Source organism: Erpetoichthys calabaricus, chromosome 6, assembly GCF_900747795.2.
Source record: "Erpetoichthys calabaricus chromosome 6, fErpCal1.3, whole genome shotgun sequence".
In the NCBI taxonomy this organism is placed as follows: domain Eukaryota; kingdom Metazoa; phylum Chordata; class Cladistia; order Polypteriformes; family Polypteridae; genus Erpetoichthys; species Erpetoichthys calabaricus.
Genome location: NC_041399.2, coordinates 37,956,179 through 38,028,267, shown reverse-complemented (window position 1 = coordinate 38,028,267; position 72,089 = coordinate 37,956,179).

Here is a 72,089-nt window from a genome sequence, read left to right as displayed (position 1 = left end):
CTGCTCGCGACTAATTTTCTTTTTACCTCATTCATTTTTGTAAACACCTGCTGCTCAGACCTGAATGATATCAAGTTATGACAGGAAAGTAAGTGCCATGGATGCTGCTCACATGGTCATGTGGTAATGCTGAATGGTTGGTTCTGTTTCTGCTGAATTAGACATCCAGTTTATAACAAGTGCCATGCTTCTTCATTTTTATTTGTTTTGTCACTGGCTTATACTTTTCACCTTTCCATGTGTAAAAGTACAGCTGGGAAAGCTTTTTGGAATCATAGCTTAGAATATCCATATTTCCCTTTATGGATTTTATTCTTGTATTTGTAATTTAAGTTTTGCCTTAGGGGAGTAGTGGACCACTTACACTTTTGACACACAGGCATTTTATGGTAGTAGAAATAAAGCAAGTTAATAAGAGACCTATAATACTGTAACTTCAGTTAAGTGCAACATCAGTTTAATTTCTATTCGCTCTCTGCTCTTTATGCTCAGAACCCTTCTTTCTATGTCAACACTACTTTTATATGGGTCAAGCTGAAAACTATCTCTATATATTTAAAATCCAGCATCTGTCTGTCTGTCTGTTTGTCTGCTTTTCATGAGACAACTACTTAACTATTTTCTATAATTTGCTTGAACATTCTTGTTGATTTTGCAACCTCTCTAATTGCGCTATGTATCATAGTTTGCTTACGTTACCGATTTATTTTAGCGAATCCAAGAGTCGCACAGCGGGCCGAGAGGAGGTGGGCGGGGCCCTCCTCACTCACACACCAGCCTTGGGACGTTCCTTACCTTCATTTAGCTAGTGAATGAGAGAATTACTTAACAGATTTAGATCGGGTCTTTTTCTATAATTTGCTTGAACATTCCAGATAATTTTGTGACTTCTGTCATCACACTAAGAATCATAGTTTGGTTGCAGGAGCAATACTGTATATTCACACTGATCTGAGACAGAGGCTGGGGGCCAAGGTGAGGGGGAAGCGTGACATCAGGAGTAGGGAGTCGGGCAGGGCCCTCCTCAATGTCCTGTTTCACTCCTACGCGGGCAGAGCCGCAGGGGACAGCTAATATAAAATATATACAAATGACCAATCACTTTTTCCTGATAGGGTGACTAGCCCGTAACAATATTTCTCTCAGAAGTAACACACACACAATCAGATACATACATACACTTAAATTCCCAAGCACACCTAAGGTAATCTCTCCAGGTTGTCCTGGTGTTCCCCTTGGTTTCCGTTTATTAAGATGTGCCTAATATGCCACCCAATGGAGATGTTCAGAGGACATTCTTAGCAGATTTGCAAAACACATCAGCAGACTTCTCTTGATCCAGAAAAAAATGAATCTACTCCAAAGTCCTCCCGTATTGTCAAGATGTTTGCCCATTAAGGAGAATAAACCAAGCAACTCTACACAAGACCCTCCACTTGGCACACTCTTTCTTGTACACAGAAACATGTGCAGTAGATAGATAGATAGATAGATAGATAGATAGATAGATAGATAGATAGATAGATAGATAGATAGATAGATAGATAGATAGATAGAGTGCATCCAGAAAGTATTCACAGCGCATCACTTTTTCCACATTTTGTTATGTTACAGCCTTATTCCAAAATGGATTAAATTCATTTTTTTTCTCAGAATTCTACACACAACACCCCATAATGACAATGTGAAAAAAGTTTACTTGAGGTTTTTGCAAATTTATTAAAAATAAAAAAACTGAGAAATCACATGTACATAAATATTCACAGCCTTTGGTCAATACTTTGTCGATGCACCTTTGGCAGCAATTACAGCCTCAAGTCTTTTTGAATATGATGCCACAAGCTTGGCACACCTATCCTTGGCCAGTTTCGCCCATTCCTCTTTGCAGCACCTCTCAAGCTCCATCAGGTTGGATGGGAAGCGTCAGTGCACATCCATTTTAAGATCTCTCCAGAGATGTTCAATCGGATTCAAGTCTGGGCTCTGGCTGGGCCACTCAAGGATATTCACAGAGTTGTCCTGAAGCCACTCCTTTGATATCTTGGCTGTGTGCTTAGGGTCGTTGTCCTGCTGAAAGATGAACCGTCGTCCTAGTCTGAGGTCAAGAGTGCTCTGGAGCAGGTTTTCATCCAGAATGTCTCTGTACATTGCTGCAGTCATCTTTTCCTTTATCCTGACTAGTCTCCCAGTCCCTGCCGCTGAAAAACATCCCCACAGCATGATGCTGCCACCACCATGCTTCACTGTAGGGATGGTATTGGCCTGGTGATGAGCGGTGCCTGGTTTCCTCCAAACATGACATCTGGCATTCACACCAAAGAGTTCAATCTTTGTCTTATCAGAGCAGAGAATTTTCTTTCTCATGGTCTGAGAGTCCGTCAGGTGCCTTTTGGCAAACTCCAGGCGGGCTGCCATGTGCCTTTTACTAAGGAGTGGCTTCCGTCTGGCCACTCTACCATACAGGCCTGATTGGTGGATTGCTGCAGAGATGGTTGTCCTTCTGGAAGGTTCTCCTCTCTCCACAGAGAACCTCTGGAGCTCTGACAGAGTGACCATTGGGTTCTTGGTCACCTCCCTGACTAAAGCCCTTCTCCCCCGATTGCTCAGTTTAGATGGCTGGCCAGCTCTAGGAAGAGTCCTGGTGGTTTCGAACTTCTTCCACTTACGGATGATGGAGGCCACTGTGCTCATTGGGACCTTCAAAGCAGCAGAAATTTTTCTGTAACCTTCCCCAGATTTGTGCCTCAAGACAATCCTGTCTCGGAGGTCTACAGACAATTCCTTTGACTTCATGGTTGGTTTGTGCTCTGACATGAATTGTCAACTGTGGGACCTTATATAGACAGGTGTGTGCCTTTCCAAATCATGTCCAATCAACTGAATTTACCACAGGTGGACTCCAATTAAGCTGCCGAAACATCTCAAGGATGATCAGGGGAAACAGAATGCACCTGAGCTCAATTTTGAGCTTCATGGCAAAGGCGGTGAATACTTATGTACATGTGCGTTCTCAATTTTTTTATTTTTAATAAATTTGCAAAAACCTCAAGTGAACTTTTTTCACGTTGTCATTATGGGGTATTGTGTGTAGAATTCTGAGGAAAAAAATGAATTTAATCCATTTTGGAATAAGGCTGTAACATAACAAAATGTGGAAAAAGTGATGTGCTGTGAATACTTTCCGGATGCACTATAGATAGATAGATAGATAGATAGATAGATAGATAGATAGATAGATAGATAGATAGATAGATAGATAGATAGATAGATAGATAGATAGATAGATAGATAGATAGATCATTATTTGTCCCCAGGGGGATATTTGGCTTTTTACAGAAACTCATTATATAAATAGATACATAAATGGGGGGATAAATAAGTAAATAAATAAATATAAACACACATTTTGGTCTGAACACACACTGGAGTTACTATAAAGCAAGAAAAATTCAAAAGAAAGAAAACGTCTGACTTGGCTGTCACAGTCCCAGTGAGGCTTTATACTAAAGACATATTGCTGTTGGTATAAAGGAGCCCCAATAGCGTTTCTTGATACACTTCTGCTAAATAATTTGTTGGCTGAATTGAATATGTATAGGTGTAAGTATATGTACTTGTATATACAGTATATTCTGTATGTATACAGTATGTATACTACTGAAATACACAGATCTACAGTTCTAAAAAAAAGTGATACAAAAGGCTAGGTCAAAACAACAATCACTCTTCACTTGTTGTTTACAAACATAAGAACTTATACTTGATTTATGAATTCTGGGTGATTTTCAATAGATGGGCATGCAGGGACCTTGCTTTAAGCACAATAATCTTTTCTGCTCATCAGTAAAGTGCCCACCAGGTTGCCACTACCTAATTTCTTTTAAATTTGTGGAACATATCAAGTCAGAAACTTTCGATTAAGATCAAGATCAAGGTTTTAGCCCCGATTAGTTTGTGAGTAATCATGCGCCAGACAGACAGGCATGCCCATTTTATATGTATATAGCTGTATATGCATATTTATACAGAAGGTATGCATGCAAAATGAGAGTTTACTTGATCACAGCAAATAGATTATTAAGTCTTTGTGATATTACTAGAAGTGTTTGCCACCTGTTTCCTGTTCACATCTTAGTTCCCACCCATAGTGTCCATTTAAAGGTATTCTGTAAAAGCGGTAAAAAAAAATCCCTCAGATGTTTTCTTTTTTGTAATGTTTGCATTGTTGTTTCTGCTACACTATCACAGAATAAATACGTGCACAGTGCAAAACAAAAAAAATTCCAACAATGGAATTTTCTCAAGTGATGGCATGCTGTTCATATAAACTGATCTGCATTAGTACTAATGTCTGCACGTTTACCCAGAAAGCCTCAGAAGCATTTTGCCCGATGCCTGTGACAATGCTCTGGAATGACAATTAAAACAATTACACAGACCTTTGCTCAGGCATGAATTGCTACCTGTTTTCACATTTTTCCGATAGCCATTTGGGTATTTTCATTGAGGTTCTCTGTGCTTAGCTACCTGATTGGATACAGCGAAAGGAAAGGAAAAAAAAAAAAGCATGTGAGGGAGAGGAGCCTCAGGCCCTGTTCCAATTACAAGCCCCTGTACTGTGTGAAGTTGCTCAGCTGACATGCCTCAACAAGATAGAGACCTTCAGATGAACCAGTTTACAAACTTACAGGATCACATGATTTTTGGGACAGCTGCTGATCCTCACTTTAAAATCTAAACATCAATTCTTTCAGCAACACTTGCTTTTTCATAACTTTTAAAAACTCTACAGTGGAATACATACAGAATTTACTCAACAGGTGGTAAAATATTGTTTTGGACGTCTAATTCAATTCTCTCTGTTTAGACTACTCGATTCAAATAATTTATTGCCTAATGAGTCCACAATAGAGCTACAGTATATCTGCAAAATCCAGTTTTAATCTTCTAATATTAGTTTTACTGGTACCGCTTAGCACACTATGAAAATGGTCCATTGGCCATGTAACCTCCTCCTTGTCCACTGCCTTTAATATATCTGACAAAAAAATTGTTTAACACCTTTAAGAGCACCATATCTGAGGTCGGTACACCTGGTAGTGACCTACTGTAGGTCACAGTGACTGAATGAGCCCAAGTTGAGATTTCAGACCCTCCCACCTGAAAGGTGTTTCACTTACAATGCTGAGGGTGCCATGATGTTTAATTGTCTTTATCATCTCTTGACAAGCTCCTCAGAAGCAGTCATCCCAAACTATTGCTAAAATAAACTTGCATTACATTTCCTTTTTAATCGGGAAAGTAAAATTTTGCTCTGATCGATAATTCGTAATATAAACTGAAGATGAAGGTCTAAGAGTGAAGAAAGGGTCGGAACAAAGAGAGCAGTGATTGTAATGTCATAGCCAAAATGAGTTCCAAAAATCAAAGTCAAAAAGAACAAAACGAAGTGGAAAGTGCCAAAAGTGGAAATATTTGTGGCTAATATTAAGCTTTTTTTTTTTTAGAATTATTGCAGTGCTAGGGTGCAAGCAATACTGTGCCACTTTGTTTTATTGTGGCAGTAATATAATGTCACACATATCAAAATGTTGATCACATAACTCAACAGAAAACAGCAAACAATATGGTGATGACTGAGTTCAAGAAAACACAAAATGACACTGCTGGTAAATATTCCATCAAAATGCAATATAACAAATAAAGTGGCAAATTTGTGATAAAATAATTACTAATGAACCAGAGGATTGCAAGTGGTGGTTTACATCAACATTCCCTCATTTAGTGTGTCTAAGGTGGGCCTCTGTGTCTTATCACGGGACACATTTTCTGCATCTTTGCAGCATTTACAGCTCTAAAGAATGTCTTGAAATGAGGGATTCTCCTCTCAGACTGTAGCCATTGACAGTTCTGAGAAGGTGAAGTTCTTTGTGATCCATCAGTCCTTAAACACATTAATTTCTCTACCAAGAAGCACTAGCATTTTTATTATACAGAGAAGAGTCTTTACTCTTGTGCCATTTCCACACGCGAAGAAGGTCCTGTCTTTTGCTTTGGAGATGACACATGGCTTACCAGGTAACAAGTTCAAGCTTTCATTTATGTTATTGTCCTTTTGGAATAGATTTCATTGTCCACTTGAATGCATAGCACCCAGTATCAACTTTGCTGTAATCTCTCACATATATTAAAATTTGTGGTTGGAGCATTGAGTAAGCTAGAATGCTAATTTGTAAATATCCTGCTCACTTTAGAATGCTGGACTTCAAATTGCTTTAAAATTGCCTTATAATCTGTTCCAGATTGATGACCAAAAACAATTGCCTCTCTGAGATCATTGCAGATGCCTTTTGCCCTTGGTACAGTGTAACTGCCAAAATAATCATCTAAACAGTCTCATGAGGTGTAAGCGCTTCTTTATTGTCGATTGATTGTCTAACGGCACAATACTCTAAACACCTGCCAAACTGATATGGACGCAAGAAGTGTGTTCATACTTTTTCACATGTGGTTTCTGTATGTTAGTTTATGTTGTGTTGAATATATATAATAAAATAACAAAACATTCTCAAACCCACTTAATGCAATTCAGGGCCAAGAATGGCAGAGCCTATACTGGAAGAACTGAGAACAAGGTGGATAACAACCCTAGACAGGGTACTAGCCAATCACAAGACCCAGTAACACACAGGAGCAAATTCAGAGTTGGCAATTCACCTAATCTGGACATCTTTGAGGATGGGGAGTAGCAGTAAAATACCTAAAGGCAAACTCATGGACACCTGTGCAGAACATGCAGACCTGACAAGGACAAAGATGGTGCATAAAATTTGAAGCCAAGATCCTGGATCATGAGGCAGCAAATCAAATTTAATTTATTACATACAAATAATACATACAATATAATATGTAGTGAAGTACTTAGTTGCTAAATTCCAAGACTGTGCATTAAATAGAATATTAAAGGACAATAGACAACAATGCACTTTATAAATATCAAAAAAAGCATAATTTTAAATGACAGCAACAGTAGGCATTATGTTAAAACTACAAAATATGTAATAAATAAGTAAATAATAAAAAAAAATTAATGTAAGAGAATTAACAATAGAGCACTTTGTAACTTTTTGCACTGTCCCCGTTTAGGACGCGGATGGAATCTGGAAAGAAGCTCTTCCAGCTCTTGTTCAGAAAGCGGACGCCACTTGGTTGTTTGACACGGACGCCACTTAGTTGTTTCACAATAATTAAGATTAGGTATGAGTAGGTTTCACATTTATGTTATCATTTTAGCCCTAAAATAGTGACTTAACATCAGGGACCTATTTTATTGACCTTAAGGTTAGTGTTTGAGCGAGGACAAGGCTGTCTCAAGTGGCGTCCGCTCTCTGAACAAGACCTGCTCTTCCTCAGTCTTTCCGAGCTTGTCTTCGGGCAGCAGTAGCATTTTCCTGATTGCAGTGTTAAGATGGCTGGTACTTTTGATAATTTTCTTTGCCCTGGTTTGACATCACTTGGCACAGATGTCTTGGAAGTTAGAGAGTGCACTCCTAGCCATGCATTCAGCTGACTTGCGACACTGTCGGCAGAGCCTTGCAGCTGTGCTGTGTGCTGTTTCTAAACCAAACAGTAATACTTCCTGTGAGGATACCTTTAATGGTGGATATGTACTGTAGAAGTTCTTTAGTAACTGGGAGGGCAGCCTAAAATGTCTGAGGAGTCTGAGCTGGTAAAGATGTTGTTGTGCCTTCTTCACTAAGGTGTCAATGTGTTTGGACCAGGTCAAGTCCTCTGTGATGTGGACACCGAGCTAACTAAAATTGTCCAACCTCTCTGCTGGAGTGCTGTTAATACTAAGAGGATGGCAGTGTCTCTGCTGAATTCTCTCCCAAAGTCCACAATCAACTCCTTTGTCTTGCAAACGTTCAGGAGAAGACTCTTTTCCTGACACCTGTGTGACAGACTCTCAACGTTATCCAGGTAAACCTGCTCATTTTTGTTAGTGATCAGGCCCGCCACAGTTGTGTCATCAGCAAAATTGGCAATGAAGTTAGAGTCTTGTGCAGCCTTGCAGCATTAACCACTGTGCCAACAGGAATAAATAATAGTAAAATAAAATCTGTTACTGTATGTGCTGTTTTTCTCCTGAGGTTATATGTATCTCATTTCTAACTGGTTGTTTTTGAGGACTAGATGATTTGAAGCATTTTAAGTGTGTCCTGATGCATGAAATTGAAAAGTGTACCTGATTTTTCACAGTTGTCCATCAATTTTAACGACACACTCAATATAAGGAAGACCAAATGCATCCATGGATGACAAGAAGAGAAATTAGGCGAGAGGGCTTTGATGAATTTAAGTCTGAACATTTACTACAATTAATAATACTAGGGTGTTGTACCATATTAGCCGTTATGAATGTAGTAAGAAGTCAAGCAAAATGATGTCTTTTATTGGCTAACTAAAAAGATTACAATATGCAAGCTTTCGAGGCAACTCAGGCCCCTTCTTCAGGCAAGATGGATGAGTTGTCTTGAAAGCTTGCACATTGTAATCTTTTTAGTTAGCCAATAAAAGACGTCATTTTGCTTGACTTCTCACTACTATAATTAATAATAAAGAAATATAAGAGAGCAGTATGAAGAGCGTCACCAGCAGCTCCTAGAAGAGTACATTATGCTAAAAGCATGAGTTGATTTAAATGCTGAGGTCAATATTTTACTATCTTTATATAGCATGAAAATAAGTGTATAATTGTTCAATCCGAGCACAAAGAAAGTTTGTATTTTGCTCATAACATGCCTGTGCAGATTTTTCAGTTTTTCAGTTTTTATGATTTTTTTAGATAGCTTAAGGCTCATTAGAAGCTCAATCAATAAGTGAAATGCAGAACAGAATCTTGGATGGAATAGCCAGAAACAACACAGAGAAAGTGACTGTTGCAAATTTGCAATATACAATAAACGTTTAGAGTGATGCCAAAAAGAAATTTAAAGACAAAGGATACTTTAAAACATGTTCAGATCAAATATGGTCTAAAAGTGCTTAACAATACATTTTTTTCAATTACATTTATGTTTAGAAATGAATTCAAAGCTGTGGTGTTTAGCAAACAGCAATGTTGATGCCATGTGTCATTTTGTAGCAAAGGCTCCTATGATGTCTTTAGCTCATTCAGTGGAAACACAATCACTTTTGTGTGGTCGCCCAACTCCAGTTCTGTGTATAAAACATCCAGACATTTGAGGAGTCTCAATGAGAATAAAGGAATATTTCTTCATTCTTCTGTCAATATTAATATGTTATCATTTTGATCAGTGCCAACCACAAATCTTTATTTTGAACTAAATAGCTCAGTTCAAAGTTTTAAAAACATCTGTAGATAAGCAGCTCTGTGAGGTTTCTTAGTGAAAGAGAAGAAAATTCCTACAAATATGCTGTTTCATCATTTGACCCTTTGGTTCTCTCTGTCAATTTAATTGATGACCTGATGCCAGCGACAATTTATTTTCATTAATTTTTATTGTTGTTGAATGTTATATAACTGTGTGATTACTCTGATAGCACTGATAAAAATGTCTACGAAGGTTTAATGGATTTTTTATTCTTTATATTAACTTCTGTGTTGACGCAGTCTTACCCACAAAAACAGTGTGTTGCTTTGCAAACAACAAGCCATGGATTGCTAAGGAGTTAAAAGGTCGCCTGAATGAGAAAAAGAGAGCATTCAAATTCGGTGACAAGCCCTGAAGGATGTACAGCGTGTGCTAAGGAAAAAGCTGAGCAAAGGAAAGGAACCTTACAAAGTTAAAAGGGAAAACAAACTCACCCAGAATAACATGAAGGAAGTCTGGAATGGACTGGGTGTAATTATAGGACTCGAACAATCCATGGCTCAGATGCTAGAAGGAAATGTGGACAAAGCTAACACCCTGAACCAATTTTATAATCGGTGTTCCCTCCCACTGTCACCTTCTTCCAATGACCAGACTCCTCACACCAATCCTACCACATCAACTGTAATGGCCAGTGACAAGTCCACCTCTGACCATCAGTGTGGACTGTCTGTAACTGAAGACCAAGTAAAGAGACAACTGAGAAAGCTACAAACAGGAAAAGCTGTTGGACCAGATGGAGTCCTCAAGTTCGTTAGGCCTGTGCTAACCAACTTTGTGGTGTCCTCTGTCACCTGTTCAGTCTGTCCCTAAGACTTCAGAAAGTGCCACTGTTGTGAAAAACATCCTGCATTGTTCCTTTTGCAAAGAAACCAGTTACTTTTCATCTAATGGCTACTGCCCAGTGGCACATCATGAAGACATTTGAGAGTCTTGTCCTGGATTATATGAGTCCTCATGTGGTAGACCACCGGGAAACATTGCAGTTTGCTTATGGGAAAATGATTGTTTTAGATGATGCAATTATTTGTCTGCTCCACAAGGCTTATTCTCGCCTGGACAAAGCTAGTAGCACTGAGAGTATTCTGTTTTTTGATTTCTCCAGCACCTTCAATACCATCCTGCCATCCCTGTTAAACGGTAAGCTCAGACATATGCAAGTGGATGAGCCAGTGGTGTCCTTCATAATGGATTATCTGTCAGGCAGACTGCAGTTTGTGAGACTCAAGAACTCTTTTTTCTAATACGGATGTGAACAACACTGGAGCACCACAAGGAACAGCCCTGTCTCCTTTTCTCTTTGGTCTGTATACCTCAGACTATTAATATAACACCAGGTCATGTCACTTGCAGAAATTCTCAGATGATTCTGCACTTATAGGGTGTATTGATAAAAGGGGTGAGACAGAGTATATGAGTCAGGAGGAGAAATTTGTTTGGTGCAAAGAGAACTGTCTGCATCTTAACAGAAGCAAAACCAAGGAACTGGTTATTGACTTTCACTGCACCAAAGAGCCTCCATGTCCAGTTACTATTTCAGGTGTGGATATAGAGGTGATCCACTTCTACATGCACTTGGGGTCCACACTAATTACAGGTTGGACTTGACTTGTCTCAGAACACAGAGGGACTATATAAGAAAAGGTAGAACAGGCTCTTCTTCCTTAGGAGACCGCATTCCATTAATGTGGGAAGTGACATCCTTTATATCTTCTATAACTCTGTGATTGCCAATGCAGTTTTATATGCTGTGGTGTGCTGAGCTGGTAAAATCACTTCATGGGAGGCCCACCGAATCAACAAGCAAATTAAAAGGTCAAACTCAGTTCTAGGACACACTCTGGACCCCCTGGATGTAGCAGGGAAGGAGGGAGTTAAAACAAAACTGAGAGTCTTTGTGAACAATGCTGCACATCCTCTCTCTGACACACTAACACTGAGGACTTTCAACCAACAAATTATTCAGCAGAAGTGTGTTAAGAGAAACTACTCGGGGTCTTTGATATCAACAGAAACACCTCCGCATTATGCCTCACTGTGACTGTGACAGCCAAGTTAATCTAACATTTTTACTTCCTACTTGTAATAGTATATATTTTCTTGCATTCATTTTTATCCTCCACAAATCAGCCATAACATGTATGCTGTCCAAATCTCTCTGTAACAGTTTAAAATACAATACAATTTATTTTTGTATATACCAAAATAACACAAGAAGTGCCGCAATGGGCTTTAACAGGCCCTGCCTCTTGACAGCGCCCCAGCCTTGACTCTGTAAGAAGACAAGGAAAAACTCCCAAAAAAAACCCTAGTATGGAAAAAAAATGGAAGAAACCTTGGGAAAGGAAGCTCAAAGAGAGACCCCTTTCCAGATAGGTTGGACGTGCAGTGAGTGTCAAAGAGAAGGGGATCAATAAAATACACAGAAGAGAACACAAGTAATCCTCAATACAGTATAATAGTAAAATAAAAATATTACAAGTATGGACCAGAATTTAACAGTAGATGATATCACATAATATGATTTGGATTTGTTTAGAGTCCTGGAGACCTCAGCCATCAAGCTGCCTCCCCCAATTGTCCATTCCACATCTGGAATAGTGCTGGCCCAGTCAATCTGATGAAAGCACCCCTCTACCTGCCGATTTCTGTGATCCTCCATCAGAGATGACTTTACCTTAGGCAGGCAAAACAACTTGGCAGGTGGGCCGTGGCACCAAGTGCCACATTTGAGTACCGAGAAGAGAAACAGAATAGGTGAGGGTTAGTAACGAATTCTAACTATCATGTTACTCATGTTTTAGTGCTAATGACCAACAACAGAGATGCAGTCTGTACAGTTAATCAGCAGCTCTAATCAGGATATGCTAAACTGAAGTAGTGAGTCTTCAGATGGGATTTAAAAGCTGAGACCAAAGGGGCATCTCTTATATTAGCAGACAGAACATTCCAAGTTTAGGGGCCCTGTAACTAAAAGCATGACCTCCTGCTGTTATTTTATTAATCCTTGGAATCATAAGCAGACCGACATCTTGAGATCTTAGCCAATTCTTCACTAGCAGCCCTTTTACTTAGCTTGGTATCATCTAAATACTTAACCAGCTTATTGATTATATTCTTGTCCCGATCATGTATGTATAATACAAAGAGCTGCAGAAAATTGATCTTTAGGGGACACCACTTTTAACATCACCTAATTCTGAAAAAGTTCTCTTTACCCACCTTTTGCTTCTTGTGTGTGAGTCAACTTTGTATCCACCTACAGATTGTGCCTGAATTCCCACTTGAATTTGATCACTAACATGTTCATGTATCACCTTTTCAAATGTCTTCTGAAAATCAAGATACTGTAACTAATATCATATCGTATGTGCCTCCCTTATCATATTCTTTTGTTGCTTCCTCATAGAATTCCAGCTTATTAGTGAAAGATGTCCTTCCTTGTCTGAACCCACGTTGACTATTTGCTAATACTCCTGTTCTAGACATGTGCTACTTGATTATTCTCCTAATAATTGCTTCCAAATAATTTTATGTTGATGCACTTTAAGCTTACCGGCCTCTAATTTCTTAGATATACCAGATCACCCATTTTATGTAAAAGGATAATGTTTTCTATTCTCCAGCATGCAGAGATTCTCAAAAAATATCTGCCAAGTGTTCATAAATGTATTTATCTACTTCCTTAAGCATTCAAGGATAAATGTTTTCTGCTCCTGGTGATTTGTTAGATTTCAGTCTATTTAATCCAGGTTGCACTTCTTTTCTACAATTTCCAAGTCATTAAAGTACCTCCTTAGTAGTTCCTGGTGCCTACGGCAATTCAATAAACATCCGATAATACTTACATTTTCTTTAGCTGTATTTATCAGATTAAATTAATAATTTTGGCTGCATTCCCACAGTTTGCAGAGTGGGATGGTGGTGTTATAGTTTAAAGGCTTAAGGCAATAATGAAGTACCCATAGACTTACCTGAAACGTCCAATGTGCTACCCGTTGATTTTCTTGTCCTTCAATATTTATTTCTTTATTTATCTTATATTAGACCATCATATGTCACACTCACACCAGTAGCTTGCTTGTGTTAGAGAACAGCCAATGCTTCCCTATCCAGACTTCTTTTTGTTGATACTGATTTACAACTGCATGACTATATTCTGAGACATGAAGACAATTTTGGTTTTCAGCTATTTTTATGCCCTTTTAAGCTATTCGATATTTTCTTTTGGACTTTGTATTATCCTAGTGTTTTTTTTGAAGTGGGCTATTATACCATCAGTGACAAGTATAATCCCACCCACATAATTCTTTGCTCTCAGGCTAAAAAGAGATTTCATGGCAGTTTCCTTCAGTATCAATGGGATAGTACAGTGCAGGATATGATGCTACCAGTTCCAATCCTGCATTAGAACCTGTCAGCCATTGTAAACTAACATCAGTCTTTTCACAGTATGCACAGGCTAAATGATTTTGCTTATTCAGTTTCTCTTGAAATTGAAGACCCATAAATACTGCAATTGATGGAATCTATTGGATATTTGTTTTAACTATTGTGTCCTTCTTGTAACACAGAAGAGAAACAAGTTTATAGTGCTGATATAACCTGTCTCCACTTCTATTTTGAAAGAAATTCTAGTATCAGGTTTGTATTTAGCACTGTGGCATCCTGATCAGTGTTATTTCCTGCCTTATGCCTAGTGATACCAGGATAGGCACTGGCTCCTTGTGATCCTGTGCTGGTTATTCAGGTAAGGATAAATATTTGCAATTTATCTAATTTCTGCAGTGCTTTATGGTAAAAATGACAAGTCCCTTTTTCATACTCCAAATAACTAAAGTGTAATGGCCGACCCCTTACCCAGCCAGCAGCTACACTACCAAGACCTGTGGCCTGGATGAATTACTGAGGCAAACCTACATATACCAAGCTGTACCTCTAACAAATAAATATTTTCCCCTCAATCGACGGTTAAACACAAGCACACAAAAGCAGATATGTAAAATAGGTGTATAAATATATTAAATGAAACACAACAACAAAAATAATATTGCAAATTCCCCACGTAGAAAATAAATACATATATATATATATATATATATATATATATATATATATATATACATACATATATACTGTATATATGTATATATACATATATTCATGGTATTCGTAGTTTGAATCACAATCTGATTGTATGGGTGGGCACCTACCAGGTAACGCTTGTGGTTGGTCTGCAAGTCGGCTAACATCCGCCACGGTGCCCTCTTTCAGTTGCGAGAAGCAGATCATAGAATGGTTGAAAATAGGTATACTGTCAAATAATGCAAAGAGTACGCAACACGTGTTTCGCCCTAATTCTGCGCTCATCAGGCTTACACACTCACTCCATCCCCCCTCGGGAATTGAACCTCGAACATCAGTACCAGAGACGAAGCCCCTAACGTTGCACTACGGCGTGTGGTTTGTTCATCTGACAGCATGTAGATTGGGGTAATATATATATATATATATATATATATATATATATATATATATATATATATATATATATATATAGACATATACACACATAGACATATACATATACATATATATATAGACATATACATATATAATATATATATAAATATGTAATGTATGAATATCCCTCCACGAAAGCAGCAATGTGAAAACACCATATATACAATAACAAACCCTTCCCTTGCCCCTGTAACGTATAACAAACACAAAACACAAATAACAATAATGGATGAATACTGAAATGACAATGAACGTAAACTTGGGTCCGGGTATATTACTGTCCTGAATACGGATGACTGATCAAGAAAAAAATGGATGCGTTTGAATCTCCTGAATTAATGGAACAATCTCACCGTGTTTCCTCAGCGTATGGTGGATAATGAAGTCCAACCCCAGGGTTTCTGGCGATGATTGAGCTGTTGTGAATCCGGGGGAATGAGAAACAAACAGGGTACAAGGCACGATGTGAAAAATAGCAGGAAATGATGGTCTGTTGTCATTAAATGGAATCTCTTTCTCCTTCCTCCTCTCTTTTCCTCTTTCCCTCCTGATCATTTAAATAGTAATGAGCCGGATGTAACTGAATGTGAACAGGTGCTTTCCATCCTGGGGCTGTGGTCTCTCTCCCTCATCCGTCCCCTCTGCACTTACAGGGACAACATTCACTGACGTACACATAATGAACAGTAAACGGGACAATGGAAACAACACGCACTCAGCACATACATCGAATACACTATTACTATATAGCCCCGCTACAAAAGGTCTTAAGATACTCTACTTAGACTGATACTGCACTACATAAATAAAATTGGTTTTGCAACCAATTATATGTGGCGCACTCAGAAAAATTATTAAAAAAATGTATTAATGTAATAAATCACAGAAAGTAATTCTATTTGGAAAACAATGGGTTCCTGTTGTACAGTGGACCATGAAAATAGACTGTGGAATGGAGCAGTACTCAGCAGGAACGTATTTCACACTGAAGTGGTTCCATCAGGATTGCATTAAAGGGATGAACTTCTGCTTGCCCCTCAGGCGCAACTTGGACAACGGACTGAAAGCGTTGCTGCTCCACTTTACCTACTGTATATTCCACAGATAGAAGACTTCATGGCCAAAGACCAGGATTACATCACCATTGAAGGCCGGTGGAGTTCAGTTCCAGACTTGTTTAACGTAGCTCATCCTCTGGTGGAGGCAAACACTTCGGAATTGGCTAATTTATCATTGTTGTTGCGGTGGCCCACTTGTGGGGCCCATAACAAATTCTGTTAATCGTCATTTGACAGATAACTTTCATTTTGTGGATGCTACCCATATTAATCTGTATGAATCAACATAAACTTAGTGAAGACTGAAGTAATAAAAGAAATGAGTCCTCAACCCAAGATATTTTCTGATACATTACTGATATTTTCATACTTTAATTAATCAGTGTACAGAGAAGCCAGTTATTTAACCAAGGAGTTCAGGTAAGCAGAATATCATTCCCTGATCTAATTATAAAGTCATAAATCCACAAGCGCTGTTTTGGGCTACTGTGATTATACTATTTAATATAGGGAAACGTATGCATAAACACTAAGGATAAAAAAATAAAGCTACATATATTGTGATGGCAGGTTCAAGTGATTAGGGAAATTAAAGTGAGGACAATGTGACATGGGTGGCACGGTAGCACAGTGGTAGTGCTACTGCCTCACAGTAAGGAGAACAGGGTTTGCATGTTCTCCCTGTGTCTGTGTGGGTTTCCTCCCACAGTCCAAAGACAGGCAGGTTAGGTGAATTGGCGATCCTATATTGGCCTTAGTGTGTGAATGGGGTATGTGTGTGGGTGTGTTTGTGTTTGCGGTCTGATGGACTGGTACCCTGTGCAGGGTTTGTTCCTGTCTTCCACGTTGCACTAACTGGGATAGGCTCCAGCAGACCCCTGCAACCCTGTGCAGGACTAAGAGGGTTAGAAAATGACTGACTGAATGACAAAGTAACACACAACAGCACACAAACCCTGCAGTACTGTATTTATATTGTCGCTGATAAAAGAAATGCCTATGAGTCTTTCATTATAAGTATGCAGCTTTCACTGAGCAGTGTGCTCTATGTGTTTGAATGGTGCTCTGGAGGTAAATACTCTGGGGGCATAGAGTAATATGAAAGCAAAGGGCAGCAGTTACGAACTCCCCAAACAGATTGGTGTCAGTGCAAAGGTCATGGAGAGAATATAGCTGCCTTTTCTGGATATTATACATCAGGCAGTATGGGAGCCACAAAGGATGCCGGCCCTTTAATTAGATTTCAAGTCTCAGGAATGCAGGGATGTCTGGGTCTGACATGTTGAGCTCTGTGGATAACACCCCAGGACCTACTTAGGGCATTTCAGAGGAGCTAGACTCTAAAGACTGATTTGTGCAAGTGGTCATTTGAGTCATGAGTCAAAGGGTACAATGGCAGGACAGACCAGAATAGTCAGAAAGATGAAGAGAGAGACTGGAAGACATGAAGGCAGAGTTTGGTGCATTTGGCATGATACTTGGAGGTAAGTCTCCTCACCTGGTAGACAGGACTATGAAGCAGTGAAAGAATACTCAGAGAGGAAGCAGACAGCTTCTTCAGCTCATATTCTTTGTTTTCTGGTGTGTTTTGCTAGTTATCACCTATCCCGTGTGTTCTTTTTGTGTATTAACACACTTATATTCATATATTTTGATACTCTTGAACATGATGCTTCCTACAAGAGCATCTTCTCATACTATTTTCTTTCTCTACTATATATTCTACAATTAGTACTAGGGTGTTGTACCATGTTAGCCATTATGGATATAATGAGAAGTCAAGCAAAATAACACATTGTATTGGCTAACAAAACAGATTATAATATGCAAGCTTTCGAGGCAGCTCAGGCCCTTGTTCATCCTTATCGGAAAACATCAGGCTCCTGGGATCTGCTAAAATATCTTTACAATAACAATTCTTGTGGATGCAAATAGATTTTAGACAGTCTGAAGATGGGCATATTAAGTATAATCAGAATAAGTGAGAATCAAAACAGCAAGAAGTAGTAAAGGTTATGCAAAACTCACAATCAATACACACATGAGATGCCAAAACTAGCAGCTAAAACAAGACACATCAATCAAGTGCTAAAGTAAATGCAACCCTAGCTCAGATAGTCTGCCCTGTTCAGAGGAGACGCACTTCAACTGGCAATGTGGTTGGGAAGACACACCATGGTGTCTGGCGCATGCTCAACATGTTCATGTGATTTGGATGAAAGCTGTTGTTACAGGACAGAAATATAAGCCACCCATTGAAAATAATGTAAAATAATTCATGTTTTGTTTATTCTAAGTGCACAAAATGTGCAAGTTATACAAACAATTTATATACTGCTCAAAAAAATTAAAGGAACACTTTTTAATCAGAGTATAGCATCAAGTCAACGAAACATCTGGGATATCGATCTGGTTAGTTAAGTAGCAGAGCGGATTGTTAATGAGTTTCAGCTGCTTTGGTGTTAATGAAATTAATAACAGGTGCACTAGAGGGGCAACAATGAGACGAACCCCCAAAACAGGAATAGTTTAACAGGTGGAGGCCACTAACATTTTTCCCTCCTCATCTTTTTGGACTGTTTTTTCACTAGTTTTGCATTTGGCTACGGTCAGTGTCACTACTGGTAGCATAAGATGATACCTGGACCCTATCGAGGTTTCACAGGTAGTCCAACTTCTCCAGGATGGCACATCAATATGTGCCATTGCCAGAAGGTTTGTTGTGTCTCCCAGCACAGTCTCAAGAGTATGGAGGAGATTCCAGGAGACAGGCAGTTACTCTAGGAGAGCTGGACAGGGTTGTAGAAGGTCCTTAACCCATCAACAGGACCAGTATCTGCTCCTTTGGACAAGGAAGAACAGGATGAGCACTGCCAGAGCCCTACAAAATGACCTCCAGCAATTCACTGGTGTGAATGTCACTGACCAAACAATCAGAAACAGACTTCATAAGGGTGGCCTGAGGGCCCGATGTCATCTACTGGGCCCTGTGCTCACTGCCCGGCACCATGGAGCTCGATTGGCATTTGTCATAAAATACCAGAATTGGCAGGTCCAACACTGGTGTCCTGTGCTTTTTACAGATGAGAGCAGATTCACCCTAAGCACATGTGACAGACGTGAAAGGATCTGGAGAAGCCGTGGAGAATGTTATGGTGTAACATCGTTCAACATGACCGGTTTGGTGGGGGGTCAGTGATGGTCTGGGGAGGCATATCCATGGAGGGACACACAGACCTCTACAGGCCAGACAACAGCATCTTGACTGCCATTAGGTATCGGGATAAAATCCTTGGACCCATTGTTAGACCCTATGCTGGTGCAGTGGGTCCTGGGTTCCTCCTGGTGCACGACAATGCCCAGCCTCATGTGGCAAGAGTATGGAGGATAAAGAAATTTATACCATTGACTGGTCCCCACATTCGCATGACCTAAATGCAATAGAACACCTCTGGGACATTATGTTTTGGTCCATCCGACACCGCTAGGTTGCACCTCAGACTGTCGAGGAGCTCAGTGATGCCCTGGTCCAGATCTGGGAGGAGATCCTGCAGGACACCATCCGTCGTCTCAATAGGAGTATGCCCCCCGCCCCCCAACGTTGTCAGGCATGCATACAAGCACATGGGGGCCATACAAACTACTGAGTACAATTTGGATTTGCTGCAATGAAATTTGGGCAAAATGGACTAGCCTGCTGCATCAGTTGTTCACTTTGATTTTCAGGGTGTCTTTGAATTCAGCCCTCTGTAGGTTCATAATTTTCATTTCCATCCAACGATGTGGTATCCTTTCGTTCCTAACACATTACCCAGTCCATGTCAGTAGAGATATCTAGCAGGATTTTTTTTCCTTTTGAGATTTAATGTGTTTACAAACTGTTCCTTTAATTTCTTTTAAACAGTTTACTTTCAGAAACACTTAAATCATGTTATTGAATGAATATATACTTTATGTGATAAAATATACCATTTTCTCACCTGAGATATTTTGATATGAGTCAGTCACAAGTTTGTGACTAGTCTGGGAGTTTTTTCAAATTAGCATTCAAATCTGTTTATTTAACATCAGCTACTAGAAAATGTTTTAAAATTCCAAAAATGAAGTACCTACTCTGCCTCCAAATTGAGAAAGAAGTTAACCATAAAGTGCCTTCAGAAAATATTCAGCCCATTTCAATTTTCCACATTTTGTCATGTTGCTGCCTTATGCTAAATTCATTTAAGTTAATGTTTTCCCTCATCTAAGAACACTCAATACCCCTAGAATGACAAAGCAAAAACAGGATTTTAGACATTTTTGCAAATGTATTAAAAACAAAAACCTGTAATATCTCATTGACATAATTATTAAGACCCTTTGCTTTGACCCTTGAAATTTGGCTCAGGTGGATCCCATCCTATTGATTATCACTCAAAAGTTTCTAAACTTTGTTTGGAGTCCACCTCTGGTACATTCAACTGATTGCACATGATTAAGAAAGGTGCACACCTGTCTATAAGGTTCTACAGGTGACAATGTGTATCAGAACAAAAACCATGCCATGAAGTTGAAGAAAGTGCTTGCAGAGCATAGGATTGTGGTATGTTTCAATGTACATAAGAAAATTCCTGCTGCATTGAAGGTTCCCAAGAGCACAGTGGTCTCCATAATTCTAAATGAAATAAGTCTGGAATAACCACAACTCTTTCCAACTAAGCTGAGCAATAGAAGGGCCTTTTAAGATAGGTGACCAAGAACCCTTTGGTCACTCTGGCTGAGCTTCAGAGAACTATGTGGAAATGGGAGAAATTTCTAGAACAATAACAACCATTGCAACACTCATTAATTTGGGCAGAGTAGCCTAACCCTACATGAAAGCCCACTTGGAGTTAGCAAAAAGGCAAGTAAAGGACTCTCAGTCTATGAGAAACAAAATGATATGGTCTGATGAAACCAATTCAGGCACCTCTAGTCACCTGCGCAATACAATTCCAATGGGAAGCATGGTGGTGGCAACATCATGTTCTGGGGTTGTTTTTCAGCAGCAGGAATTGGGAGACTAATCAGGTTTGAGGGAAAGCTGAACAGAGCAAAGTACAGAGTACAGAGATATCCTTAATAAAAACCCGCTCTCAGAGTGTTCTGGACCTCAGACGGGGCCAAAGGTTCACCTTTCAACAGGAAGCCCGACTCAAAGACAACACAGGAGTGGCTTATGGAAAACTATGCGAATGTCCCTGAGTAACCCAGTCAAAACCCAGATCTGAACCCAATTGATCATCTCTGGAGGGACAAGAAAATAGCTGTCCACTGATGGTCTCCATTCAACACAGAAGAGCTTGACAGAATCTTACACTAGGAGAATAACAGAAAAGCCCAAATCCAGGTGTGCAAACTTGACATATCATACCCAAGGACAATGGTAACAACAAAACATATGCAACACCACACCATTGTCTTCCACCTTCCTATTTTCTTTTATTAAAGAAATTCTAACATCAGCAATGCAGACTTTTTCCACAATTTCCAAAATCCCCTCCCCATTACCAGGACTGTCATTTGAGAGCGCTCTTGACCAGAAACATTAATGTGTTTTCCTGATAAGCGAGAACAAGTAAATCTCACTCAAGTCATGGGTTGATTAACACTGGAATTTCCTTGCTACAGGCAGATAGCTACACACCAGACAATTATCTGGAAATGTACAGAGGATGTGGTTGTCCAAATTGCCATTTGCTACACCTGATGGTATTTTACCTGATTTTGGATGGACGATGTCATGTATTCCTGGTGCACCCTATAGGACAGGGTCCTGAAGAATGATAAGTTGCAACATAATCCCAAAACTGACTGACAACACATAAAGAAATTCCACTAAAGTCCTGAAGCAACTGACATTTTCCTCTTCACATTCAATAAAAGGGTTTCTGTATTACAAAAAGCAATAATGCTCCAAATTTGCACGTAATCCTTAAATATAGTGTTTACTATATAATGCTGCAATTTCAAATGAAGATTGCATTTGTGTTTTTTACAAAAATAAATTAAAAGTGCACAGTATCACCCAAATCTGAAACAAATGTAAAATTAAACAACATAGATAGATAGATAGATAGATAGATAGATAGATAGATAGATAGATAGATAGATAGATAGATAGATAGATAGATAGATAGATAGATAGATACTTTATTAATCCCAAGGGGAAATTCACATGTAGACATTTAATATATTAAATAATGATAGTGCCCTCTAGATAAGCAGAATGTACTGCAACAAACATGACTCCAAAAAATGTACTCAAGTGCTTAGTGAGAAACATTTTGTTCCATCTTTTTAAGCCCTCAACCAACCACAAAAGTTGATGTACTTTAGCAGGGCATTTGATTTACTGCAGTGGAGAAATGAGATCATTTAAAAGAACTCAATCTTACTGCTTCAGGAATACTAAGAAGCTGAAAGACGACTCCTATTATCTTTAAATGGAAAACAGCAGAAAACAAGTGCTATTCTGTAAATACGGGAATACTTATGAGTGTTAAGAAATTGCTTCAACACATGTTAAGGTTGTGAAATCTCCTACAGGTTGCAAAATTTACCAAAACAATTGTGTATTCAGAAAGAACACTTTAAAAGAGCTCAGCTTATGTGCCAATATTTATACATGAAGGAAGTGAAATTGTAATTGTCATTATCCTGTTTTCCACACGGGAATAAAATTTGGAGTAACATCTGACATTGATTAAAGTGATAACATTTCAAAAGACAAATTCAAAGACTATTAACTATTACCACCAGATTGTTGTTATAGATATTCCATGCAATTTCTGTGAAACTTGTTTGCAGTACACTGTACTTGGCATGTGCCATTATCCTAGAATGCAATTTACAGAAAAGGATGCCTTCTGTAAACAAAATATAATTTGGAACTCTGTCTGAAAAAAAAACTCCCTTTTGAATATGAGCAGGGATTAGACTTATAAGAACTTTCAACTAAAAAAATTAAATAGGAGGATTGGAAATCTGTTTCTGAGGGAGTAACATAGACACCCCCAGGAAGTCCAAGCCAACCTGTTGCTTTCAACTTAGTGTCGACAAACAGTAATTAAAAGATGGAAAAAGCAAACACCTGTAGACATATAAGGTGGTATTGTAAAGGGAAAGAAAGCCAGCATTACGAAAACAGTTTCAAAATATATTTTGAATGTCTTTAGCTGACTCATGAACTCCCGTGAAAAGCAGTGACAGATTACTAGTGGGACTTATACTGTGATTAATGTATCATCCCACACTCTACAGCCTCCTTATATGTAACATCTTCCAAGCTATTCTCTGTTTTTAAACCTTTTTTCCCACCCATCCCATCAATTATAGGATTGTCCTATGGATACTTAGCCCATGCTGTACCCCATCTGATATAACCATAGAGGATTTGATGTTTTTGTATTTCACTATAGCAGGATGTGATTGTTTTTCCACTGCTCTCAACATGCAAGTAATTGTAAGCACATACGCTTTAATGTTTATCCTTTTCTTACACTGCCTTATTTCTAACTGAAAAAACACCTGCCATCATGCAACAGTAGCATTTTGAGAAATGTGCATGAATTTAGCTTGAAACTTAATCTCAAGTTTCAAATTTCTGTTGGACCCTTATGTCACAATCATTAAAAATTTCAGCCAATTAACTCTTTCAGTCCTCCTTATAATAACTGATGAGTAGATCAACATTGTTAGAGAACTCCTTCTGAAACTGATCATACTTGTGGTAATAATTTTGAACATTTTAATTCAGGATTTATTTACACTTCTTCTCCCTATCCACATGAGTTTTCTCTGGGTCTCAGATGCCAAAACTAAAGCTGGCATGATATGACTGAATGTTGATACATGAGTGCCTCCTTTAATGGACCAGTGTCCAGTCTAAGATCCAACCAACTAAGGCATCTTCTCCCTCCAGCTCTAGAAATAGCAAGTTTGGAAAAAAATAATAGATCAATAACTAGACTAGTCATCATTGTAATTCAGTCAAAGCTTTATATGCAATATTTTAGAAAACTGGCTTACTATACTACAGTATGTGATATTTTTCTTTCTCTGTGTTTTTACTTCCTAATTGATGTTTATGTATAGTACATGGGCTTATTGGAGTGCAGGTGAATTGGATGACAAAATGTTTTATCCTCTAAATTAGGAGTGATAGGATTGCTATTCTGGCACTGAAAAACAAGACAGTTGTCTCTAAGTGGACATTTTCTTTCTGCAAGTCTTGGCCTTTTGCCTCCAGGATCACTGAACAACTGAATAAATGTGAAGGATGGCTTTTTATTGCCAGGCCAATGGGTGGAATAAAGATACAAACTAAATACGTAGGATCTGTGTTGTATTATTAATTTCACTAGGGAAATAACCTTGATCATCCAGTCACAAAGTTCTCATAGGAGCTGACTGATGGTCACATTTGTACCTACATAGAAATACATGTATATACAGTTAGATGCATGTGCCTATAGAGTACTTACCTAGCTCTGCACAGGTAGCAAATGGAGGGAATGGGAGTCTTGAGACACAGCAATTAGTGAACTTTCCTTTTTCAGAATGGAGGAGGACAATCAGAAGGACAACCAGAGGGACTTCTGATGTCATTTAAGGAAAAGTTCAGAAAGAGGCATTCGTTCACAAACCAGCAGTTGATTGTGATGGAATCCCACTCTCAGGAACTTCAATTTCAGGGTAAACAAGCCCTGTATTAGACCAAACAACCTTTTTGCTTTTGTTATTTATTTTGTTCCCAGAAAAAACAGAGCCACCATGGACCCCAACATTTCACTTGTGTATATACAGTAGAGCAGGCACATGTCGCTTCTTTCTTCAGATCACTACACCGATTTAATATAGTGGCACATTTTAAATTCAAATTCTTGATGCTTGCCTACAGAGCAGTCAGTGGGTAGACACTTTTCAGGGCTTATGCTCTTTCTTGACCACTTAGGCCTACTGTCAAACAGTTTCTGCTGATGGCATCTCTGCATAGTATCAAATCTCAGGACAAAACTCTTTTCATGTGTAGGTGCTGTCTGCCTCCAGTTAAACTGCTGACTCCCTCACAGTGTTTGAAGACTCGTTAGCTTGGTGAGTTTCTGTCTATTTGATGTTAGCTAATAGGTTTCTGTAACCTACAAATTGTAACTAGCCTGATTTTGTTTTGAGCATTTCACTTGTGAATATCAATTTTGTACCCTTGTCCTGTAATAGTTGTTTCCCAAACAATCCCTCAGACTGATATTTACTCGATTATGTTAAATTCTGCTAATCAAGCAAATGTATATGTATACCAGACAGGGCCCCATTTAATGTGAAAGAAAAAAGTTAATTGAAAAGTAAAATTGAATTGAAAGATTATTGTGAATGTTTGGATGTTCTTCAGTGTATCTCCCTCTGAGCTCCATTTTCTTCTGCCTCTAGTATAGAAATGAACACTGAGTTCCGGTGATGTTCTTTAAATAGCCCATGGGGCAAAAGTGGTGGAACCTCTGGAGCGAAACTGGAGCAACTCACCGTCTGGGGCCTTTGTGTGAGAGGAGAGAGATCATTAATGACCATGCCTGCCTATGCTTGCCTATATATATATGCCAACTTAAGAAGAACATGTACACAATAAATAAACTATACAACCCTCCCCCCCACCCCCCACTGAATGTGTTGCTATATATTGCCTTTGATTCTTGTAAGTCTAAGCATTATCCTCTGATGAAGACCCCTGATAGGGGTTGAAAGCTCAGGAATAAAAAAAAACTATTTTATGATACGTGATTCTTTTTTTCTCCCTTCGTGGATCTCCAGCTGCAAATATGCAAACCGTATCACAGACCTTCTCTTCCATATATATATATATATATATATATATATATATATATATATATATATATATATATATATATATATATATATATATATATATATATATATATATATATATATACATACTACCCGACGCATGCTATACCATAGGGCGGTGTAAGAATAGGGACAGAAAATGGTGAGAAAGGAATTCAGAAATCAAGAAGAAATAAATACTTCTTGAAAGACGCAGTTGTGTACAGTGATCCCTCGCTATATCGCGCTTCGCCTTTCGCGGCTTCACTCTATCGCGGATTTTATATGTAAGCATATTTAAATATATATCGCAGATTTTTTGCTGGTTCGCGGATTTCTGAGGACAATGGGTCTTTGAATTTCTGGTACATGCTTCCTCAGTTGGTTTGCCCAGTTGATTTCATACAAGGGACGCTATTGGCAGATGGCTGAGAAGCTACCCAACTTACTTTCTCTCTCTCTCTCTTGCGCTGACGTAGGGGGGTGTGAGCAGGGGGGCTGTTCGCACACCTAGACGATAGGGACACTCGTCTAAAAATGCTGAAAGATTATCTTCACGTTGCTACCTTCTGTGTGCAGCTGCTTCCTGAAGCGACATGCTGTAAGGTGCTTCGCATACTTAAAAGCTCAAAGGGCACGTATTGATTTTTGACTTTGTTTTTCTCTGTCTCTCTCTCTCTCTCTCTCTCTCTCTCTCTCTCTCTCTCTCCCTGCTCCTGACGGAGGGGGTGTGAGCTGCCGCCTTCAACAGCTTTGAACCGGCGGTGCTTTGCATACTTAAAAGCCAAACAGCCCTATTGATTTTTGACTGCTTGCTTTGTTCTCTCTCTCTCTCTCTCCTGACGCGCACTCCTTTGAAAAGGAAGATATGTTTGCATTCTTTTAATTGTGAGACAGAACTGTCATCTCTGTCTTGTCATGGAGCACAGTTTAAACTTTTGAAAAAGAGACAAATGTTTGTTTGCAGTGTTTGAATAACGTTCCTGTCTCTCTACAACCTCCTGTGTTTCTGCGCAAATCTGTGACCCAAGCATGACAATATAAAAATAACCATATAAACATATGGTTTCTACTTCACGGATTTTCTTATTTCGCGGGTGGCTCTGGAACGCAACCCCCGCGATGGAGGAGGGATTACTGTATAGGTGTTTTGGTGGAGACGACAGATAATGAGTCGAAAGATCTAACCCTAGAAAAAGCCATGTACAACAGACGCTTCTGAAATTCGATTACGTAAATATAATCAATAACAACCCCAAAAAGATGTTGTTGTAGAATGTCTCTAAGTAATTCCTGCAGCTTAATCCAAAAGACTCTTACTACAATATCAGGTCTGTGCTTTGGTCTTTGGGTATCCGACAGTGCATGTAGAATTTCCGGCCAAGCAGGATTACATGTGAAAGTGATAAATAAATCAGGCTTTCTGAATTTACGTACTATGGCCATGGCATCCTGATAGTTTTGTTGCATGTATCTTGGACTTCCCGGAAATGTGGATGGTAATATGATCATTTTGCCTACACGTACGTTGTTATTTTCAGCGTTTGCTTGCAGTGCGTCTGATAGTCCTTTGTATTGTTCCACACGCAGATCTTGTTGATGCAATAATCTGACATAGTTGAGACACGTGCCCTCTGCTTTAACATACGCATCTACGACATACTGTTGGAATAGTTTGCCCTGGAGTGCAAAATACTAAATGTATTCTTCCATTGCTAATCTGTATGCGTAAAATTGGCATTGAGTAAGCCTTATTCGCTTGGTGGTTCTTTTATCGGGAACATGTTGTAAATCTTTGTGCCAGCCAATGTCTCCATAAGGGAATAAAAGTGGGTAAACCATAGGATCGCAATTCATATTGAGCATGGAAATCTGTTTACAGGAGTTGCCTATGGGATAGATGCAAATGCTCCTTTCGGCAGGCGGTTCACCATCTTCTCCGACAAAAATTGCTGCAACATCGGTGTGACATGTCGGGGCATTGTATCGTCGTAAATCCTGTCTAGGATTTTCCTTAAAAACCATTCATACAGACGCTGTTGGATTGGACTGAGTGATTTCATGCATGTGTTTGTATGATTTAGCGAAGGGGTTGATGGTTCTGAGCATGGAATTTTCGCTGCATGCAGAGTTTGCTTTATTTTGTAAGCGTACTTCAGTAGCTTGCGCTGTGTCAAAAACATACAACTGTCCATATCCTGGAGAGGTAGAAGTGTTAGCATATAGTGAAGAGATTTGGTGATAAATTTGCCCGTGTATTTTAAAACAGTACAGTCCATGGCCAGGAGGTTGAGTTAACCTCCTGGCCACGGACCGTACTGTTTTAAAATACACATTGAAGCAAACGCTAGAAAAGAGTTGTATTCTCAAATGTGTTCACGATAATTTTTAGCTTCTGATGTTTGCTGTGTAAGAAGCTGTTGTAAAGACACAGGTGGCTCCTGCAAAGGTGGTAAAGCTGCTTTACTGTTGTGGCAGCACCTTGAGTACTTGTTGGATGTATTATGCAGGCAGGGTGGGGAAGGGTTTGAAAGAGGATGAATAGGAATCGAGAAATGCCGTGTCGGCTGCGTGTGGGCGGGACCAGTTTTGAAGTGGAAGCAGGACGAACCAGAAGAGAAATATATATAAGAGATATATTGTATATATAAAACTTATAATTTATATATAACTTATATGTTTATACTGGTACTGAAACATTAAACAAACAATGAAAATGCAGTACATATATAATAATATAGCTCAACAGACAAAAACATTTAACAATAGCATTAAGCAATAGTAATAAATAATGAACAACTTGTAAAAGTAATATAATGTTAAGTGCTTAGGAGAAGTGTGACATAGAAGACATATGTATGTTAAGACATAGCATCATGGAATCATAGTTGCAACGATGGAAAGAGTAAAACAATTTTGCTGGGAAAGAGAGTAAAAAACATTTTCTTCCAAAATACAGTAAACTAGTGACTAATATACATTATTTCTTACCATAAATCTTCAGAAACAAAAATTTAATATTGTAATTAAACAATTATGTAGATTGGAAATTAGAAGATGGTGAGAAGCCATACCTAAACTGACAGACACAGTGTAAGATAAACAAAATGCGTATTGGTGAAATAAAATCTTAGGAAGCCAAAACAATCAAACTGGCTAATTTGATTAGATTTACTATCTACTAGTTACAGTCATACCACATGCACTTCAGAACATGTCATCCACCTGAAACTAAGCATTTTTGGGCTGACCAGTACTTGGATGGGAGACCAACCAGGAAAAGCCTGGGTTGCTGCTGGAAAAGGTGTTAATGAGGCCAGCAGGTGGCACTTACCATGTGGTCTGTGCATGGATCACAATGCCCCACTAAAATGAAGGGTACACTGTGCTGTAAAATTGGCACCGTCCTTTAGATGAGACTTCAAGTCAAGGTCCTGACTCTCTGTGGTCATTAAAGATCCCTGGGCATCCTTTGTAAAGAGTAACGTGTATCCCAATGTCCTGGATAAATTGCCCAACATGGCCTAGTGATTCTTGCCCCCTAATCATCCCATGTCTCTAATTGGCTAATGTGGTGTATTAAGATTGTATGTTTGTGTTTTTTGGTATTTTGGAGTTGCCGTAGTTGGAAGCTAAAAAGTAACGTAAAAGTGTTTGTGGGCGTGGCTCAATAAAGAAGTAAGTAGAGAACTTAAGTTTCAAACAGCAGCGTGTCTGACTATCTTTATGATACTGGATTGATATATCACAAAAATTGGCGACAACGATTTAAAGAGTCATAACGAAGATTTCACAGAGTGACTAAAATGGCTCATCTTGGTAAAAGTGAGGAATTTAAGCGTGGCACTGAATCATGGTCAGCATATGTAGAACACATGGAGCAGTTTTTTGTCGCTAACAGCATAACACAAAATAAACAGGTCGCCACTCTCTTAAGTGTAATGGGCACTAGCACTTATGAACTACTGATGAATTTAGTGCAGCCTTTGAAGCCCTAGGACAAAACTCTTGTGCAAATTGTGGAAATACTAAAGGATCATTTTGAGCCCAAACCGCTGATAATTGCGGAGAGATTCCATTTTAATCACTGCAGTCAAACGGCCGGTGAGACAGTAACTCAGTATGCGGCAGAGCTGAAGCAATGTGCTGTAAATTGCGAGTTTGGGGTGAATTTGGACGAGGCACTGAGAGACCGATCTGTGAGTGGGATTCGGAGTGAGGTTTGTCAGCATCGGCTGTTATCAGAAACGAATCTGATGTTGGCGAGAGCGTTTGAGATTGCACTCAGCATGGAGATGGCAGACAGAGACACACAGCAGCTAAGGCGACAGGACGCCTCTTTGAGTACAGTGCAGAAAGTTGGCGCGCAGTTTCTCAGTCAGATGGGGAAGAGGCAGTGTCATCGCTGCAATGGTAAAAACCACAGCTTATATGAATGCAATTTTAAAGATGCAAAATGGCATAGTTGTGGGAAAATCGATCATATTAAAAGAGACTGCAGGGTGACGCAGCCACACCAGCAAAATAAAGGTCAGAAAGCTGGAAAAAGTACAAAATATGTGGAAATGGAACAGAGTGAGTACCCCATGTTCACAGTACAAACAGACCAATAGAAACAATCATTCAAAGCAACCTTTATGATTGATAGTAAGGTTATAGATATGGAAATAGACACAAGGGCTGCTGTCTCAATTATGTCTGATCAGTTATTTAAGGAAATGTTCCCTGGAAAGACTTTGGAAGTTACTAATGTAAAACTAAAAATATATACAGGGGAAAAAAATGTTGTTCTTGGAAAATGGGATGCAATTGTACACTATGAAGAACAAAATGAAAAACTACCATGCATTGTGGTTAGGGGCGAGGGTCCTGCCCTATGTGGGAGAAACTGTCTCCACAAACTTACATTAAATTGGAGGCAAATTAAAGTGATAAGTCAAAATTATAAACGACATCTTGAATCGATTGAGGCAGTGTTGGAATGTTACAAAGATGTTTTCAAAGAGGGGTTGGAAACTTTGCGAGGTATTAAGGCTACAATAATAGTAAACTGTGAAGTTCCACCTAAGTTTTACAAAAACCACCCACTTCCCTTTGCCATGAAGGAGAGAGTGGAGGAGGAGTTGGACAGGTTAGAGAAAGCCAACATCATTTCACTGGTGAAACATAGCGAAATAGCAGCATAAAGAAGAGGGACGCCTCACGCCTGGACAAACTGGTGAGGAAGGCAGGCTCTATTGTAGGCATGGAGCTGGACAGTTTGACATCTGTGGCAGAGCGACGGGCACTGAGCAGGCTTCTGTCAATCATGGAGAATCCACTGCATCCACTAAACAGGATCATCTCCAGACAGAGGAGCAGCTTCAGCGACAGACTGCTGTCACTGTCCTGCTCCACTGACAGACTGAGGAGATTGTTCCTCCCCCAAACTATGCCACTGTTCAATTCCACCCTTTGCGGTAAACGTTAACATTATTCAAAGTTATTGTCTGTCTGTATACCTGCATTGTTATCACTCTTTAATTTAATATTTTCTTTATCAGTATGCTGCTGCTGGAGTATGTCAATTTCCCCTTGGGATTAATAAAGTATCTATCTATCTATCTATCTATCTATCTATCTATCTATCTATCTATCTATCTATCTATCTATCTATCTATCTATCTATCTATCTATCTATCTATCTGTTCTGTGCCGAAACAACAGAAGATTCTTCTGAGACCAGGAGTCTCCTAGACAACCTGCCACAAATCCCTGAAACAGAAAAAGAGCTTCTAGATACTACCCTCAGCTTAGAGGACTTGACTACAGCCCTCAGCGGACTAAATACGGGAAAGTCGCCTGGCATAGACGGCCTGACGGTCGAATTTTTTAGAACATTTTTGACTTTATTAGGTGCAGATTTATTAGCAGTCTTCAGGGAGAGCATAATGAACAATGAACTGCCATTATCATGTCGAAGGGCTGTTCTCGCTCTGCTCCCAAAAAAAGGAGATCTGTCCGACCTCAAGAACTGGCGTCCTGTTAGTCTTTTATGTACGGATTACAAGATTCTGTCCAGGGCTCTGGCTACTCGCCTGCGTAGGGTAATAGGGAGCGTCATCAGGTCAGATCAGACCTACTGTGTGCCAAACCATTCCCTCTTTGATAATATATTTCTGGTGCGAGACCTAATTACGACTTCACAGCTTTTTGGTTTAAAGGCAGGACTGATCTCTTTGGATCAAGAAAAAGCTTTTGACAGAGTGGATCACAAATATCTGTTCAGAGTTTTACAAGCTTTTGGGTTTGGGTCCTCCTTCTCCAAATATATTGAGATGCTTTACACAAATGTCTTTGGCGTTCTGAAGATTAATGGTGCCCTGACAGCCCCCTTCTCTGTCACGAGGGGTATTCGCCAGGGCTGCCCCCTCTCAGGGATGCTCTACTCTTTATCAATTGAGCCCCTCCTAGAGCAGCTCAGGTGTCGTCTTTCTGGCCTCAGCATCCCAGTTTGTCCCACTACATGTTTTAAGGTCGTTGCCTACGCAGACGATGTGACTGTGTTTGTGTCTTCTTCATCTGACGTAGACACTTTAGTCAACTGCTTAGATGTTTTTCAAAGACTGACGTCAGCAAAAGTCAATTGGCTGAAGAGCAATGCTTTCTTGGTGGGTGACTGGGGACTCGCATCTCCTCCGGCTCTTCCTGAGACCCTCCAATGGAACAAGAATGTCTTTAAGTACCTGGGAGTGTATTTAGGCACGGATGGCACCGCTGTAGACAATTGGGTGGGGTGGACAGATCTGATCCAAGCAAGGCTGAACCGTTGGAAGTGGCTTCTGAGGGACATTTCATGTAGAGGCAGGGTATTAATTCTGAATAACTTGATTGCCTCCATGTTTTGGCACAAGCTCAGGTGTGCTGATCCACCAGTAGCTCTGATCAAATCTGTACAGACGATCATCCTTGACTTTTTTTGGGACAGTCTGCACTGGGTCCAGAGAGGTGTGCTGCACCTACCAGTGGCAGAAGGAGGGCAGGGCCTGATTGACGTCCGGAGTAAAATCGAGGCCTTCAGGCTCCAGACACTGCAGAGGCTGTTCTATGGTCCAGAAGGCCTGCCTTGGAGAGACTTGGCGTTTGTACTTTTACACAAAGTGAACGAGTTAAAATTTGACAAACAGCTACTCCTCTTAGATGTTTCTAAACTAACTTTATCATTTCTGCCAAAATTTTATCAGTCCATGTTGATTACTTGGCATAGTAAGTTTAAGAGATCTTGTTTTGTTTTCGGTAATCTTCATTGTTTTTTGGAGGAACCTCTGATTTGGAATAATGTGCTGAAATCTCCTCTGCTCTGCTCATATTATTTCACCTCAGTCCTTATTACAAGTGGAATTACGAAGATTGGCCATCTTGTTAATAACCACACTGGCACATGGCACACTGCAGCACACCTCACATCGATCCTGGGCGTGAGGTCTGAACGGCTCATACACCACTTTCTGTGCCAGTTTAAGGAGGCCTTAGTCACCTTAGGCGCAGGGTCACTGTGCCAGAGCGTCTCTTCAGACAATACGATCTTCAACTCAGATGTGAAGGAGCTCGTCATTCAAGTCAAGCCCAACGTCACAGACTGCACCGACCAGCCGGGCTCCATTCTGAGATTTGGCAACTTAATAGACAAGCAGTATGACACGATGGGAAAAAATGAGCTCTACCAGGTGTGTGTTAAGGTGACTTTCTACAGATTTCTTAGAGACTTGCCAGACACACGGTGGAGACAAGAACTGCATGTTGGAGTGAATGAAATTCCAGCGTGGAGAACTTTTTACAAACACCCACTGCAAAAAAGAATTGGCGACCTACAATGGAGGATTCTTCATGGGGCTCTTGCCACCAACTCCTTCTTATCGATTATTTCACCGGAAAGATCAGACTGTTGTCCGTTTTGTCAACAGCGAGAAACTGTCTTTCACCTTTTTTTTAACTGCAAAAGGCTCGAACCATTTTTTACATTTCTCAAGATTCTCTTTGATAGAATAGGACTGTCATTGTCACCTGTTTGCTTTATTTTTGGTGTTAAGTATACTCTAAGACAGAGAAACAAGTGTGTGCTGGGCAATTATCTTCTGGGCCAAGCAAAACTCTCAATCCTCAAAACCAGGAGGAACAAAGAGAAAACCTCAAAGACCACCGATGTGCTCCTGATGTTTAAAGTGCTGGTGAAGTGCAGATTGAAGCTGGAATTCACTTACCACCACCTCATTGGAGACATGCAGACCTTCTGTGATTTATGGGGGCTTAGGGGTGTTTTATGTTCTGTTGAGAGGGACAAGTTGGTGACTGGGTGGTGACTTCTCCAAATGTCCTTCACAATATTTACATACTGGATGGTTGTAAGCATAGAACAGGAGACGTCCTGAGGAATACAGTACTGTGTGTATAATGGTGTGTGATGTACGGGGTAGGAGACGAGTACAGGGGGAGTAAACTGATTATGAAATGTGTACTTATTAGGGACAATTATTTATATTTATGTGTGGATTAGGAGGCATATACAGGGAGTAGTGGTGTAATGAACAAATGATGAATTACTTATGTATTATGGAAATTCTGTAATATTAGGTGTGGAGTAGAAGGCGTGTACGGGGCAATAGTAGTGGAGTAATGCAACATGTTTATTAACTGCATTTTACTGCTGTGTTCATGTTTTTGTTATTGTGCTAAATAAAGTTTATTTTTAAAATTAAAAATTATCTATCTATCTATCTATCTATCTATCTATCTATCTATCTATCTATCTATCTATCTATCTATCTATCTATCTATCTATCTATCTATCTGCAGATCTCCACAATGGACACCCAGGAATAGTGAAAATGAAATCCCTGGCATGATAAATATGTATGGTGGCTAAAAATAGACTGTGACATTGAGCAGGTCTGCAAGCAGTGTTATAGTTGTCAGGTTGAACAAAAGATGCCACGACAAGTTCCACTTCACCCATAGGAATTCCTTGGCGCTTATTGGAAAAGGTTACACCTTGACTTTGCAGGTCCATTTTAAAATAACATGTTTATGATCATTGTTAGATTAGTTTGTTAGTAACAGAGCGTCCATCCTCCATTTTCTTCTGGAGTGTTGACTGCATATTAACCTTATGTTGTCAATGCCTGTAATTTACATCATTACTGATTCCTTTATTGTATACTGTATTTCTTCCAGAGTATTTTGATGTCTTTTTCATAGCACTACGGAAAAATTTCTTTTTTAATGGTTATTATTTTTTCTTTATATTTAGTTCACATTTTGTTGGATCTAAATGACACCCTGGCCGAAATGTCCAGATAATAACAGCTGAAAGTTGTCAGAAAATAAAATATCCGGTATCTGGCTGTTATATTTATGATTATTTCATAATGAATACAATTTACATTTATTTCTGCTTGGAGGTTCTATGTTATCTGAACATTGACACTTTTTAAAAACATTTTGTGTTCGTTGAAGTAGAAGTCTATATAGTATTAGTGTTGTAAATATTTAGCTATAAATCAATAAGAAGCGATTAACAATTGACATGGAAGAAGAGTGCCACTGTGTACTAGAATACTTAATGGCAAATGAAACATATTTGGAATGTATGTATTTCATATTTATAGGATTACTATTTTTAACCACTGCAGATCAAAGTAAATTTGCTAGTTGTCACTATCCACCCCTCCTTTCATTTTCAAATTCCCTTAATTCAATTTATATTCACTAAAAAAAAGGGATGTGAGTGTAGGGTAGCAGCAGTATCAGATGCATATACTCCTTAATAGAACATGCTGGGCCAATTTAGAATCATCAATCAACCTAAACTGTTGTAGGATGTGGAAGGAAAATCAGAGAAGATCTCACTCACTCCTCACAGACACTGGGCGGCCTGAGATTTAAAGTCAGTCTCCTGGAGCTATAAGACAGCAGAGACGACCACACCACAGCTCGAGAAAAGAAAATATAATTAGCTTGTTAAACACTTAAGAGATATTTTGTGTGTGTGTGTTAGAAAGAGTAATCTTCTCGCTGTTTTAGTGTAATCTAGAAAAGCAGATTTTAACTAGGGGCACACACAATCAGAATACATTTTCACTTGTATAAACACAGTTTGCAAATTGTCAATGTAACATTTACACTAAAGAGCACCATTTTAACAGTTTTTAATATTAACTTAAAAAAATACATACAAATATGCAGAGTTGTAGGTATTGGTTTTGTTATATTTCAGAGGCTAATTCATAAGATTTTTAGGGTTGTCCTTTTCTTATCTTAGTGTTGTTCTGGATTCAGTTGACTCTTAGAAATCACAATTTCTTTTATGAAATAATAGTGAATAAATTTATATATAAAATTACATTAATTAAATGCAACTAATTGTGCTTTGTATGTACAAAAGGCAAAGACAAATAACTTACAGAAAATAGCATAACGTATTTTAAAAAATCTGTAGTCAAAATCTTCATTTTTTTAAACAAAATGCCTAAATGTCAAACCACTGATTTATGAAATTTAGGACAGCATAGTTATTCTTACATTGTTTTCTGTTACTTTAAGCAAGTGTTTCACATTAAACTTGGATGTCTGTAAGGAGCAAATTGTATCATGTATTTACTTTTAAGTTCCACAATTTCTGGCTTATGTTTAGTAACTAGGCATGCTATCAAAACTCTAAACTTTAAGTGTAATTCCATCTCAGAGTATATATATTGTAAGCTTGACACTATATAGTTCCTCGACCCGACACAGATTGACACGGAGGCACGTGTACAATAAAATAAACTTTTTATTTTCTTCCCCTGTGGGCACACATCTTTCCCGTGGCGCACAGGTAATACACAGCCCCAGCACTAATCACACCAGTACAACAAGCACTTTCCTCTCTTTGGCACCACCACTCCTCCCAAGCAACCTTGTCCTCCTCCACCCAACTCTGGCCACTGAGTGGTGGTTGCTGGCTCCTTTTATAGTTCACCTGGAAGTGCTCCAGGTGCTTGATCACCGAGTTCCGGCTGCACTTCCGGGTGTGATGAATCTGCTGCCCACATGGGTTTAGGAGTCCCAAACACAGCACCCCCTGGCGGTGCCTGCAGGACCCAACAGGGCTGCACCCAACTCCAATTCCCAGGGAGCTCTGTGGGAAACCGAGGCACTGCTCCACCCCAGGGGGGCGGCCATCTACCTGTCCAGGGGAGGTATTGCACTGTTGTAGTGTGCAGGGGTGTCCAGGCTGGGCATGGACGCCAGCCGTCTGGCACAATATATGTATGTATATATATATGTATGTATATATACTGTATATATATATACATTGTCACGCACGCGCACATAGGGAGCCGCGTAAAGACCCGAACTTTAGCTAGAAAACTCTGGCCAAGGGGGAAAAGCGGGGTACTAACCTTTCTCTTTTTATTTCCCCCAGAAAGAAAGAAGCAACACTGCCATGAAAATGTCCAGATTCCGTAACCACGTAATAGTACTTCCGTATTGACTCCCTTCCTTCCATCTATCTCTGATGACGTCATGGCTCCAATGTACCACCTCGGTTCCTTCCCAGCATTCCTCTACTCCTTAAATGTTCCCCACTCCGCCATCTTGACTGTCTGATATGTTGGTTAATATTTCTGACCTGATAATAATATTGCAAAACTGTACAGTATACGGGGCCAGACAAACCCCAAACCTTTATGCTGTGTGATTGCTTTATTTACAATATATACTGTATGTATAAAGTGAAACTTTCTTTATGAATGAAGGATGAATGCTTCACTTTGTGGGAAAAAAATTCAAGTTTAACAAAGGTCTGCAAAGTTAAATTCATAAAAAGACTGTTTCAATTGTGAATTGCTATTCTTTTTTGCCTTCGTAAACACAATAAAAAATATAATTAAAATGTTTCCATCATGTCCCATTTAGGCCCAAAATTGAAAAAAAATTCAAATAAAATGTAATAAATTATTTGATTTATTCATGTATACAAGATTGTTCTAAATTAATTTAACATGAAAATATTTTTTCAATTTCATATTTTCAAACATATATATAAAGAAAAGCACAATCTAAATATACTGACTTAAATATCACTTCCCTAGTTTTTGTCAGTTCTTTTTTTGTTTTGATCCAAAGATTCATTTGATGGCCAGTGATTTGCTCACTTCTTCTGGTGTGTCCTTATGAATCATCTTACAGTAGTCTGCTATCATCCTGACATCCCAATAATGCTGGTGCTGACTTTCATCTCTGAATGATACCCAAGCCAGATGTTCTAGGTAATTCATCAAACCATCAAATTGTGCATCAGACATCGGTTTTCTAACATCAGGTCTGGCATAAATGGCCTCTCCCAAAACTCGGAAACTTTCAGGCCAAATACATAAAACAATCTCCATCTTTTGATAGGGCTTTGACAGACACCCCATCCACAGCGGATTCCCGCATTAAACCAAGCTAAATATGAAGCAGTGGTAGCAGCACTTCTAGATCCACTAAACTATGTCTGTTGTTTTTGGCACCAAGCTGTAAGTTTTTTCTTAGCTGGCCATTCCTTCTGAACCCCGTGTCAATTCTTAGCTCTGCTGTCCCACTTACTGAGGAAACACAGGAATTTTATATGCCCTGACTGCTGACCTAGTAGATGCATAGAACATTCAGGTCCCCATATATAAACAAATGGTGCTCATTATAATTAATAACTGTTAAAAAATTACTGTTTTGCTTTAAAGTTAGATTTTAATATGATAAAATATTAAATTCTAAACAAATGGTGCTCATTATAGCTAATAACTGTTAAAAAATAACTGTTTTGCTTAAAAGTTAGATTTTAATATGATAAAATATTAAATTTAAATAAATGATCATTAAAATAAAATAAATAAATTAATTAATTAAGGTTCTAAAACCAAAAAAATATATAATTAACAGTTAAAAAATATATTTTGTGAAAAAATGTATAAAAATCACATGAAATAATGTATAGCGGTTGCAATAATAATGTCCTTAGCATATTGTAAAATAGTATGCAATCTAAAGCAGAAGATACATTGTATACTTTATTGGTGAATACAAAACAACCTCAATAATGTACAGTACACTGTGACTTAGTGCACTTGAATGAACCTGCCTCATTCTCTGGCACTCTGAGTAAGTATCCAGTTTCTAATCAGTAGCACTAAGCTAAGCTAATTTTGACCTGTTTAACACACTACTGATATTCTTTTTTTCATTAAGAAAGACCCAGTAATTAAACAGCAACAAAAAAGTTGAAGTGCTTTAATACAATGTGGATAATGCATACATGTCCATACAAAAATGCAATTTACTTGCACAGAAAATCATTGGCACACATTATTTTTGGTCCAATCAATAATATATACAGTAGAAGACTGCAAGTTATTTACATTTCAACAGGAATGATGTAGGTGTTGAGATTTCCTTTTTAATAATGTCCCAGCTATGTGTTTCCTGCTATTAAGATATTCTTTTAAAGATGGATGATTTCTACGAGTTACCATTCTTTTAAAAGAGCAACCAGGTGCTCACATTTATGTGTTTATCAGCACACAACCCAGAATGGTTCTACATTGTTCATTTTGTCAAATAATGCAATGTTTTGCACTATATGAACCATTTTTAAGGATTTAAAAAAAAATAACTTTATATTTATTACAAAAAATGCTCCTGATATTTTTAGTTCCACATTTATGGATGTATTTTCCACATCTTAGGCGATACAGTAGTTAGCCTCACCTATCAAAAATACCAGGCTTTAATTGTGGCCTGGATGCTGTCTGTGTGGTGTTTGCACAATTGTCGATTATCTGTGTGGGTTTTTTTTTTGTCTAGATACTGTATACCCCTTTTCCTCTGATATTCTAAAGACATACCTGTAAAAATGCCTGGTGACCTTAAAATGGCATGGTGTGTGTGAGAGGATTCCTTCTGATGCACTGGCACCCCATCCACAGCAGATTTCTGCATTCCACAGGATGATTTCTGAAATTGGGATCAGTGGGTTAAGAAAACAGATAGAGCAGCCCTTCAAGTACCATATAGTGTTAATCCAGAAAATTTTAGTCCTGCTTCCAGAATATCAGTGTAGCTGCAGGCTACATTTTCAAGAAGATGATGTAACTGTCACATGGATTTACTGCAGTTCATTACAACAGAAGTAAATATTGTAGAAACAATATTATTCGCTTTTATTTTTATATGAATTATTTTATATATTTTTATAATACTTATTTAGATCACAACATAGAGGTTGTTCTCTTTTTGACTGTTTTCTATATTTTGTCATTTGATGTTACTGTATTAACTGTATTATTGATATGCTCACCACACACCATACTGCGCTGCAGCCAGTACTTCTTCATTTTCCGTATATATGGTGTAGTTATACAGATGAAAGCCTTGACTTTGTGTTTTCAATTAATTTACACATTTTAGGTAAGCCTGAGCATGACTTGACCACTTTCAGGGTGATGTTTATCTGTATTTGTGTGTATGTGTGTCATTATCTAAGGCAGTGGACAAGTACATCAGTAATGATTAACTTGGCCCAGTTATTATCACTGTAAAACAACAGCGGATTATTGATTTAGAGCAAAAGCCTAATAGAATGGAAATATTGTTGGGTTCATTCAGAATGACATAATATTCTTATACACCTCTGTACTCTTTGTCTTTCAAATAATTCAGAACAAACTGATTTTTTTCTAATTTTTCTAGTTTTAGTTATTTGTTTTTTTACTAAGCAGTGACAATCAATATAACTTCTCTTAATTCTATATAGTACCTTTCACAGATTACATCATCACAAAGGAGCTTACAAAGCAAACAAAATGAGAATGTGTTGAACATATTAAAATGTTCAAGTTTCAGGGTATTACAACTTGCTTTGATGCCTTAGGATCCATGGTGATAAGAATGTGGTCTAGCTTTTAAAGTTTAATCATAATGAAGAGAGGAAATACCAGATAGTCTGTATCAGAGTGCGTATAGAGTTGGTGAGTTAAGATACTGATTGATGTGGGGATCTGCTGAAATGGCTGAAGGTTTTCAGCGTAAGGGCCATTTCGAAACAATTAAAAGATAGCGACATGCTGGGGAAGAGTGTTGCACAGATGTTATTCTCATGTCAACTGCCTTCAAGGACTGTGCGTTTGTATCTATGCTTATCTAGGCTCCTTTGATTGCTCAGGCATTTACAGGTTCCTGTCAAAGGTTGACAAGAGGAATCCCAGTCTGTTTTTTACTTCTTTGTTGTAGGGGCAATATATTACAAGTTAAATTGATATCACAGCTAGCACACCATAGTCATATGTCATTGTCCAACTACCTCCATTTGCTTTTAATGACCACCTTTGCCTTTTTCAGGTAAGAACCCTGTGTTTATGTTTAAAGCATTAAGCTTACTTTGTGCAATAAACAAATAGAAAATGCTAATCACTTGGGAAGGTATGGATTTAAGACACTAAATTTGATTCTTCTTCTTCTTTTGGCTGCTCCCGTTAGGGGTTGCCACAGCAGATCATCTTCTTCCATATCTTTCTGTCCTCTGCATCTTGCTCTGTTACACCCATCACCTGCATGTAATCTCTCACCACATCCATAAACCTTCTCTTAGGCCTTCCTCTTTTCCACTTCCCTAGCAGCTCTATCTTTAGCATCCTTCTCCCAATATACCCAGCATCTCTTCTCTGCACATGTCCAAACCAACGCAATCTCGCCTCTCTGACTTTGTCTCCCAACCGTCCAACTTGAGCTGACCCTCTAATGTACTCATTTCTAATCTTATCCATCCTCGTCACACCCAGTGAAAAGCTTAGCATCTTTAACTCTGCTACCTCGAACTCTGTCTCCTGCTTTCTGGTCAGTGCCACCATCTCCAACTCATATAACATAGCTGGTCTCACTACCGTCCTGTAGTCCTTCCTTTTCACTCTTGCTGATACCCATCTGTCACAAATTACTCCTGACACTCTTCCTCACCCATTCCACCCTGCCTGCACTCTCTTTTTCACCTCTCTTCTTCTACTGTTGATCCCAAGTATTTAAACTCATCCACCTTCGCCAACTCTACTCCCTGCATCCTCACCATTCTACTGACCTCCCTCTCATTTACACACATGTATTCTGTCTTGTTCCTAATAACTTTCATTCCCCTCCTCTCTAGAGCATATCTCCACCTCTCCAGGGTCTCCTCAACCTGCTCCCTACTGTTGCTACAGATCACAATGTCATCAGCAAACATCATAGTCCATGGGGACTCCTGTCTAATCTCGTCTGTCAACCTGTCCATCACCATTGCAAATAAGAAAGGGCTCAGAGCCGATCCCTGATGTAATCCCACCTCCAACTTGAATGGATCCATCACTTCTACCGCACACCTCACCACTGTCACACTTCCCTCGTACATATTCTGTACAACTCTTTTGTACTTCTCTGCCACTCCCGACTTCTTCATACAATACCACAGCTCCTCTCGAGACACCCTGTCATATGCTTTCTCCAGGTCCACAAAGATGCAATGCAACTCCTTCTGGCCTTCTCTAAACTACTCCATCAACATCCTCAGAGCAAACATTGCATCTGTGGTGCTCTTTCTTGGCATGAAACCATACTGCTGCTCACTAATCATCACCTCACTTCTTAACCTAGCTTCCATTACTCTTTCCCATAACTTCATGCTGTGGCTCATCAATTTTATTCCCCTGTAGTTACTGCAGTCCTGCATATCCCTGTGGTGTTGTGGGTCCACAGCTCTCTTAGCAAAAGCCACTTTTAAATAAATAATCACTGCACTCACGGCATAGCGGCGTGGTAGTGTGGCTGAAGCGGTTCCTGGGTGGGTTCTTGCTGTGGACGTTTCTCACCTAAGTGCACAGGTGAGGGACGGTCCACAGCGTAATTGTTCCCGGGAACTGTTGATTGCCACAGCTGCCATGTCCATTATAAAGAGAAGGGTAAGAAGATGCAAAAGAAAGAGAGAGAGAAAGAAAGAAAGAGACAGAGGTTGCTGAAGAAAGCAGGAAGCAAGTAAAAGAGAGAGAAAGAGAGAGATAGAGAGAGCACTGGTGTGGGAGAGTGAGCGAGCGAGTTGGAGAAAGCAGGCAGCTGGGAGGAGAGCCCACAAGGGGAGTGTTTGGCCAGCCCTCAGTGGGGCTGAAGGAAGCGGTCGCTCCAGCTGAGTGATTAAGTAGCTGGAGTGACAAGTAGAGGCGTCGACTTGACCGTCGATAGGAGCGGGAGTCGAGGAGGCTTTGGGCTGGTATAGCCCCAGTGTGAGCGCCTTGGCCGCTGGGGAAATTATCAAAGTCTCGGTCCGGTTTGGAGCCCGACGTAGCCAAGGATCGGAGGGCTACCGGACCAGAGTGAAGGGCAGCTGTTCCTGCAGGTAGGCAACTCTCCTGTTGAGCAGCCCAAATGGGAGTAGCAGGGGAGCCGCCATGGTAACAGAAGACACCGGGCTTTTTGTGTAACTGTTTTAAAGGATTGCTTCCTGTGATATTTTAACCTCGTTGTTTTTAGAAGATTTTTCAATTTGTTTTAAACCTCCACGTGTCACTTTCGTTTAATGAATTATTTATTTAATGAAGAAGATTTTTGAATCACTGCACTTTATTTTAAACACCTTGTTTTTGTTGGATTTTAAATAAAAGCACCTTTGCACATCATTTTCATCATCCCCTTGCTGTGTTGTTGCCTCACTGCTTAGCTCATTTCGGTTATAACTATCGACGGTGTAGGGTTCAAGGGCTCCCGAACAGCGGATGGGAGCATGTAGCAGAACCCGCATCGTCACAATCCCCCTTATTCTTAAATATTGGCACCAGTACACTTCTTCTCCACTCCTCAGGCATCCTCTCACTTTCCAAGATTCCATTAAACAATCTAGTTAAAAACTCCACTGCCATCTCTCCTAAACACCTCCATGCTTCCACAGGTATGTCATCTGGACCAACGGCCTTTCCATTTTTCTTCCTCTTCATAGCTGTCCTTACTTCCTTCTTGCTAATCCATTGCACTTTCTGATTCACTATCTCCACATCATCCAACCTCTTCTCTCTCTCGTTCTCTTCATTCATCAGCCTCTCAAAGTACTCTTTCCATCTGCTCAACACACTCTCCTCGCTTGTGAGTATGTTTCCATCTTTATCCTTTATCACCCTAACCTGCTGCACATTTTTTCCAGCTCGGTCCCTCTGTCTAGCCAAACGGTACAGGTCCTTTTCTCCCTGCTTAGTGTCCAACCTCTCCTTCAACTCATCATACTCCTTTTCTTTAGCCTTCACCACCTCTCTCTTCATCTTGCGCCTTATCTCCTTGTACTCTTGTCTCCTTTCTGCATCTCTCTGACTATCCCACTTCTTCTTTGCCATTCTCTTCCTCTGGATACTCTCCTGTATTTCCTCATTCCACCACCAAGTTTCCTTTTCCTCCTTCCTCTTTCCAGATTTCATACCAAGCACCCCTCTTGCTGTCACCCTTACTACATCTGCTGTAGTTTCCCAGCTGTCTGGTAACTCTTCACTGCCACCCAGTGCCTGTCTCACCTCCTCCCTAAACTCAACCTTGCAGTCTTCCTTTTTCAACTTCCACCATTTGATCCTTGGCTCTGCCCTTACTCTCTTCCTCGTCTTGATCTCCAACGCCATCCTACAGACCATCATCCTATGCTGCTTAACTACACTTTCTCCTGCCACCACTTTGCAGTCTTCAATCTCCTTCAGATCGACTCTTCTGCATAGAATGTAATCTATCTGTGTGCATCTTCCTCCACTCTTGTACATAACCCTATGTTCATCCCTCTTCTTAAAATATGTATTCACCACAGCCATGTCCATCCTTTTGGCAAAATCCACTATCCTCTGACCTTCTTCATTCCTCTCCTTGACACCATACCTACCCATCACCTCCTCGTCTCCACTCTTCCTTTCACCAACATGCCCATTGAAATCTGCTCCAATCACCACTTTCTGTCCCTTGGGTACATTGTTCATCACTTCATCCAACTCACTCCAAAAATCTTCTTTCCCACCAATTGCACACCCAACTTGCTGTGCATACGCACTAACAACATTCATCATCACACCTTTAGTTTCCAGCTTCATAATCATTACTCTGTCTGACACTCTTTTTACCTCCAAAACACTCTTGACCTACTGTTCCTTCAGAATAACTCCTACTCCATTTCTCCTCCCATCCACACCATGATAGAACAATTTGAATCCACCTCAGATCCACCTGGCCTTACTCCCCTTCCATTTAGTCTCTTACACGCACAATATATCAACCTTCCTTCTCTCCATCATATCTGCTAACTCTCTCCCCTTACCAGTCATACTGCCAACATTCAAAGTTCCTACCTTCAGTTCCACTCTTTTTGCCTTCCTCCTGCCTCTGGACACATCTTCCCTCTCTTCTTCTCCTTCTTCTTCTTCGGCCAACAGTAGCCCAATTTCCGCCAGCACCCTGTTGGCTAACAGTACTGGTGGTGGTTGTTGTTAACCCGGGGCTCGACCGATCCAGTATGGAAATTTGTATTGCTGCCCGCATATTGATTTGGCAAAAATTTACACCAGATACCCTTCCTGACGTAACCCTCCCCATTCATCCGGCCTTGGGACCGGCACGAAGAAACACACTGGTTTGTGCATCCCCTGTGGTTGTAAATGAGCTCTCCTAATATCAATCTATTCTTTTTTTTTTCAACCTTTCTAATTCCAGCAGAAGGATATAAATCCTTTACACAATCAGAGTTATCAGTCTTTCATTGTACCCACGTTCACTTAAACTTGGCCAAATTAGAGATGTCAATCAATGAAACTTTCAAGCTTTTGGGATACGAGAAGAAAACAGAGTACCTGAAGAAATGTGTCCAACTAAATTTAGTGTGGGTATATAAGATATTGAGTTTGCACAGATTTTGCATGTTCTCCTCAGGCTAATTAATGATTCTAAGTTAGCCCTATATGACCATACACCAGTGAAGTCAGCAAGGGTTGTCAATACTGGCCCAGCCCTCATGACCCTGAATTGGATGGAATGTGTTTAAAAATGTTTTTATTCATTTACTGCATATAAATAGATAGATAGATAGATAGATAGATAGATAGATAGATAGATAGATAGATAGATAGATAGATAGATAGATAGATAGATAGATAGATAGATAGATAGATAGATAGATAGATTCAAAAATACTACCAAATGGTTAACAAAACATAAAACAAAACTTAACTCTCTGATGTGCTATAATCATTTCTCTCTCTATATAAAATCCAATGTCTGTCTGTCTGTATGTCTGTCTGCTTTTCACGCGAGAACTACTAAACGGATTTAGATCAGGTTTTTTTCTATAATTTGCTTGAACATTCCGGTTGATTTTGTGATTTATCTCATTGCGCTAAGTATCATAGTTTGCTTGCAGAAGTGATTTATTTGTGTGAATCAGAGACAGAGGCTGCGGGCCGAAGGGAGGGGAAAGCGTGACGTCAGGAGTGGGGAGCCAAGCAGGGCCCTCCTCATGCATGCACTAGCCTCCGTTTGAATCACTCTACTTCTGGCCAAGATTTGGAGCAGACCTTGCCTCCACTTAGCTAGCGATACCTGTTTGTTTATTGATTTTTAAAGTTTGTCCTGTTTCACTACTATGCGGGCGGAGCCGCGGAGGACGGCTAGTCTATTAATAAAAATGAAAAATATAGAAAGTTATTTGCCCATTTAGTACTTATGCATTTAACACTTGGTAGCTTCCCATTTAATAGCCATTATGGCCTCAGGTCTTTTTATGTTATAACAATTTATTAACAGGACTCTGGACAACTCAAGAAAATTCACCCTCTTCTGTTTAAGACATTCAAGAGTAGATTTGACTTCGGCACCATTGTCTTCTTGAAATATGAATTTCTATTCCAGTTTCAGATCTTTGTCAGACTTTACGTCAGTAACACTCAATAATTTGCTTCATCCATTTTACCCTACAGATGAAAAAACACTTTGCATCATAATTCACCACACAAACTCAGTTAATTATTTTTGATTTAGTTGTGCTCCTTGGAATTTTTTTGTATCCTTTTCTTGATTTGTGTTGTATCAGCAGCCCCTCAGCTCTTGGGGAGTCTCATTTGTTTCCATATTGTTTTGTATGCAATGACAAACAGGGTGACCTCACAGATACTGGTGGATTCAAATTTGCAAACACAATTCATTTCAGTTTCAACTATTATATTTCAGTCATCAGAATGGCAACAGTTTGAACCTGACCCTTCAATGATGACATGTGTTAAGGGAGTGAACACCTGTTTTATATAATAGAAGTGATTACAGCCCATCAAAATTATTGGGGCTGTGAAGATGAAAACAGCATTTTTTTTCTTTGTATCCATCCATATTTGATGTAGTAACCCAAAGATGAGATGAGAATATTGATAAGATGCGAAGGAACAGTTGGTTTCGGTTGTTGTTTGCTTTGGGGGTGGTTGGAGTTCAGACTTAAGTGAAATGTGTGCTCAGTTGGATTTAAATCAGAAGATTGACTTGACCAGGATAAGTCTTTCCAGATTTTCTTCCTGATGTACTCTTAAGTTGCATTGGTAGTGTGTTTTGCCTCATGCAGAATGAATCTTATGATCTAAGAAGGCACAGTATGCACAGTACCATTTGGAAGAATGTGGTTAGTGTCTGCTGTAGAGAAGCTGAGTTATGCACAATGGATAGGAGGAACAGTGAGACCATCGATGTAGATCACGAAACTTACATTTTGTGAGCAGCTGACTAACATTCAACTTTATGTAGCATGTTTCCCTACAAACTTATCCGATTTCTTTTTTCGCACTCAGCTCTTACAGTAGCAAGTCTGTCTGGAGGCCATGATAAACTTTCTTTTTTTAAAACATGTGTGCTTCACACACTTTTATTTATTTAGTTCTATAATATAATTTTAACATATTCTACATGAAAGATGATAAAAGTATTCTTAATAAAGTTTTTCTACTCCAAATCAATGTCACAGATAAATGTTTTTAGAGGCATTCTGAAATTCATTCTTGACACATATTGTTCCTGTGTGATATTTATCAATATGGTGTGGTATCCTTTTAATTATACTCTCTCTCTATTTATTATTTTCTAGCACCTTTTCTGGAGTCTTCATTTTATGCTCCTAGTTCCACTTTGAGATGAATGCATTAAAAGTCTATTATGAAATGAATTATTATTATTTCTACATAATACTGTAGATAAGAAGGATTTAACAAAAGTTATTGTTTTTGATTTGATATACATTATTAATCCCTGAGGGGAAATTGTCTTTTTGCCCCTGGAGCAATTCTCAATTTAAGGGTCTTGCCCAAGAGACAAACTGAGTAAGAACCAGTTCAACACATTTGAACCTGCAACTTTCGAGATATCAGCGGAGATCCTTATCCTCAGAGCCATCACTCCAAAATGATTCAACCCAGTATGAATTTCTTTATTTCTTTTCATTATGTTTTTGGGGTGCATTAATCTAATAATAATCCATTATTCACATTTTCTCAATCTGCATGACCTCATTCAGAGATACTTGCAATTTCAACTGTTACACTTCTTTCCCACTACACCCTTTTGCATACTAATTAAATCACTGTAAAATTTGTAGATCAACTGGCATTTATGTTGTAAACATCGAGAACTGGGACAGTTCCACTTCAGCACTTTAAAAACCATCACTAAAAATTCCATATTACTGTATCTTCATTTTAATAATAATATACTTTAAAATTAAAGACTGAAGAACCTTAAAGCTTATGATACTCCCCTAATGTTTGGACCAGTTTCTTTATCAGTATTCTGGTTCCTATGGGCTATAGGTATGTCTGGTGCCAACTTACAGAAGGCCATTAAAGAGCTGGCAGAGAAGGAAAGTTACTGGTGGTGGCTACGGAGGAGAAATAGCTTTTGGTGCTTAACCCCACAGTAAGGCCAGCTGTAGGTAGTGGCAGGAAGAATTTCCTATTCGGCCACTGCCGCTCCACCAGAAGATGTACTGGTTAGGGAGCGAAACATCAGTGAAGAGTGGCACCAGCTGATGACCCTGCAGTTGACCTCACAGATATGTATCAGGCAAATGCCAAGCAGGAATAACAACACCTGTGCAACAAATTGTTTGACTGGAAGTCATCCTCTTTGTTTCAGTCATGGGCCACTATGGTAAAACCAAAACTAAGATTATAGGTAACTATCATGGCACATGTTCCAGCTGCCCTTTTGTGGAAACAATATATGAATGTCCGCATGGATTAATTATAATTTCAACGATTAGCAGCTCCTGTTGCTTATTGGTTTCATGTTAGATTTACAAAATGTCATAATTCTTGCAAAAAATAAAATGGAAGACATACAGTGCCTCACAGTTAAAAAAAAAGATTATATATATATATATATATACATATATATATATATATATATATATATATATATATATATATATATATATATATATATGTGTGTGTGTGTATTGCATAGTTTACTGTCTAATAATGCAAAGAATACGCAACACGTGTTTTGCCCTAATTCTGGATGCTGACGTCCGAGGTTCGATTTCCGAGAGGAGGTGCAGTGAGCATGTACGCCTGATGAGCCCAGAATGAGGGTAAAACACGTGTTGCGTACTCTTTGTATTATTTGACAGTAAACTATGCAACATTCTATGATCTGCTTCTTGCAACTGAAGAGGGTACCGTGGCGGATGTTTGCCGACTTGCAGATCAACCACAAGCGTTACCTGGTAGGCAAACACCCACACAATCAGATTGTGAACTACGAATGTCATGAATATATATACAGTATATATATATATACAGTATATGTATATATATATATATATATATATATTTTTATATATATATATATATATATTTATATATATATATATATATATATATATATATATATATATATATATATATATATATATATATATATATATATATATATATATATATAGTGATAGACGGCCAGGAACCCTGCCCCAGGGCACCCGGACGGTCCTTGATCCCTGGGGGACAGAGCTTCCAGGACACCAGGAAGTGCTGACAGACCAGGGATGGTGTACGCCTGGAGTGCTTCTGGGCCACTTTACTCCATTCGGGGAGCCGGAGTTGGGTGGAAGAGGATGGAGCTTGCAAGGCAGGAGTGAAGGCAACACCAAGGACCAAGGACCAAAGACCAAGGACCAAGGACTAAGTGCAGTCATGTAAATAGTATTGGTAAATAGTCTAATAAACGTGTGTGTTGTGGACATTGCAGTGCCATGTTTGTTTGTGGCTGGGCAAGCTGTTACAATATATTAAAAAGTGATGTAGTAGGAATGGGACCTAAAATTACTTAGCTGCAGCATGTGTTCCTAGACTTGTTTCCATAAATTCGCACATGACTGCCTTGGAGTGAAGTCCTTGTCTATTAATGCTGGTAGACATACTATGTCATTCACAATTTTTTTTAACAAATTGCATTGTACAGTGTTCTAGTGAGGGTGGCTAAAATATAACAGCTTCTCTTGAAGTTTTACAACACTTATTTTTAAATCACTAGTTATTTAATTTAGAATTGTTTGAACATACTCGATAACTAAATACATTTACTACACTGCTCATTGCTTCACATAATCTCCATCAGCTTCACCAGCCTTGTACCAGTGAGAAACAATAGCATATATACTTCCTTCCCTGAACCTTGGATTCTTAACTACTACTTCAATAACCTTGTCATCACTTCCAAATCTTTTCCCACAGATTTCTCTAGAGAGGTGAAAATCTGAGAGTATATATATATGATTTATTCTATAGGATGGAAGGGAAGAGCAGTCCACTGGAGTATTACGTTTGCCTGCAGTGTTTGAAATGCTCATCACAGCACAACAGCATTTTGAAGACCTACAGCCCCAACTTATGTGAGATGTGCTATGGCAATGAGGAAGATGTCACATTTGCTACAGAATAGTGATTGCATAGGCAAGACAAAACATTTCATGTGAGGTGCGTAGAAAAGCTTTGGGAACATTCTATCAAGTGTTCACACAGATGACACTGAAATATAAAACGTGTTTGGTTCTAGCAATGTTTCTCTTAATAGGTTAAGGTTCAGAACTTTTGATCACCCACTGCAATCAGAACAGTGGCGTAGCTGGGGGGGCAAGGGGGGACATTTGTCCTCGGGCACAGCATCCAGGGGGCACCAAATTTCCCTTCCCCATTGCATTTTGGCAAACAGGAGGGGGCGTGAAATCTTCAGTTGTCCCCGGGCGCTGAAAACCCTAGCTACGCCTCTGAATCAGAAGACAACTTTCTTCGGTTTCTGAATGTTTATTCCCACTGTTCATTTTCTAAAAGTTGCTTTTTATTTATGGGTGGTAGCAGAAACTCTTAATTGTAAATTATAACTAAGAGAGGTAAGAAAATGCAAAATGGAGATGTTAAATAGCCCCCTTCATTACTGTTACGGTAAAACATTCTATGTGAATTTGTGTTTATGAGTTTGCTTTTCCTGTTCTTTCTGGATTTGTTTCCAGCACATTCAACATGTAGATATTTATATTACATTTAAATTTTGACTGCAGTGGTATATATTAGAAATTTTAATCTGATTCTAAGATGTTTGCCAAAAACTTTTAATTTATTTAATTAGATCTTTAGATATACAAAGATATAGGGTGTGTTAGGCATTATACTATTTATCTACTGTATATGCTGATTGGTGCAAACTAATGTATTTCTTAACTGTATTATACAAATTATTCTGACTTTATAAACCGAATGTTCTTCCATATTTGTCAATCTGCACAGAGAACTCATTCATTAATATGCAGGCTCTATTGGGTCCAGTGCTATGATATCCATATTTGGAGTATTGCAATGGTGATCTGGACTGTTATTTAAGAGTATTTAATGAGAATTTCAGTAATAGTACCTTTTTGATTTTGTATCTACATGATTTAGAACTCATAAAAGGTTAAATACTTTGACTTGCTATTTTGGACAAACGTCTGTTCTCATGAAAAACATGTCTTATGTCTCATGTCTTAAGAATTAACTACTTTTTGTGGGCCTGGCTTGAGCATCGAATCTCACAATCTATGGAATAGTGTGATTAAGTGGAATGGCACTGAGTCACTCAGCATTAATTACTAATGAAGACAGAAGGAATGTAGAGGTTGCCTCCTTCCAGACAGATCTAACCATCGTTCACATTTCATATAAGCTACTGACATAATTGACTCAAACTTTGAGTTGGTTTCATTTTCCCAGCTTGTTAAAAGTCATATATCAGCTTGAAAGTCATTGCTGCTATTTATTACTGTACATGCATACCATTATTTGAAAAGTTAATATAAGAGCTGTAGCGACCATCCCAATTACATGTGTGTTTACAATAGGTGGTAGCAGTGGTTCTTCATTTTGCCTGATTTTCTATAGGAAATGAAAGCTTTTTTGCTCCTTTAATTTAATTTCTTGTCTGAACTCCATTTCATTTCCTAATTTTCAAAACTGGCTATTTACTGTTTTAACAACTGAAGAGGCTCAGAGCTTGCCAAAGCATTTCTAATTGAGCTTAATCACATTAGTGAAAGTTTTAGTAAAGACTGGATCTTGTCCTGTTAAGTGATCGTACCAACATGACTGTAAAAAGCAACACCTTCCTTCTAATCAAGTGCAGATATAAGGCGATAAACTGCCCTCAGAGACGGCACCTATCGGGGAAGTCTTGTTCTCTAGTGACTAGCCTTCATTCTTGTGCATATGCATATTCACAGGCTGTTTCCTTTCAAATTAATGGCAGCCTTGCCTGCAACTACATGACACCATTTTGCCCCGTGTCACTCAGCAGACTGTTTCCCTTGGCGGCATTTGGTTTACAGCAGTGTGTCTTTCAATGAGAGATTATTGGTCCTGGACCCCCAGAGGGTGATGTGCTGTAATGCTGCTGGATGGAAAACAAAATGTCCATAGATACCTAGAATAAACAGAGTTGAAATCGGCGGGAGGGCTATGTGCCTGCGTGGGGGTGCAGTTGCATAACTGATTGATTAGACTGGGAATCCCTAACTGTATCCTCTGAATTTGACATGCTGTGCCTTAACTCACGGTAATATGGTGGATAAGTACAAGGAGCTTTTCAAATAAAGTGCTACTGGGCACATTCTTTAAGAGTAGAACCAAATGGATATTTTAGTACTAGATGTTATTTAGTACAGCAGAGGTTTTTAATTTAATGGTATACACTTGATCATCCTGAAATAATCTGTCTTTTGAAACATGGCAATGTTGTGACCGACATCATTGCATACTTTAAGGATGTGTTATCTGTAAATGGAATTTTATTTTTTTTAACTTAATGCACTCATCTTATCAAACACTATTCTCTAGCTGTAGGAAAATTGCATGTGTGTTAAGCAAAGAAAATTTTAAGAGGAAAACATAAATTCAGGAAAGCATAACAGGAGATGAGGTTATTTCACAGTTGAAGTTAATCAAACACATACATGAATAGAGATTGAAATGGGTGCTTTGGTGACTATGGGGAATGCCAGTTGGGCAGGACCGAATAAATCATTCAGAGGGAGAAAAAGAGAATGGGAGAAGCAGGCTCTAGCCTCAGACAATGCATGCCACCCTGCCAGAAAAGGAAGAAGGGCACCATTAGGGGGTCAGCAAACCTGGGCCTACATTGGTTGATACGTAAAAGCAGAAGAGCATTGGCACCCAGAAACATAACTGAAAACTGTGACTACTTGACCAATGGAGGGGAGTACAAGGCCTCAATCAGCAATATAGGGACTGGTTTGTCACTTTTAAAGGACATCCAGAAAGAATATTGCCCTGGACTTCATGTATTTTATGGCCAATGGAAGGCTCGGGGATGCAGGGGCTCTGGTGTCCCCATTGCAAATCTACGCGGAAAGTTTTGAAGATGACTCAGAGTTAGTGCATAAAGCCATTTCATGGCCAGTGCCTCATTGAACTTAGAGTCAGGAGGAAAGTGTTTGTCCAGACAGTGTGGAAAGAAGAAGAGAAGGCAGAAAAACAATGAGAGAGATGGGAAGTAAAGGAAGCATTGGATATTTGGGGCACAGCTGGCTACATTAGCTAGGAAATACAGTCAAGTCACGCCATGGATAGCTAAGAAATTTGCCGTTTTCTCTTTTTCTTTTGTAAATTTATTTGCTCCTAGTGATGCTACCAATGGGTACAACAATGGCACTCCCAGTACTTTACACTCTCTTTCTCTTGATCTCTTTTTCATAATAGATTATCTTTGATTGGCATTACTCACACTCCACTTCATTGGTTTAGATCCTACCTCTCAGGCCGCACTCAGTTCATTCAGCTTAAAACCTTCACACCCCAACCCACCGCTGTTACTTCTGGTGTGCCCCAGGGCTCTGTCCTGGGGCCTCTTCTTTTTATTATTTACCTTCTTCCCCTTTGCAATATTTTTCGGAAATATAACATTAATTTTCACTGTTACGCTGATGACATCCAGCTCTACCTTGCTGGTAAACCCACCTCCTCTTTTCCACCACCCTCGTTTATTGATTGCATTTCTGAAATTAAATCCTGGTTTTCTTCAAATTTTCTTAAATTAAACAGTGACAAAACTGAGGTTCTCCTCATTGGTTCAAAATCATCATTATCCAAAACCAATAATCTTTCTCTTATTATTGATAACTCTGTTGTTTCCCCATTATCTCAGGTCAAGAGTCTGGGTGTCATCCTCGACAGTACTCTATCTTTCTAATGTCACATTAATAACATCAGCCGGTCTGCTTACTTCCACCTACGTAATATTAATCGCATTTGCCCCTCCCTCACTCCTCATACTACTGCCATTCTTGTTCATAGTCTTGTCACTTCTTGGCTGGACTACTGCAATTCACTCCTCTTTGGTCTCCCTAATAAATCTTTTCATAAGCTTCAGTTAGTCCAGAATTCTGCAGCACGTATCATCACTCGAACCCCATCTATTCACCATATTACTCTTGCAGCAGCTTCATTGGCTCCCGATTAAGTTTCGAACTGATTTTAAGATTCTGCTATTAACATTTAAGGCCATTCATAACCTCACCCCTCCATATCTGTCTGACCTTCTTCATGTTGCCATTCCATCCCGTAACCTTAGATCCTCTTCCTCCACCCATCTGACCGTCCCTCCCGCGTGTCTAACCACCATGGGGAGCAGAGCTTTCAGCCGTTCTGCTCCCAAGCTCTGGAATTCATTACCTGCGGAGCTCCGAAACATCAAATCATATTCATCTTTCAAATGTAAACTTATAACGCATCTGTTTAAAATGGCTTTTTCTTTTTCCTTCTGATTATAGTGGTTTTGTTTGGTTTTAATTTTTAGATTTTCTGATGTTTTAAGTTGTTTATAATTGTGTCTTTTATTTATTTATTTATTTATTGTTTGTTCGGTGTCCTTGAGTTCTCTGAAAGGTGCCTTGTATAAATAAAATGTATTATTATTATTATTATTATTATTATTATTATTATTATTATTATTATTATTATTATTTTCAGAATATAAGTGCACCAGTCCACTGCAGGGCCCACTAATATGTGCATGCATGCTTTCTTACATAGGGCCAATCTGAAATTATCTGTCAGCCTAACCTGCAGATCTTGGGGTAAGTGGAGTAAATCTAGAATATAGAAATTAAAATCCATTTAGACATAGGGGCAAAGTGTAAACTCCACTCCGACAGTGTCTGGGCACCAGATTCAAACCCAGTATGCTGAAATATGAGATGGGGGCAGTACCCACTGTGCTAAAATGTTACTTTTTTTCTAAATATACTGTATGTATATGCTGTTCACATATTATATATTGTGTATCGCAAAAAAAGTAAACACGATGGCATAACATGCTGTAGTTGGAATGCCACAAATGCTGTTTAATGATGAGATTTTGTTAAAAAAAATAACCACAGGCAGGGAAAACACCAGCGTGTCTCATTCCTGGTCTTGTCCACAAATAACAAGAACTTCCTGGTTTTCATGGGGTTTTAAAGTAAGAAATGAGAAGGGACAGGTAAGGATGCTGGGCTTGTGGTGACATTCTGGATCCTACAGTAGACTGGTTTCTTTGTGGCTGAAGAAGGTAGAAGAAAACAGGTGAGGTTCTGTGTAACCTTCAAATCCTTTACTGCATACCCTTCACCTCAGATCCAGTAAGAAATGCATATGAAATAATACACGGATACTGTTTATTTATACTGTATTTTCAGACTTGTGTGCATTGGGAGCCTTTTACAAGCTTATGCTGGACAAATATGGGGAAATTGACGCTACACTTGCTCCGTCTATATCTTTAGAATGGAGGAATAGACAAGCCATGACCACTGAGGTCACCTCTGGGATCCATGGTAATTTAGATATATAAACTGAATGACAACCAGATGTTGGTGTTCAGACTTGGATCATTGTTGCAGAAGTCCGGAGCTATGCACCTCTGAGAAACTTTAAGTTTTAAAATGGCATCCACCGATTGTTTTGTTTTGGTATGATTGTACCCCAACATTGTCCTTTGGATATTATAGTTAAAAGGGGCATCCTACAGAACCCCAACCCTCATTTCTTTTAGTTTTTGTCTCCTGTCTTTATTTTATATACATGGAAACACATATTTATATACATATACTTTGTGTACTGTACATACTATGAATGCATACAGTTAGTAAATATGTATTATGGTGGACTGCCGGAGCTCTTACCTGGCCGGGACAGCCGGAGTATGGAGGGACTGGGGGAGAGTGTAATTTTAAAAAAAAGGTTTCTCCCCTGGACCGACAGATGGCAGCCCCCTTGGCTTGCAGCGATGCCATGGATTGTGAGCATGGAAGCTCAACCCTGTTGGGGCCCGTGGCCACTGTCAGGGGGTGCCTAGACTTTTACAGGGCCCTATTTGGCAGCACTTCCTCCACTTCTGCTGAAGGAAGCTCGTTGGGCACCTGGAGTCCTTCCGGATACCCTATAAAAAGGGGCCAGTTACCACCACTTGAGGGCCAGAGTCGGGAAGAAGAGGTCAAAGCCTGAGGAGCAGTGGAGGCAGAAGGACTGCCAGCAAAGAAGGGACTGTGCTTTAGTGTGTGTGCTGGATTTATGTAAATAAATTGGGTGTTGTGTGCTAAACTCGTCTCTTTGCCTGTCTGTGTCGGATTAGGGCAGCTGCACACGCCCTGGGCTTCACAGTATATACAGCATATATGTGTGTGTGTGTGTGTGGATGTGTATGTGTGTGTGTGTGTGTGTGTGTTTTTACAGTCATTGGATGTCTTTAACTGATGCGTCCCACTTTGCCACAAATGCAAACGAACAAGAATGATGATACTAAAATCCTGATAATCTGAAAATTGTCATACACACCCAGAAAAGCATTATTCTTAAATACTCCAGCACCACTTTCATTGCTATTTCTGATGAGGATTTGTCAAAGTATTAAAAACAAAATCATTTTAAATTTCTATTTGACAGGCATGAGTGTATCTCAATATGTAATATGTGAAACTTTACAACCATACATGCATTCTGAAATCTCCTTTGGTCCTCATAATGGTTACACGGTGTAATTATACTGAACATACATAACATAATGTGTGTACATACTTTAGATAAACATTCTGTATCCAGTTCAGGGTCATGGGGTCCAGAACCTATCCCAGCAACACTGGGAACAAGGCATAAAACAGCCCTGGACATGTCACCAGTCTATCGCACGGCCGAAAGGGTGAGAATTTAAATAGTAATGACTATATTATTTTAATACACTGTGTCTTTCTTCTGAATTTTTTGACTTTGTGTGATGTTAATTATCTATTTTGAAAACTAACAACATCATTTCAATCCTTAGTTCACATCATGTCTGTTTATTTGCTTGACAATCACAGAAGAACAGATTTTCACAAAATTTTGCATGTACCGTATATACTCACGTGTAAGTTGGGTCTTGAAACTCAAAAAATTGATCATAAAATCAGACCCCGACTTGTATGCCCGTTCAAAAATGCGACACTAATTTATTTATTTATTTTTTTTATATCTTCTTGCCTCCTCCAATCTTGCACCGGTTTGTCAGATGCATCGAACTTTGTTGCAGCAGCACAGTTACCAATTTCCTTCACTACTTCAACGACGTTTAATTTAAAACCAGCTTCCTATTTTCTTATAATCGACTGCTCCATCATAGATAAGGGATGCTCTTACGATAAAGGTGTATGAGTGTGAGAGATACAAAAAACACAAATCAGTGCAAATGCTGCTTCATAATAGTTCGGGTATTAGCGTGTGGTCACGTAGGCACAATAGAAAGAGAGAGACATTAGCAGCACCCGCTGATACAGCGCATTGCCGCACCCACATAGAAGAAAAGGCAGTGTGCTCCATGGTTACTCTCTCTGGTGGGCGATAGCATATCATAATCCCTCGTACCAATAGCGCGAGTTTTCCGCATTCGACTTATATGACTGACATTATAAATACCAGAAATTATACTGTAAAATCAAGACCCGAGAACTTATCCACGAGTATATACAGTAGGTTGTATAACCAACTTAAAATATAGGCTCTATGATGTTTCAAAAATTTCAATCCAGGCTATAGGGCATTTTGAAAGTTTCATTGAAAAGGGTGGTGGTGCTTGTGGAAAGGGTCAGAAAATCCATCACACTAAAACAACTCAGTTGAAGTTGGTGAAATTTTGCTTGCATATTACTGTTGTTTCAACTTAAAATTAAAACTTTAAGGCCTTTCAAAGGTTCTATCAAGAAACTGGGGAGCAGAAAATCTAAACCTGAATAAAACATTAGAATGTTTCAGCTGATGGTAGTGAATTTGGCATATTATTCAGTTTTGGCCCTCCTTACACTGACATTTTACACAAAACAAAACCATTCCCACCTCATGACAGCAGAGAACTCAATAGCTACCAGACAGATAGTGGAGCTGATGGGACACTTGGCATTTCAGCCAGCAATGACAAAATAATCAAGATTTATAAAAAAAAACATTCTTTCTTAACTTAATCCATTATCCAAATATAATAGGTAAATTACTTTGTCTCCAGAATTAGCTGATTTCATGGTCATTAATTTAAATAGGCAATTTTGTAATATAAAAAGGCATCAATCCTGTGATTTGCATAGGTAATTGAACCCAGTAGCTTCAATAACAATTTTTTCTAATCAAAAGCTCATCCTTTCACAAAGTTAACTCTGCAGTATGCCTCATGGTGTAATCACAGATTTTAATTGAGGTTGACCATGAGCTACTATTATGTTAAATTCACCTTCCAAACAATATAATACTTTTTTTTCCAATCAAAACTTCATCTATCTCTCCAGTTGTACAAGAAGAGCTTACCTTCACCATCCGAAGGAACCAGAGCCTAACCCTAGATGGGATGTGAGTCCATGGAAAGACAAAATACACCGGCCCAAGTTAGAGTTATCAATTGATCTGCCATGCATGTTTGTTTAGTGAAGGAAGAAACTGAAGCAGCAAGAGAAAATATATACAAGCAAACAAAGGACATGAAAATTCTGCCGAACCAGTGTTATGGCTGGAAGTAGAACCCAACTTCCGGAGGTTGTGTGGCAGGTAGCTAAACTCCATGCTGTCAGCCTTCATGTTGTGCTTCAAGCAGAAGTAAATCATGCATCTGTTTATTCATCCTTCTTCATACCACTCTCAGGGGTCAGAGGTTGAATTGTTTTCAGCCCTATAACAGCAGTTTCCTGTGTCTCTGGAAGAGCCAACAGGTTCCTCTCTCTGATTTTCACTTCATTTCTTCAGATATGCAATCCAACCATGTGTATGTTTTAACTGACTTATTACCGTGCATGTATAGGTTCAAGGCACACCAATTATTTTCAATTTGAACCATTAATGACTTCATTTCTTCTTTTTTTCATCTATTAGTTTTTTTTTCGGTGTCCACTGGCATCTTTGAATAAGTCCAGGTGCTTTTTGGCTCTGCAAGCTTAGTGATTAGAGAATTGGGGCTAACCTGGCAAGGCTACAGGACCAAATTCACTGGGGACACCCAAAATAACAGTCTGAATGCAAAATATGCAGTTCTTCGCAGTCCTGGATTGGGAAAGTTTCCGAGGCTGCTATATTTCTTACTTAAACGGTTTAGAAGTCAAATGCTATTTTTAAGTGTGCTTATCGCTTATCCATACACCTTATTTCTTCCCACAGTTTTTAGAATCCAAAATGTACTTTGAGGGTGATTTAATTTTCCCCAAAACGTTTTGTGTTTTTTTTCTTAGATTTCTCTAGGGAGTCACTTTAGTCACTGCTGAGCATCATCACCTCCTAACTGACATACATCAAGAAGACAGCCCTTCCTACTCACTTTGTGTGATGAGTCTGAATATTCTTTCTCTTTTCATGCGTACTTACAGTTGGCAATGCATTAAGAACATAAGACCTTAAGAAATGTGACAAATGAGAGGAGACCATTCAGTCCATCCTGCTGGTTTGTTTAGCTAATGGCTCAGCTGTCCCAATTTGTCACCCAGTTCTTAAAGATTGTCCAGGCTTCTGTTTCAACTACATGTCCTGGTAGTTTGTTTCAGATTCCCACAACTCCTTGTGTAAAGAAGTGCTTCCTGGCTTCAGTCCTAAATGCACCTCCCCTTACTATCCACTGGTATTCTCGAGTACATGGTTCACCCAGAATCCATAATTCTGCTGGATCTATTTTATTGATGCCTTTGTGAATTACAAAGACCTGAATTAGGTCCATTGGCGGTCTCCTCTACTCATGGCTAAACAGGTTTAACTCTATGAGTCTGAGTCTGACAGAGTACTGCATGTCCTTAAGTCCTGGAATGCACTTGGTTGCCTTCCTCTACGCAGCTTCAAGTGCTTCTGTGCCTTTCTTGTAATGGGGTAACCAGAACTGCACACAATACTCCAGATGCAGTCTCACTAGAGCATTATATAGACTGTGCTTAGAGTTCCTTGATTTATATTAAACAGCTTTTACGATATAATCTAACATTTTATTTTCCTTTCTCAATAGTTTCTGTGTGTTGCTTAGATGATGAAAACGTTACTTCAATATAAACCTCTAAATCTTTTACAGAGGTTGCTTTCTGTAGGGCAGTGTGTCCCATCTTGTATTTATGATTGATGTTCCTTTTTCCCGTGTATAACACTATGCACTTTTCTACATTAAACTGCATTTTACAAGAGTTCGTCTGAAGCTTTTCCAAGTCTTTTTGAATTGTTTATCCTCCTCAGTGTCTGCCATTTCTCCAATCTTCTTATATAATACGCTACCGTGGCTGTCCGTTTGTCTGCCCAGGATTTAAAATCACCTGTAGCTCGCAAACCATTAGACGTTAAATTTTGTACACATATACTACGTGACATCTACTGTCCACTTTTGGGGTGATAATTGACCTTCAAGGTGATTCCTTATTTTATTTTATACGGGCTCCGTTCTCATTCCCTACCACCTTCGCCATCACTTCCCCTACCTCTTCATATCTTAAATCTTTCTTCAGGCAGATTGAAGACTAAAGTGCCAGCTTTAGTGAAATAATTGCAACACAAACACTGACTTAATCAGTTTTAAAGCGAAAAGATGACAATGAAAGAAGAGAAGAAGTGGGCCACTAGGGTGGAGAAAAGAAGAACTGCTCAGGAAACAGCAAGCGCATCAACCTCTGAGCAAACAGATGCTAAAAGTACAGAGAAAGAGGATGAAAACTAGGAAGAGGAGTCAGATGAGGTGGCTCGGGCATCTGATCAGGATGCCTCCTGGACGCCTCCCTGGTGAGGTGTTCCGGGCACGTCTAACCGGGAGGAGGCCCCGGGGAAGACCCAGGACACGCTGGAGGGACTATGTCTCTCGACTGGCCTGGGAACGCCTTGGGATTCTCCCGGAAGAGCTAGAAGAAGTGGCCGGGGAGAGGAAAGTCTGGGCATCTCTGCTCAAGCTGCTGCCCCCGCGACCCGACCTCGGATAAGCGGGAGACAATGGATGGATGGATGGATGTGGCCAGTGATGGAAAGCCAGTCCATCCAGTTAGTTCCTGACTTGCACTTATGATTCTCTACCACCTAGTCTTGAAATAAATTGCATTCAAAATGAGAAGACATGTGTATACGAATAAGGGATCACCATGGGAGCAGTTGCATTGCTTTTGTGGGTAAATATCAGAAAAACACTGCTTTAAAAATACTTAACAAGAAGCAAGAGTAAATGTGCATCATGGTGGTACAGCTGTTAGTTCTGCTACCTCATAGACCCAGTATCCAGAGTTCAAATCCCATGGTGGGATGTGTGTAAAGATTTTGCACATTCTTTTTGTTGGTCCATTTCTTGCTTCTCCAGTATTCTTCCCATGTCTAAAATGTGCAAGCTTCTTGTTGTTTGCCAATTCTAAATTGAACCTTTATGAGTGGAGTCGGAGGTGCATCTGGCACCACAGTATCCTGGATTGAATTGAACAAGTTTAAGAAAATATGTAACAGCAAGAAAATAGAGAGTCTATAAAAAGTATTCACACTCTTGGAAGTTTTCACATTTTATTTTATGCAGCATTGAATCACAGTAGAACTAATTTGGTTTGACCATTCTTTTTTTCTGAGAATTTGTGGTTGGCCTTGATAAAGGCTTTACACTCACAATCCTCATACAATTTAACAGAGTCTGAGCATTATTGCAAAGAAGAAAAATATAGTAAAATATGAGTAAAAATGGCATTGTGGAGATATGCAAAGTTGGTAAGAGACCTGTTTACACAGACTTAAAGCTGTCATGGCTGACAAAGGTGTCTCTACTAAATACTGACTTGAAGGGGGTGAATACTTATATGATCAATTATTTTGTGTTTTATATTTGTAATCAATTTAGACCACTTTGCATAGATCTGTTTTCACTTTAATATTAAATAATCTTTTTCTGTTGATCAGTGTCAAAATGTACAGTAATAAATATACTCTATACAGAATTAGATTGGATTAGATAAACTTTATAAATCCCATGGGGAAATGCAAATGCATACAACAGCAGAAACAGAAAAAAACAAGAATACAGACTTGCAGGACAGGTAATACATCCAATCAATCAATCACTCCATCAATCAATCAATCAATCGATACATACATACATAAATACAAATAAACTTAACAAAGACATCAGATGGAAGCATTGAATTGCCTGATAGCAGTGGTCAGAAAAGACCCCCGGAGGTGTTTCTTAGCACACCATGGCGGAATACAGTACACAGTAATATACAATATAATATAATATATGTATAATATTGTACACATCTAATTAAGGCTCAACAATGTGAATTTCCCCTTGGGATTAATAAAGTATCTATCTATCTATCTATCTATCTATCTATCTATCTATCTATCTATCTATCTATCTATCTATCTATCTATCTATCAGAATGTGTTTCTAACATTTTAATTTTTTTAATGACTGTTCCACTATATAAAGTATTTTGTATTGTAGTGGGCAGCATGGTGGTGTTTCGTGGATCTGCTTTCAGCTAACATCTCACTTATTGTTGGTGTGGAGTCAACTTCTCTAATGCCTCAGTGGTTTTTCTCTGGGTAATCTGAACACCACCCTGAAGCACATGGCACAGATTAATTGGCTCCACTGAACTGGCTTAATATATGAGAATGTATGCTGAGATGGACAGGCACCCCCATTAACAGTTGGTGCCCACCTTGTCCCTGATGCAGCTGAGTTAGTCTGAGTCTACGGACTACCATATAATGAAACAAAAATAGAACAATGCTTTAAGGTAAAAAAAGTTTTCATTGGTTCTTAAATTCATCTGACTACAGCCAAGTTGTAAAATTATGTAAAACAATATGATTATTTTCAAGTCCTTGACAGGATTCACTTTTACTAACTTCCACTCATTTCCTTCCCTTCAGTACTTCTTGTTCTAAAAGTGCAGTAAAATTAAACAACATCCTGTCTTTTCTTGCTTCTTTCTGTGGAGAGTAAGTGCAAATAAGGCAGATGTGCCTTTCACATTTCAAACAGGCCTGCCATGGATGAATATTAACAACAATGAAATATTATGTTGCTAGTCAGAAGATTCTAGTTATTTATTAGACATACTATCTCAAAATTTCACTGTCATGTCATGTTATTCAGGGTATAGTAGTTAGAGTGGCTGCCTCACAGTTTTAGGCACTGGTAGTGGTCATATAGCATTTGCATGTTCTCCTTTAATCCATGTATGTTTTTTGTTTGATTTTCCTCCCACATCCTAAATACATGCATTTTAAGTTAATTGGTGGCTTTCAGTTGTTCTGATATGTGAGTGAATGTGTCTTGTTAATGATTGGCATTACTACTAGGGCTGGCGCTTGCCTTGTGCCCAGTGATGCCTAAATGGTTTCTGATCCTCCTGACACTCTAAAGATAAAATGTGTTTACAAAGTGGAGACTAAGGATGCTTCAGAGATCCATACTGTGTCATTAGGCCCACTCTTCTCAGACAGTATGGCATCTTGGTACCTGCCTATCAAGGTGAGAAGATGCCATGTTACCTAAACATATGTTGGTATGAAAAGAACTTACTTTACGTGTCTGAAATCCTATCTGCAATGCCCTATTCATCATTCTGCTGCTATGCCATTTATTCATGATTCTGTGAAAAATAAAGTTTTGTTTCTCATATTTAATATCCTCTATTTTAGTTTTTCACTGTTTCTTAAGTTATTTGTTTGCTGCTGTTTGGAATTGGCTTGCTGTAAAGGTACATGTCATTAGGGGTGTGGCCAATGTGAATGTGGGCATGTGACAGGCACAGTCACGTGGTCACGTCTTTAAAATGCTCAGAAAGCTGTTGCAATTTGTCTCTAATGCCAACAATTAAGTATAATGAGAATTTACTTTGAAAGGCTATTTTGGTTTATGGTTTTGAATTCCTCTCCTCCATAGTCAATTGGCCATATTTTAAACTGCTGGGCTCCATTTATATTAATCAGTTTCAAACTACTTTGTTTTCTGTTTGTTTAAACAAAACGTACCATTTGTATTTCTATCCACCTGTGAACTTGTCAGAGTGTGGCGTACCTGAGTGGTGGCATCATTTTTGGAAAGAGCTACCCACTGGATGGTGCTTCTGAGACACTGATCTGATACCAGTGGTTAACCAGTTGATTTATTTATTTTATTTTAGCCCAAGGTTTTGGAGGGCAAGTACGCCCAAGGCTGTTTATTTTTATTGGACTTTCAAATATTAAATGGGATGTCCATTTGGCACCCCAATATTTCCTTTTGTGGAGCTGTCATTTCTGCACCCAGCTGCAATATATGTGTATAATGTTCAACATGCTCAATCAAGTTCAGGGTAGTGGGGGGTGTGGCGGACGGCTGGTGGCCATGCACAGCCGGGACGCCTGGAAGGACCCGGAGAGGGACTATACCTCCCCTGGGCCACGAGAGGGCAGCCACCTTGGTTTGTATGGGGGCCACGGGAACGGAGCATAGAAGCTCAACCCTATTGGGGCTCAAGGTCACCAAAGTGGGGCCCCTCACAGGATTGTGGAGCCCTGGACGTCAGCACTTCTGCCACACTCGGAAGTTCTGATGGAAGGAATTCCAGGGACATTTGGAATGCTTCCGGGGGCTCATGTGGCACTTCCGCCACACCAGGAAGTGCTGCTGGACGATCGTCAATGAGCACCTGGGACACATCCGGGTGCTAATAAAAGAGGTCGCCTTTCTCCACTCGGGAGCCGGAGTTGGGAGGAGGAAGACAAAGCTTGGGAGGAGAGGAGTAAAGGCAGAAGGAATACAAAGAGTGAAGGAAGGAAGGGGCTGAGTTTGGGCGGATTGGAGCACTGTGTTGGGTGCAGGACATTTATGTAAATAAACAGTGCGTGTTTTTGGACATTCAGCGTCTGTCTGTGGGTGCCCGGGGGCTGTCTTATCACAGGGGCCAGAGCACAAAGCAATGACAAGCCACCATAGGGCGCATTCACAAAACAGGGTTAATTTGTTTAATTATCAGTTAACCTAATAAGTCCATTTAAAGAGATGTGGGAACAAAAATACAGCATCATCACAGACTTGAGATCATTTTCCGAATTTACCAAGGTTACCCAATTGCCCCCAAATCCTTTCCCTCTATTCTCTGCAGTTCTGGGCATACTTTGGGGTGAGATCCATTGTTTTCATAACATCCAGTACTCCCTCTGGCCACATCTTGTTCAGCCTCGTCTTGGCCTCATGCCCTCCACCTCCATCTTGGTTCATCATTTCATCCTTTGCCCAAACTACCTTTCTCCTCAGCACAACACGTATCACATCCATATCAAGTCTTTCTCTCAACTCAGCATTCATCTTACCATCACGTTGTAACACTCAACAAACTCATGTTATTATTGTTTTCAGCAAAACCAGAGAATCCATAGAAAAATCAATGCCAATACAGAGAGAAAACCCACAGAGGCCACAAATAGGAATGGGAATGAAAGCATGGACACTGGATCCATTTATCACTTTGAACTAAGCACCACTGTTATGTACATTTTTACAATTGAAGTACAGACAGGTAAAGCAACGTGCCCAACATTACATAGGGTTGGATTTGACGTTGTAACCAGTACAGAAAATTTACAAACATTGAACATGACCTTAATGGAAGGCCAGCACCCAAAGGACTTAACATCAATGGATGAAAGAGCAAGGTCCTCAAGGTCAACTCTGTTAATACATCCCCCATCCCGCTGGAACACAAAGCGATAGAAAAGGTGGAAATCTTCACCTATCTTGGCAGCATTATTGTCAGGCAGGGTAGGACTGATTCCAAAGTTACATCCAAGTATTGGCAAGGCATGGGCAGCTTTCCTCCAACTTAAAAAGGACTGGAGATCCAGAGACACATCCATCGCCACCAAGATCAGGCTCATCAATTCCAATGTGAAGTCAGTCCTACACTAAGGAGCCAAGAAATGGAGGAACACTGCAACCACCATCAAAAAGGTCCAGACATTAATTAATGCCTGCCTGAAAAGGATCCTCCAGATTCTTTGGCCTGATACCATCAGAAAAGCTGGAATAGGAGGAGATTCTCCAGCAACATTGAAGCTGGATTGGCTACATCATCCGTAGGCCAGTCTCAAGCATCACAAGGCAAACCCTCACATGGAATCTTCTAGGAAAAATGATGAGTCTGGCCAAAAGAACACTTGGCCCCAGGACCTCGAAGCAGATGCCAAGAGGATGGGCCAAGCCCAAGAGAGAGAGATTCCTGGAGAGCTTGTGACGGTGGCCTAAGGCCCAAGAGCGGCAATAGGTATACATATACAGGGTGAGTCAAAATTATGTTAACATTTGAATTGTGGAAACAATTTATTCGCAAAAATACATACTTCATATGTGCAAGATGATTTACGGGAATGTCTCAACCTGTTCACCATCATGTTCAACATATGTACCATATGTGTCACATAAATTGTCCACAAAAATTTTATATAAGTATATACATAGCAGTACCATTAGTGTTAACATAATTTTGACTCACCTTGTACAAGTAAGTAAACACTCAAAGGAACAAACGTCATGCATTCATTCTTTGCATTTAGTTTTGTTAATCAGAAGTGTTCTCTCTTCCGCTTTGTAAAGTGATGATGTGGTCTATGAAAGGTGATAAATAAAATAAAGATTGTTAGAACAATATTATTTAAAAAATGTATTTTATTTTTTAGTTTGAATTGATTAAACAAAATTTTTCATGTGGATTCTTTCTGTTCCTATCTTTTAAGCATATCACACTAATTATGGTGTTAAATAAAAACTTTGACCTTTTTTATTGTTGATTCTTCCAAGGACAGGCACACTTTTGTTAGGAGAGCTAAGGAAAAGTCATCAAAGGCATATAGCAAATGATGGCACTAGGTAATACAGGTTGTTAAACCTAAACATTTACATTAAAAGCCCCCTCCGGGAGACAGGTATGCTCTTTAAAAGTCAGGAAAGGTTCCAAGGAGGTGAGACTTTTCATTCTTTCTAGCCCATGGATTCCCCTCACATGAAATCAGTCTGCACCACATCCTAGTGAGTAAGTCCTGAGCCAGACGGCAGGTAGGCCTCTCCCTAACTCATTGCTTTACCTCAGCAAATTCTCACACAGCCACCACAGTTCGTTGCTAATTACCTCATGCCAGAAGCTGTCGTGACGCACACCGAGGGATGCCCGCAAATAAACAAGATCCAGATTCTCCCAGGCAAACATCAAAGTCAAAACAAACTGATAACTCGACAGGCCTGCAGTATTCCTGGATGGAGGGGGAGGGCGAGGTGAGGGGAGTGGAAGTGGTGCAAATGGCTCTTTAACAGGGTAGCACCTGCTGCTTTTACGGTGAGCCCTCCCGCCCGGACCATTTGGCCTCTGGAGCAGTCGACTTAGGAGATTAGCCTGGAGTTTTAGCAGCTACAGGGGGTCTGAAACTACAAAGGGAGCCTGCGCCTCCTGATATCTTGATTGTCGGCTGCACAGCATTACATTCCTTACCTTATCATGAAGTATAAATATATAAGCTGAGTGATGGCGTCAAGGCACTTTTACCAGTCTTTACCTGTATCTTGGAATGTTGCTTCTGCTGGAATTGGATGCCGTTTTTTTCAACTGGTAGAATATTTGCTAAAGCAGCACTCCGTAAATGGAGGATTTGTACTGTAGATAATGTGATTTATGAATCTCTTAAGCATTTTTCTTTAAGGGTCAAATAAAGTTTGGCTGCAGAAATCGACCACATTGGTTTCAGTGTTGAGGCATTTCACCTGTTGGGTCTTCCATCAAAATATTAGAGCGATCTCTTGGAATTTAGTTGGCACCAATGCCTCCCAGGTTCAGGAGCGCTTCAATGCCAATCACTATCTGTGTGGACTTTCAATGTTCTGTCTCTATGGGTTGTTCTTTGGGTGCTCCAGTTTTCCACCCAAAGATGAACTTGTGAAGTTAATTAGAAACTCTAACTCGCCCCCATTTTGGGTGCAAATGTGTAGTGCAGTAGCTAAATGAATGGACATTAAACCCTTGGTTTGCCAATTCAGTCCCCACCATTGACTCATTGTGTGAAGGCTAGCCATTTGTGTAACCTGCCTATGATCCAATTGCAAAAAATATATGCATTTTTTATTGTATATTTATTTATACTGTATTTGGGTCCTTTATCCAAGGTGACTTAAGGCCATGTCACATTACACAACCGTTCCTATATTTTCTGTCATACACTTTATTTACTTAATCATATGGAGTGCAGTTGCGGCAGGGTCCCATGATACCCAATGACCCAGACCAACAAGTCTGCAACTCTCCCTGACAAAATCAATGAGGTATGATTTTGTCTTTAGCCATATGAGCGGCTTGTATGTGTGTGAGAGCTGACAACACAATTGAGTGCTCACTTGAATGTAAACTGAATATAATGCAATGATAAAGAATACATAATGCTTGTGTTTTGGATCTTGTAAACAGAAGAGTGGCATATCTGTATGATATCACATTTTTTTTACCTTCCAAAACAGAATGGAAAAGAAAAAAAAGAGACAAGATTGTGGCCAAGCTCACCATACCTTTAAAGGCTTTGATTGGACGCTGGCCCCATTAGGCAACATGTTGCTGATGGTCAGAAAAAGGGTCAAAAGGGTGCTGGGAAGTCATTGTAGTTGTCTAATTTAATATTCCCTTGGATATCTAGTCATGTAATATGACATGCTCAGTCATTAAGTTTGTCATCCCCTCTGCTTAGAAGTCATGTAATGTGACATCAGCTTTACATAAGTGGGATACACTACAATTATATATAATTAGTTCTTACAGTTGGAACCCAGGAGTAGCTTGGGTAGCTTGTTCGGGTACAGGGGGATCTGAAATAACAGTCTTTGTGTTTAAAGCCTTGTTGTGATCTACATGTCACACAGATGTTTATACTACCTTATAAGATGTAGTTGTTATTTTAAAGTCTTGCAATAGTGTCCGTTGAACTAATGAGTAATTAGGAGACACAGACTGATTAGAAACTGGCTTAGCTAGGTGAAAAAGTAGTGAGAAGGACAGTGAATAGAGAAAGCTGGAAGGAAGAGTGGGACGCTTTTCAGATATATAGTCCCAGATATATAGTATCTATTGTGGCCAGCATACACTCTAACAGATCTTAAGGTAAATAAGAGAACAGAGTGTTGTAAAGAAAAAGCAAGGCAACATCAAAGTTTTGGGTCACCTTCCTGCCAACCCCATATAATTATAATGAAAAGGTTTGAAAAAAAAACGTGTAAAATGCAAAAACATTTAGTCCCCTGTACTGTTGTCTCAGATAGACTGCCCAAGATGGCGGCTTCTCTAGATTTCAAGTATTCTAGGAGAATGAGGTGGGTCCAGGAAGTGGGACCCTGGAAGTGACGCCAGAGATGGAATGGTGTCAATCCTCCTTTCTACATAAGGGCAAAAAGAGAGGTTGTTAGTACACAGCGCCACCTCCTGTCTCAGTGGAGAATTACCAACACCTAAGCTTTCAAACTGTTTCCCGAGCACATGTGCGTGACAGAGTAGACAATGAAACATGTCATGTTATGGAATGTCATTGATTTACCATAATTACGGAACTGCTGAAGAGACAAATACAGGAGGTTACATGGTGTAGATCAGCAGCTCCCTGAAGGTTTAGTACACTCCAAGGTGTCTACATCTGGATGAAAACAAATAGTGGGAATGTCTGTATATGCAGTATTGATGGATCTGGAGCTGTAGTTTCTGATTTGTCATTCAATTGAAAAAAAAAACAGCAAAAATACAAATAGTTATAGTGGACTGTGAGGGAAAATGGGAATATGTTTGTACATTGTTATTACTGTTTGAAAGTGAAGTTTATTTTGCCTCCAATTATTGTTTGGTGGGGAGAAGTTTTAAAAAGAATGGACAGGCTCAGATGTTGATGGGACAGGCTTTGACCTTCACATGGGCTAATTGCATCAAGAAACCTTCTGGCCACCCATTCTGGGTGTATCTCAAAATACAATCACATGATAAGGAGACATTCTGGTACTTTGGAGGGGTATAAGCAGGTGCGGGAAACTAATAGCTGCTATGCGAAAAGAGAAGTTCTGCAGCTTTATATGCCACGTGGGAGTGTGTCACACTTGACAAGACTTGGGCCAGCTGGTGTTTAAAACAAGCAGTTTAAAGTTTAAAATTAAGCCCAGACTGGACTCAAACAAAGGGCACGTGCAATGACACCTCCATAATGAGACATCCACTTGGACTGTGGGAGGACATGTTATCATCTCACACTTCACAATCAAACCAGTAACTGAAGTGAAGTCCAACCCCTGTGAAAATGTGTCACAATATTAATAACATTCATCCCAAAGGCATCACGTCTAGGCAAGAAACAAATCCTCGCTTTATTCATAGAGCACTCTTACATACACCACCCACAACCAGACTCACACATTGTGATAATGCCAGGTCACGTCCTGCTTCTGAGTCACAATGTGAGCCTAGACAATTCGTCTAACCTGCTTGAGCTCGAGCTGCCAAAAACATATGGAAGGAATTGAAGTGTAGCATCATATGTGGGAAATACCTTTTCACTGTTGAAAGGTCTATTAAATTTATAAACATACTTAATGATATTATGAGTTTATAAGGTTATTATTGTCACGTGTACAGAGTATTGTGAAATTTGCACTTCTATGTGCTGATCAACATGCAACATGTTGCGATCCAGTAGCAGGATTAGTGAGTGTAACTAATGCAATTTTCCACTGACATTATGAGCAGAGGCCCCAATTAAGCCAGTGCCCCTCTGATCTCAGCAGCATTCCTTGTCCTTAAACATTATGCCAGGGTGTCTCAAACTCCATAATGGAGACAATTTTATGTCTGAGTACCCACAACTTTAAGGGTGCTTAGTATGTAGCATCGTTAGTTTTGACTTTACGTTTCACAGGATACGAAATCGAACAAGTCTTTGAATTAAATTAGTCAAATACATTTCTTTTGTTAACTCTTGCTTTTCAATTTAAATTTTAAATAGTTTATTGTTTTAACAAGCAGCTAACACTGAGCAGGACACAGGTGTGAGACACCACACTTCCTGCTGAGCTATAGCCAATTTTCTCCCGTGTGCACCTGTGTTTGCTCATCTTCAAGTGACTACGTTAAAAAAATTCAGAAAAACGAGGGCAGAGTTTTTTT